The sequence below is a fragment of the Canis lupus genome, chromosome 31 (assembly GCF_011100685.1).
Source record: "Canis lupus familiaris isolate Mischka breed German Shepherd chromosome 31, alternate assembly UU_Cfam_GSD_1.0, whole genome shotgun sequence".
Lineage (NCBI taxonomy): Eukaryota > Metazoa > Chordata > Mammalia > Carnivora > Canidae > Canis > Canis lupus.
In genome coordinates, this window is record NC_049252.1 from 25593347 (window position 1) to 25665435 (window position 72089).

The 72089-nt window shown below is 37.6% G+C and overlaps 1 protein-coding gene and 1 long non-coding RNA gene across 4 annotated transcripts; both read right to left on the reverse strand.

Moving 5' to 3' along the window:
• Nucleotides 1–6573: 6573 nt before the first annotated feature.
• Nucleotides 6574–24755, reverse strand: LOC102153451. Of its 3 annotated transcripts, none has more exons than XR_005382243.1 (4): nt 22494–24755; nt 21195–21263; nt 12362–12477; nt 6574–10007 (listed from the first exon to the last, which is right to left on the reverse strand). It is a non-coding gene; the product is annotated as an uncharacterized LOC102153451 (long non-coding RNA). The 3 variants fall into 3 exon arrangements; XR_005382244.1 differs by lacking the exons at nt 21195–21263; nt 22494–24755 and adding an exon at nt 16123–16252 and having other exon boundaries at nt 6574–8044; nt 9890–10007; XR_005382242.1 differs by lacking the exons at nt 21195–21263; nt 22494–24755 and adding an exon at nt 16123–16252.
• Nucleotides 24756–33004: 8249 nt separating this feature from the next.
• On the reverse strand, nt 33005–35284 carry CLDN8 (claudin 8). The gene has a single exon (XM_038581314.1). The coding sequence runs from the start codon at nt 34941–34943 to the stop codon at nt 34266–34268; it is 678 nt and encodes a 225-aa protein (XP_038437242.1). The 5' UTR covers nt 34944–35284; the 3' UTR covers nt 33005–34265.
• Between the last annotated feature and the right edge of the window lie 36805 nt (nt 35285–72089).

The following is a 72089-nucleotide window of genomic DNA, read 5'->3' on the forward strand; positions in this document are numbered from 1 at the left end:
TTTACAATTCCATATGCTACTTTAGGTTTGTTGCATTTAATTAAATTCGAGTTAAGTGCTCCTTTAACCTTAAAAATGTATGGATTTTTCTTACAAAAACAAATTAAAAATCAGTAACAATTGGCACTTAATTATAAATTGAATTGCATAGAGATGGAAAATTGTCAGGTTCTACCATGGTTAATTTGAAAGTTAATGTTTCACCGTGAAAGATGGAAATATAAAACCAAGGCTCTCCACCATCTGAATTCAGTGATTTCTCCTGAACTTTTTAATGAGGATCATAAAACCTGATGGTGAGAACATTTAAAGTTTTATGTAATACTGCTTAACTATATAATAAGGTAGTGAATATTTTGTAGGGTTTAGTGGTTAAGAAAAAATAGATAGACACACCTTCCTCTGGCACAGAAAATCCAAAGGAGAATATGATTCACCAAGACCCTTTATAATGACTAGTGTCACAGGATAGAAAAATTTTAATAAGAGGATAGATAATTGTACCGTGGCCTGAGGAACAAAGGCTTTATACACATTATCTAACCTTACAACATTCCCAAGAGAGAGAGAGCAGGAGTAGGTGCTACATCTGCACTTAGTCGTGGGAAAAGTGAGAATAGAGAGCAGCTCAGTGACTTGACCAAAGGCATTCCAAATCAGTAACAAGAAAAATGTTTTTAGTGTCCTCTGCTTTTAAGTACTCTTCTTTGAATTAATATTTCTTTTGTAGGAATATTTGTAGTATGCTTTGCAATTCTAACACATTTTCAAGAGTTTTTGGGTAGATATTGTGGCCCAGCAATGGCTCAAACTAACTATACATAATTAACAAGTATGTATGTATCATTTATCAGCAGTTTATTTATCACTGTTGAAATGCCCCACTTCAGGGTGATCTGGCTATGACATTTGTCACCCCATTGATCAGGGTTGATTGGGCTGATCTGGTTGCCTAGGCAGGTGTCCCTTCCTTCCTCACCACTTCAGGTACATCCCTCCTGAAGCTGAACATTCTGACTCTCCCCCATAAAGACTGTTCTTGGATCAAGGGTGTATGAGTAGTTGCATCTGCTAGAACCTCCAAACAAACTCTCAAGGTCTGTTTGTAAGAGAACATCGGGCAATCAAGCTTCCAAGACTCTGAACACAACCAAATGAGGCATTGCATACGGTAATCTGCCTTTCTTTACAAAAATAAATAAATAAAGCTCCACCTTCAAAGAGCTTACCATCTTCTTTAAGAAGCAGGATGGGACTGGAGGGTATTATGCTGAGTGCAATAAGTCAATCAGAGAAGGACAATCATCATATGGTTTCACTCATACATGGAATATAAGAAACAGTGGAAGGGATTGTAAGGGAAAGGAGGGAAACTGAGTGGGGAAAAAAGGGATACAAACCATGAGAGACTCCCAACTCTGGGAAACAAACAAAGGGTTGTGGAAGAGGAGGAGAGTAGGGGGAATGTGGTGAATGGGTGATGGGCACTAAGAAGGGAACTTGATGAGTGCTGGGTGTTATACTATACATTGGCAAATTGAATTTAAATAAAAAAAAAAGAAATAGGACTAGTAGTACCTTGTACTGATTAGAAAAATGCCTAATGTGTGTTAGGAAATTTAAAAATTTAACAATATTTATTCTTGTAACTGACATGATTTTCTCCCTACAACAACCTAGTGAGATAGTTACCAATTTCATTTGCTTTTTTACAGAGGCAGAAAATTGAAACACAGAGAAGTTAGATGAGCTGCCCAAGGACACAGACGGTATCTGAGATAGAAACTCAGACCAGGAGATTGCCAAGTACACACTCTTGATCACTACGCTACATGTACAAACTTTAAAAGTTGTCAAAAAAAAAGTAGTTGTCAAGTATTGAAGAAATGAAATAATGTCTGCAGGGATCACTGGGAAATATGAAGGTGCAGTATTCAAATTGCGCCTTTAAAAATAAGTAAGATATTCCTCCACCAGTGGTTCTGAGTCGGAGGAATACATTTTAGGAGCATTCTTGAAAAGGAAAGTATGTGTTTGGGGGGAGTGGTATTTGCCACAACCATTGAGAACTTGGCTGGCATTTAATCAATGGGAATCTATTGGTTATCTTGTACAAACAAGACATAAAAGACAGTCCTTTACAAAGATGCATTGTCCTGTATCTTACACAACTTCCTAGTGATTTTGAGGATAGTGTGAAAAGCCTTGTTTATGACTATGAACATAGAACTCTACTCCACTTTGAAGTAAAAACTTTTTTTTTTTTTTAATGCAAGACAAAAAAATCCAAGAATGCCATAACCAGTAATTCAAGGGCAAGGGCAGGTTGAATTTTCTTTTGTTGAGAACTTATATTAAAAACTCTTCATCATTTAAAAAGTCCCATTGTCCATGGCAATGGTAGTCAGGGAATTTTAGATAGAAATCTAACATTTGTATTAGTCTATTTTTGTAGCTCTCATATTGACAGTGAATCCACATGTAAAGCAAGCGTCTAATTTTTATATCTTTCAGTGTGGAAGTTCCAATCAATCACATAATAAAGTATGTATTATCTTAAATAAACTATTTTCCTTTAAAATGTTCCTTACATTATAGATAGGAAATAATAATGACAATGACAAATAGTCCAAATGACTATTTTATATAATCTGTGATATGCATTTCAGAATATTCCATAGGACATGAGCAAATATTTTATATAAAAAGGTGACAGGTCCAATAGAGAGGGATATCCTCATTTAGATTAATATATGAGAAAAGGGCATGGATAGTAGGACAGTTTCATTGATTCATTTTCTATCTACATCAGCTCAGGTAATGTACCTGCTACCTACTATGTGTTAGCTCACTCCACTGTGCAGTAGTCACAGAAAAGTAGGTAAGAATGGTAAGCCCCTGATGTTATAGACTTCACACCTGTAATGTAAAAAAAAAAAAAAAAAAAGTACTACTTAGAAATAAGGCAAAATAAGAACTACATGTCCTTTCAATGTCATGTAGGAACATTGCTTAACAGACTCAACCAAAGATTATTTAATTTTTTAGGGGATTGTATGTTTGTTTTACTTGATATAGACTATTGGTTAAGGCTCAAACTTTGTGAAATTATATGCTAACTTACTCTTTTTCCTATAAAAATGCAAATAATTTCTGGACAGAGGATAATTTATGTTTTATTGCTCTTGGGACACTAAAGAGGTTTGTCTTTAACTTATCTCAATATGGCTTTACTCAAATACTCTTGCAACCAGCCTTTCTGACCCAGTGGCTCAATTAGTGGTTTAAGTACATTTTTGAAATGCATTTATATTCTATATTGGCACAAGAGTCATGTTTTTAATTATTAAAAACTTTATTTTTATACATTTTAGTAAGATTTATACAGTAAAGGAATGAGGTTGGGGTAAATATTAGAGAGCCTTAGAAGGAGGAGGAGTTTAGATTTTTGGAGATAGAACATTGAGGCCAATTATAAATCTCCTTTTTTAAATAAATATTTTATTTATTTATTTTGGAGAGAGAGAGAGGAGGAGGAGGGAAGGACAGAGAGAGGGAAAGAGAGAATTCCAAGCAGGCTGTGTACTGAGAGTGGAGCCCAATGCAGGGCTCGATTTCCTGACCCTGAGATATGACCTGAGCTGAAACCAAGAGTTGGATGCTTAACTGACTGAGCCACCCAGGTGCCCAGCAATTATAATTTCTTAAGCAGGTTATTTACTTGACAGGAACAGTATTAAAATGAATCATAAAATCTGACAAAGATATTTGTATATTTTTGTTCAATTTAAGTCAGCGGTTATTTAATTTCCATTAGAGAATCTTCTTGTGCTATTAAGCATAGGCTATCAATTCAGTACTTTATTTTTTTAATTAATTTATTTTTTAAAGATTTTATTTATTTATTCCTGAGAGACACAGAGAGAGAGGCAGAGACATAGGCAGAGGGAGAAGCAGGCTCCATGCAGGGAGCCCGATGTGGGATCCCAGGACTCCAGGACTATGCCCCAGGCCAAACGCAGGCTCTAAACGGCTGAGCCACCCAGGGATCCTCAATTCAGCAGTTTAATTGACATTCATCACTTTATGTTGACCTTGGAAACCAATATTCTATCATTTACTCATTAAAAAAAAAAAACAAACTTAAAAGTTTTGAATGAAAAATCACTTTAACACATAGGAAGTTTTCAAGAAAATAAGAGAAATATTTTGAGAATAAGAACTAGGTAGAAACTTTATCCTTAGGAGATTAGCAAAAGATAAAGCTATGAGTAGCCTTAGGGAATCTACCATTCCCTGGTAGCCTAGGATGACTGGTTGGGATGGCTGGCCCCACAGGACTTTGGCAAAAGCTTGGATTCATATTAGACACCCTAGAATAAGGATAAGATTCTCAAAGAGCAACAACTTAGATTAAAATAGAAAGAATTTCTACCAGTAAGTCCAACAGAAAGTAAATTTGTTTTACCTCAGACTCGAATTTCACAAGTAGCCTGAGACATTGCGGACATGCAAACATTTGGGTCTAGATTAAGACTGTTTGCCTGGTCCACAAAATTGCAGGCAGGGAATTTTAATTTAAAGCAAATCTGGGTTGGCGATGACTTAAATTGCCTAACAGAAACAAGTGTAACTCTTTTCTGAAGGATTCATCCGTGAATTCCCATGGACAGGTTTTCAATAAATAGAACTCATAGTCACAAATCCCAAAATACACAAGGAAACATCATAATATGTGAGAACTGGCAGAAGAAAAAAAAAAATAGCAGAATGAGACCTCCAAAAACTTGATATTGAGATTATTGGATACAGAATATAAAATGAAAATATGTATGATAAAATAAAATGTAGACTCAAATTAAGAAGGTAAAGCTTATTTAAAAAATGAGCAGGTGTGTTAGAGACAAAGCAAAACAAAGTGAAATTGTAGAAAAATTAAGAATAAAAAAATTGAAAAATTGATTTTACAAGAGATTAAAAATATTGGAAAATACACTTTAAGAATTATTTATGTGTCATAAGGAAAAAGTTGGAAAATAAAAAAAAAAGTTTAAGTGTTGGGAAAAGACAGAGGAAGTCAAAGTGAGCTTAACAGGAGTTACATTTAATTGCAGATAATATATAGAATGAAGAAGGCCATAGTCAGAAATAATGAATAAGAATTTTCCCGAAAGTCAGAATCTGAAATCAGAATTTCCAAGTAGTCAAAGTTAGGTCTCTTCAATATATGATGTTTAGAAAACTTGACAGCTACATGCAAAAAAGAATGAAACTGGACTATTTTTTTACACCATACACAAAAATAATCTCAAAGTGGACTAAAGGCCTAAATGTAAAACCTGAACCCATAAAAACCCTAGAAAGGAGCATAGGCAGTAATTTTTCTGACATCAGCCATAGCAACATTTTTCCAGATGTCTCCTAAGGCATGGGAAACAAAAGAAAATAAAACAAAACTAAACAAAACAAAACAAAACATTGGGACTACATCAAAACAAAAAGCTTCTGTACAGTAAAAGAAACAATCAACAAAATGAAAACACGAATAGTTAGAAAACACATTTAATTCTATGCAGATAAATACAAAGATAAATACATAATACCATATGTATTATGGTAAGTTGCAGAACACTAATGACAAAAGACCTTAATACAAAGAAACAACAATTAGAATAACTGTTTTAATTTAATTTTTAAAAATTTTTGCAACTTTATTGAAGTATGACTGGCAAATTCAAATATTTAAGGTATACAATGTGACACTTTCAAATATATATACATTATGAAGTGATTGTCATAATCATGTTAGTTAACATATCTATTAACTCACCTAATTACCTTTGTGTATGTATATACTTATGTGTGTGTATGTGTGTGTTTAATAAGACCACAAGAGATCTACTCTTACAGCAAATTTCAAGTACACAAGTCATTATTTTTGTAGTCACCATGCTATACATTAGGTCTCTACAACTTATTCACCTTAAACTGGAATCTGTACTTTTGACCAACGTCTTCCCATTTTCCCAATTTCCGATCCTTGGTAGCCACCATTTTATTCTCTTACTATGAGTTCAATTTTTTGGATTCCAAATATAAGTGAGAGTTTTCAGTATTGATCTTTCCACGTCTAACTTACTCTACTTGGTGCTATGTCCTCCAAGTTAATCCACACTGTTATAAATAACAGGATTTCTTTCTTTTTATTTTTTTTAATTTTTTTAAAAATTTATTTATTTATTCCTGATAGACACAGAGAGAGAGAGAGAGAGAGAGGCAGAGACACAGACAGAGGGAGAAGCAGGCTCCATGCAGGGAACCCGACGTGGGACTCGATCCCGGGTCTCCAGGATCGCGCCCTCGGCTGACGGTGGCGCTAAACCACTGAGCCACTGGGGCTGCCCTTCTTTTTTTTTTTTTTTTTTTTTTGTATGATAGTCACAGAGAGAGAGAGAGGCAGAGACATAGGCAGAGGGAGAAGCAGGCTCCATGCACCGGGAGCCCGACGTGGGACTCGATCGCGTGTCTCCAGGATCGCGCCCTGGGCCAAAGGCAGGCGCCAAACCGCTCTGCCACCCAGGGATCCCCCCTTCTTTCTTTTTAAAACTGAGTAATGTTTAATTTGGGTGTGTGTGTACCACATTTTCTTTATCTATTCATCAGTTAATGGACACTTGGTTTTTTTCCACATACTGGAATAATTATTAGTTATTGTGAATAATGCAGCAATGAACATGGAAGTGCAGCTCTTTGATACACTGATTTTACTTTCTTTGAATATATATCCAAAAGTGGGATTCCTGGATAATGTAGTAGTTCTGTTTTCAATTTTTTGAAGAGCTTCCATAATGGATATACTGATTTATGTTCCCACCAATGATGTACAAGTGTGTATCCTTTTCTCTACCTCCTTACTAATACTTGTTATCTTTTGACCTTTTGGTAATAGTTATCCTAACAAGTATGAAATGAAATCTCATTGTGGTTTTCATTTGCATTTTCCTACTTTGGTATTTGTTGTTTCCTTTCTTCTGATAACTTTTGGTTTGGTTTGCTCTTCTTTTTCTAATTTCTTGATATGTATAGTTATTTTAATTTGATGTCTTACTGTTTTCTTAACTTAGGTGCTTATCACTATGAACTTTCCTGATAGAACTATTTTTGCTATATCTATCTCACAAGTTTTGATATGTTGTGCCTCCACTATAATGTTCTAAGATTCTTTTTTCTATTTCTTTTTTTACTTCTTTGATCCGTTGGTTGTTCAAGAGCATGTTGTTTAATTTCCACATAGTTGTGAATTTTCCGATTTTCTCCTGCTAATTGATTTCTGGTTTTATATATACCACTGTGGCCAGAAAAGTGAATTGATATAATTTCAATCTTCCTAAATTTGTTAATACTTGTTTTGTGACTTATCAGGTGATCTATCCTGAAGAATGTCCCATGTGCACTTTAGAAGAATGTGTATTCTGCTGCAGTTGGATGGAGTGTTGCATTTACATTTGGGAGGTCCATTTGGTCTAAAGTGTAATTCCAGTTCAATGTTTCCTTATTGATCTTCCATCTGAATGATCTATCCATTATTTTAAATGGGGCATTGAAATCTTCTATTATTATTGTATTGCTGTTTCTCCCTTTGGATCTATTAATAAGTGCTTTATAAATTGAGGTTCTCCAAAATTGGGTGCATATATATTTACAATAGTTATATTCTCTTGATCATTTGGCCCCCTTATTATATAATGACCTTCATTGTCTCTTGATATAATTCTTTATTTAAAGTCTGTTTTGTCTACTATAAGTATGACTACTGTTGCTCTCTTTTGGTTTCCATTGGCATGGAATATCTATTTCCATCCCTTCACTTTCAGCCTATTTGTGTGTCTTCTTCCAATCCTAGAGTTGGTCAGCTTTCTGCATGTACTTGCATGCCTTCTGCAAAGGCTCCCATTCATTGTCCATGGAGGCATGTGCAGGGTACCAGCTACTAAGGGTTGATGAGACAAGTGGCACATTGAAGTGGGTGAGTCAGTTGATGGGTCTGTAAAAGAAGCATCCCAAGGGGCAAATGGGTGGGCTTCCTAATGGAGTATGTTAAGTAGTAGGATCCATGTCCCTTTAATGAGTTCTGAGCCCTGGTTGTCATGCTGCCAGCCTCTCCCAATCCCTCAGCCACATCAGTCACCTCTTCAGAATTGAGCAAGACAGAAGTGGGCCTTCTGAACAGCGTCCCACTTGGCTGGTCTGGGGAAGCTGGGCGCTCACTCCCTATGCTTTCACTTTCCCCATGAGAGAAATCAAAGGCTCAAGTATACTTTCTTGGCACTGAGCTGTGCTGCTTTGGGAGAGAGGTGATGTGGGTAAAGTGAAACTGTTCTTCTCATCCTCTTCAAAGAATTTATTCTTAGATTTTTTTGGTACAACTGTGTGCTGAAACTTATCCACTGAACTCTCGGACTCCCACAAAGCTACTCTTGTCCATTAATGACTGTCAAAATCAATGTTTTGTGGTAGGGATATTGGTAGAAAACATCTATTCTGCTGTATTGCTGACCTGATAACTATGTTTTCAAGAGTAATAATGAAGCTAGAAAACCATGCAATAATATCTTTAGAAATCAAGATAGATTTTGCCTCTGAGATAGATGCAGTCATTTTAGATTGGGTGAGGAACACAGGCAGAGAAATATCTTCCTAATTTGTCTTGCTAATTCCACATCTCTAAACCCCCAGTACATACAACAGATGTAAATTCAGTGACTATTATTTGTTTAGCAAGCAATATCTACTTGTGATTTCAGAAGTAAATAAAACATAGCCTCAGCTGCCCAGAACAATAGCCCTTCCCTCAAAGATATCTACACCCTGCTCCCCTAAATCTGTGAAAATGTAACCTCACATAGCAAAAAGGACTTTGCAAGTGTGATTAAGGTAAGGATCTTGAGATGGAGCCATTGTGCTGGATTATCTGGCTTGGCCTGAGGTAATCACAAGGGTCCTCATAAGAAGGAGGCAGAGGGTTCAAGCCAGAAAAAGGACATGTGGCAATGGCAGCTGAGGTTGGAGTGACACAATCTAATGGTGGAGGATAAGGCCATGGATTAAGGGATACAGATATCTTATAGGAAGCTAGGAGAGGTGAGGAGACAGATTCTTCCCTTCTAGAACCTCTCAAAGAAAGGCAGACCTGCTGACATCTTGCTTCAGTCCTAAAATATTCATTTTGCACACCTGACCTTTAGGACTGTAAGAGAACAAATGCATGCTGTTTTAAGCCATTAAGTTGGTGGTACTTTGTCACAGCAAGTAAGGAAACCAATTCCCAGTATTTCATACTCTCTTATAAGGACTCTGTGCTATGTAACACTTATGAGTGGTTAAGAAATAATTATTATAATGTACTTGTTTGGCTCAGAAGAGGGGATGGAGAATAGAGAAGAAGGGACAAATATTTTTATAGAGAAATCAAACATGAGCTAAATCTGGAAACTTGTGCGTTTGCCAGGCAAATAAACCCATGGATTATCTCTCTCCACATGCCTTCCCCACCTCCCTAAGCATGGGGTTTCAATTAGGTTCTCCTCATATGGGCTCGCAGAGCATGCTGGTCATTGTCAGACTTGCGTCACTTGTGCTTTTTACTCCCTGTTATAATAGTGGGAATCCTCTTCTATTGGGGTTTATGTCTCTGGCAATAAAGGAGGACCTGGTCAATAATGGACATGGAACATGGTTTTTCAAATCAATGAATTGTGGAAAAGGAAATGTTATGAAGGTCATAGAGATGTGAGTCTACTAGTATTTTCAAGGAACCAAGTGTCATTCAGTTTTATTGGAGCATAAGATTCAACTCAAGAGGAACAGAGATTGAAGAGCTGTATCTCACCTGTTGCTGAATAATATTATATTGGGCACCTTCGACCGTGTAATTCTCTCTCCATAGCTTCTGATGTTATTAGGGTGGCTTAGTGAAGCATTTTCCGTTGGAATTTATGGTTCTGGACCTGTATTACGGATTGAAATGACCGTTCTCATCAAATTAGTTGCTATTTCCTTTCATTTAATCTCAACCAAATTGAATACACTCTTCAGTTTTCCAGCTCCATGCCATTGTCAAAGTTCTTCATTCATCCACTTTTACCCGAAAATTTCCAAGTCCTTCATACCCAACCAAATCTCCAACTATTTGTCGTTCAAGTTTATCTAAATTTCCATCTAAATGAACATTTTCCTGATTTTTTTCCCATACTCACCTTCAGATAGGAATTATTTTCTCTCACTAATAAAACCTATAGTGCTTTATCCTTCTCTTATGAAAGTCTATCACTTTGGATGCCAGTCATGTGACTCAGTTCGTGCCACTTTCTCCTCATGTCTGGATTTAAACATCTCTAGGATGATCTCTTACTCATCCATTCAATTTTGTCTCTTTCAATACCCAACTTAAATTTAAAACACTATATGCTCAATAACAGTATACTGAATTAATTTTATTTTGAAACTAACACCAATATAAAGTGTGATGAGTGGATTAGTATAAATCTAATGTATTATTTGATTCATTCTTCTGATATAATGTGTGAAGTGTATTAAATAATGTTCCCAAAAGCTGATGGATACATTTCCCAGTTATGCAAATTTACATTTATAGTGCAAGATGAGTTTTGTCATCTGTCAGAGAAAGTAGAATCTATTCTTAAGGCATTTCAAGTTTTGTCCTTTTAAAGCAACAGGTGGGCATTATTCCTGCAGGCAAGTCTGCATTGCACCTTGAAAACAGCAAACAGCCACATAAATCAGCTGTATTCTTTCACAGAATGGTTAGAGAAATGTACAAAATTACACAAAAAGAAACACATAAAGCCTAAGAGAATTCATGATCACAAAAGGTTTCACCTTACTTAATATTTTAGTTGAGACTCTTGATAAATAAAAGTGGTTTTTGCTCTTTTTGTTGTGCTTAATGTGTGTGATTCACATCTAAGAGAAAAAAATGTCAAACCTCCCCTCACCTAAGTAGGAAAGCCTTCAAAATTTGATCAAGCGGTGACCTCTAGAGTATAACATTTTCTAAAGAATATCCCAAAGCTAGCAGCCATAAATAAATAAATAAATAGATAGATAGATAAACAAACAAATAAAAATTCAGCCCTTAGCAGACATAGATTTACTAATCAGTCACTTGGAGAGGAAATGTGTAAACACTGTGGATATTTTTCATATTGATCATAACTCTTGCCCAAATCATGAGAAGGCTTATAAAATAAGCTATACAGGGTTGCCACGCACTTGTGAGTTCAGTGTGTATGAAAGGCTTCATTGAACAATGTTATGCTTTGTACCAGGTGCTCTGCTGGTTTGTTTTTGTTTTTGTTTTTGTTTTAAGAAAGAGAGAGAGAGCTGAGAGGGAGGGGAATGGAAAAGGGCAGAGGGAGAGGGATAACGAGAATCATGAACAGGCTCCATGCCCAGTGCGGAGCATGACCTGGAACTTTTTCTCATCATCCTGAGATCATCGATTGCTTAACTGACGGAGCCATCCAGACATCCCTCTGCTGGTTTTAAGCATGTGTTTACAAATAGAAGTGCTAATTGTTTATGCACTTGCTCAAATGCATAGTCCATGGATTCAGGGTAGTTTTACCATTTACCTTTTTCTTTTTTTTTTTTAAGATTTTATTTATTTATTCATGAGACACACACACACACACAGAGAGAGAGAGAGAGAGAGAGAGAGGCAGAGACACAGGCAGAGGGAGAAGCAGGCTCCATGCAGGGAGCCCGACGTGGGACTCGATCCCGGGACTCCAGGATTAGGCCCTAAGCCAAAGGTGGCACTAAACCACTGAGCCATCCAGGCTGCCCCTACTTTTTTCTTATAATTAATGTAGAGTAATGAAAGAACACTTTAAAAAATGAAAAAACACAGTGTTCTCTGAAGCATATTCACATCAAACATGGAGCACATTCACATTGAATGTAAATGTAGAGGCCAGATTAGAAAATGATTTTGGGCTTCAAATAGATAAGTCAAACATCAAAAATTATTGACATTCAGGGTCTTCTGAGTTCTAAAAAGTTACCAATAAAGCCCCTAAACATTATTTAATAAATTTAAGTGCCACGTATTTAATATTTATCAATAATTGGCCTCCCTAAAACTAAAGGTGAACGATTTAAAAAAAAAATAAGCCATTATCTTGGCAAAACATTAGCCAATAAACTTAAGCATGAAAAAAAGAAAAAAAATGCTATATTTTTAAAAACTTTCTTTAAAGTTAGTTTCTTGAGTTTTTCAAGAACTCATAAGAAGGATGAGTATATGTTGCTTTCTCCTCATTGCAATGCAGCCACTCACCCCATATTTGCACAGACCAGGGGCTTTATGCTGGGCTGTGCCATAGGCAGGTTTGGTTCTCAGGACACATCTCCTTGACTCTACTCTCACCATGACCCTGATTTCCACAACCAGACCTGAAAAGAAAGAAGAAAAATATAGATGAGATTTAGGTGAAAATAAGTCTAGTCAAGACCTAGTATACATGCCATTCTGTTAGCTCCTTTTCTTTTCCACCTAAGAGTCTATCTTGAAAATTTTTATTGCATTACATATTTGTCCAGCTCAATTGATGCTGTATTCCACTGTAGGAATGAGCATAAACATGATTTAAACAGTAATTCATGTATGGGCAGCCTGGGTGGCTCAAAAGTTTAGCACCGCCTGAAGGCTCCTGATCCTAGAGACCTGGGATCAAGTTCCATGTCAGGCTCCCTGCATGGAGCCTGCTTCTCCCTCTACCTGTGTCTCTGCCTCCCTCTCTCTCTGTTTCTCATGAATACATAAATAAAATCATTTAAACAAATAAAATTAAAATTAAAAATAAACATAATTCATGTAATCTACTGATTAAACAATTTTTTTCCATACTGAGAGTGAAGGATACAGTAAGGCATTTTTAAAACTCTTTGAAGAAAACTATATTCATTAGCAATTACATTTGCCTTTTTATAACACATATTCTCCTGAAGTTGCTTAAACAAGTTAGATGTTTATTTTTCTCTCTTAAAAAAAAAAGGGGGGATCCCTGGGTGGTGCAGCGGTTTAGCGCCTGCCTTTGGCCCAGGGCGCGATCCTGGAGACCCGGGATCGAATCCCACGTCGGGCTCCCGGTGCATGGAGCCTGCTTCTCCCTCTGCCTGTGTCTCTGCCTCTCTCTCTCTCTCTCTGTGTGTGACTATCATAAATAAATAATAATAATAAAAAAAAAAAAGTGTAGTGTTTGGCAGCTCAAGGCTGGCAGGGCTGCTCTGATAATTCCTCAGGGATGGAAGTCTGTCTGCCTCCTGCTCACAGCAATCAAACATGTGGCATTGGTCCGCAGAGTATCAGAATGCCTGAGTCACCTCCAGGCAAAAGGGAGGGGAACGTGCAAAGGATCGAAACCCTGTGCTCCCAACGAAGTCTGTCTCCATCAGAAAAAAAACAAACCAAACAAAACCAAATTTTCTCTGAAGCCTGACTTAGGAGACTCGCACTAGATCTCAATGGCCAGATGTGGGTCATATGGCAAAACGAGGTCAAGGAAGACTCGGCATGGGCACATTTTTAACATAGTGCATTCTTGCTCTAAACAAAATTGAGATTCTCTTAGTAAAAGAGAAGGAAAAATAGATCCTGGGCATGTGACTATCAGTGTCTGTGCCAGAAGTATACGCTTATACTTAAATGGTGCTTAAATGCCTGGTGATGCCTCGGGCTTGATCTTGTGGTTTTTTTTTTTTTTTTTTTTTTTTTTTTTTTATTTATTTATGATAGGCACACAGTGAGAGAGAGAGAGAGGCAGAGACACAGGCAGAGAGAGGGAGAAGCAGGCTCCATGCACCGGGAGCCCGACGTGGGATTCGATCCTGGGTCTTCAGGATCGCGCCCCGGGCCAAAGGCAGGCGCCAAACCGCTGCGCCACCCAGGGATCCCGATCTTGGGGTTTACCTATGTGTCTCTGAGCCAGAACACTGGTGCACATAACTTGTAGTTTAAGTCCATCAATTTGTCAAATATATTAAACTAGAATTCTATAAACATTTCCCATTTGTAATGGTAGAGGAGGGTGGAGAGAAACTCATCTATTTCTTGTTCCTTTCACATCAACCAGGCAACATGCTGCCCAAGATTTCTAGACAAATAATTAATGCAATTGTCCTTGTGCTAAGAAGGACAAAAGCCTAATTTATGATAATGACGAAAGTTTCCATAACTGTAGGATAAAACAGCTGACAGTTCCGTAATACTTTTCCTTGAAAGAGGTCAATTCCAGCTCATGGGTTTTCTTGTTCATCTTTACAACATACATATTATCTCCTGTGCTTCCAGTGCTCTTGTTTTTCACGCCATTCAACTACCCACTTATGTGGAATTCAAATCTTGCCTGCCTGTTAGATTCATCCAGGAGAATTTTGAGGAAATACTAATGTCTGGAATCCATCCCCAGAGATGCTGATTTAATGCAGGCTTGACTTGCACTCCCCAGGTGATGCCAATGTGCAGCCCCACAGATCAACTTCCTACACATTCTTATTCTCATTAGCTTCACCCTCCCAAAGCGTATTCTCAAACTTCCTACTCTCTGGCTTTTATCACCTCCCTATGCGATTGCCAATAACTCTGGTCCCACTGATATCTACAGTTCATTGATTTGCCATGTTTTTAATGTCTCTAATTTAGATGCTGTCCTCATTTTCTTCCTAAAGCACCTGAGTTTCCCAGCCTCAATTTTTAACCCCAGTTTTCCCGTTTTGTTTCTCTGGCAAAACCTGTTTTTGATTAAACCCAACTCTCCACAGACTCTGAAATAGGTCTCTGAGGCTAAATATGACTAAAGAAAGAAATTAAACAAACAGTCCACCACCACTAACCTCAAGTGGGTCCTTATTTCTTCCATCCAGTCTACATTACTCTTCTCTCTTCTATTATTTGCCTAAACTCCTATCGCATACTTTCCCTCAACATCTCTCCCCAGTTCTCCAATTGTGGCTGATGCTGTTGATTGAAATTTCACTGAAGAAATGGAGGAAAGGCTTCTGCCACTGAATGTATCAACTGGTTGCAACTCCATTTAATACTACCCCTGTTAACTAAAGTGAAATCCTACCAATGTCCACCCGTTTATGTACTGCATCCCATTTGATAGCTTCAGGATACAGGTTGAAAGACATCATTCCAGATGCTGCCATCTCTCCCCTGCATTATCATTTTCCCTTCTTGATTGTATCATTCCCAATAACATTGTATTCACTTTCCTTGCTGCTACTGCAAATTGCAACACATTTAGTGACTTAAAAGAACACCAATCTATTAACGTACAGATCTGGAGATCTGAAGTACAAAATGGATTTACAGGGCTCCATATCCTTCTGGAGGATTTAAGTGAGAATTCATATCTATTTTTTCACCTTCTAGAGGCTACCTGAATCCTTGGCTCACAACCCCTACTTTCATCTTCAAGTACAGCAGTGTAGCATCCTTGAATCCCAAGCATTCTCTCTTTCACACACACACACACACACACACACACACACACACACACACACACATCTGCTTCCATCTCCTCCCTTCTCTCACCCTCTTGCCTCCCACTTGTCCTTATAAGGACCCATGTAGTTACAATGGATCTACCTGAATAAATAATGATACTGTATCCACATAGAAAATCCACACTAATCTCCTTCATCAAGATCATTAATCCAATCTTGCAAAATCTTTTGCTATGAAAGGTAACAAATTCACAGGGCTTGGGGATTAGGACATGGCCATATTCTGTGGGCCATTATTCTGCTTACTGTAAACATTCAAACCTATTGCAATACAACCAAACTTTTTAAAAGAAAAAACAAAAACCTTTCCCTTGGCCCAGCAGCCCCTTCCTAATGCAGTTTTTTACCTCTTTCGTTTTTTCTTTTTTTCTCATTAAACTTTTGTTTTAATAGGTCTCAAAATTCTGTGACAGATTTTTGGTCAAGTTGTTTCCATTAAAAAGTACTGATTTTAAAAACTAATAACTTAAAACTGTCACACACATACAAAAAAAAATCCCCAAATGGTCCACAAAACATTCTCCTTACCTTCTGAAGATTTTATGATGCATTGTTCTCATTAACCAGTCTTTTACTATTAAACTTAAATGGCCAATTGACACAGACAGTTCTGAGACCGTTCCTCCACCACTGATTAAGACTGGGGTAGGGATCCCTGGGTGGCGCAGCGGTTTGGCGCCTGCCTTTGGCCCAGGGCGCGATCCTGGAGACCCAGGATCGAATCCCACGTCGGGCTCCCGGTGCATGGAGCCTGCTTCTCCCTCTGCCTGTGTCTCTGCCTCTCTCTCTCCCTCTCTCTTGGTGACTATCATAAATAAATAAAAATTAAAAAAAAAAATTTATAAAGACTGGGGTGGCAGGGGATCCCCAAGTGGCTCAGGGGTTGAGCGTCTGCCTTTGGATCAGGGCCTGATTCCAGAGTCCCGGGATTGAGTCCCACATCAGGCTCCCTGCATGGAGCCTGCTTCTCCCTTTATCTCTGTGTGTCTCTCATGAATAAATAAATATTAAAAAAAAAAAAAAAAAGACTGGGGTGGCAGGTGTTAGGGATAATATTCATTTAGCCTTCTGAGCTTCCTGGGCAGACTTGGAGACCTGGCCAGCTCCAGCTGCCTTCTTGTCCACCGCTTGGATGACACCCACAGCAACCGTCTGTCTCATGTCACCAACAGCAAACCGGCCGGGAAGAGGATAGTCAGAGAAGCTCTCAACACACATAGGTTTGCCAGGAACCATATAAACAATGGCAGCGTCTCCAGATTTCAAGAACTTGGGACTATCTTCCAGCTTTTTTCCAGAACAATAATCTATCTTCTCCTTCAGCTCAGCAAACTTGCAAGCAATGTGAGCTGTGTGACAGTCCAGCACAGGTGCATATCCAGCACTGATCTGACCTGGATGGTTCAGGAAAATCACCTGAGCCATGAAGCCAGCTGCTTCCATTGGTGGGTCACTTGCTGTTACCTGCCACATTGCCACAATGAACATCTTTGACAGATACGTTCTTGACATTGAAGCCCACATTGTCCCCAGGAAGATCCTCACTCAAAGCTTCATGGTGCATTTCAACAGACTTTACTTCAGTTGCAACATTGACTGGAGCAAAGGTGACCACCATGCCAGGCTTAAGAACCCCAGTCTCCACTCGGCCCACTGGGACAGTACCAATACCACCAATTTTGTAGACGTCCTGAAGAGGCAGACACAAGGGCTTATCAGTTGGATGCGTTGGTGGCAAAATGCAATCCAGAGCTTCAACCAGTGTGGTTCCACTGGCATTCCCATCTTTACAGGTGACTTTGCATCTTTTGAACCAAGGCATGTTAGCACTTGGCTCCAGCATGTTGTCACCATTCCAAACAGAAATTGGCACAAATGCTACTGTGTTGGGGTTGAAGCTGATTTTCTTAATGTAGGTGCTGACTTCCTTAATGATTTCCTCATATCTCTTCTGGCTATAGGATGGCTCAGTGGAATCCATTTTGTTAACACCAACAATTAGTTGTTTTACACCCAGTGTGTAAGCCAGAAGGGCATGCTCATGGGTCTGCCCATTCTTGCAGATACTTGCTTCAAATTCCCAACACCAACAGCAACAATCAGGACCGCACAGAGACCTGCCTGTAATCATGCTTTTGATAAAGGCTCTGTGTCCTGGGGCATCAGTGATGGTCACATAATACTTGGCTGGTCTCGAATTTCCACAGGGAGATATCAATGGTGATACCACGTTCATGTTCAGCTTTCAGTTTATCCAAGACCCAGGCATACTTGAAAGAGCTTTTTCCCATCTCAGCAGCCTCCTTCTCAAATTTTTCGATAGTTCTTTTGTCGATTCCACCACATTTGTAGATCAGATGGCCAGTAGACTTGCCCGAATCTACCTGTAGACTTGCCCGAATCTACCTGTCCAATGATGATGATGTTGATGTGAGTCTTTTCCTTTCCCATTTTGGTTTAGGTTTAGTGGTGATTTTCATGACACCTGTGTTCGGTGCCAAACCTGTTACGGAAAAAGATTTTTTACCTCTTTCTTAAGTAGAGTTGACAGAGAGCTTCTTACTTATCTTTAAATTATCTCCTCGCATTCTACTAATGTTCAAGTTTTGTTCAATCAGACTTTATTCTTTACAATTTCCACGAAAACTATTTTGAAAGCCATGAACAATTTCTATACTGTTAAACTTCATCATCAATTCTTAGTTTTCATCTTACTTAACCCATCAGAAGATTTGTCCCCAGTAACAACGCCTTACTCTTACAGTGCTTTCTTCACTTAGTATCAGGGAGGCCACTCTCTCTATTAGTTTGTTCCCTATCTTTCCAGTCACTTTTCTCATTCCCCTTGTGAATTCCTTCTCATTTTCCCAGCCACTATAACACAAAACTGCTTCAAGGTGACCATATGGATGGCTTTAACTCTACACACATGCTGACAGTGCCCACACTTTTATCCCCAGTCTGGAGCTCTCCATAATTCCCTTTGTAAATCCTATAGGTGTCTCAAACTCACTGTGACTAGAACTAAATTGCCAGTTGTTGAAATAGCCACCTCAAACCACTTCATCTTTTCCCAATTTTATCTCTTATCTTCCAATTTCATGCATCTAAAAATCTTGGTTTTTGTCCTCTTGTCCCCTTTTTATTTCACCCTTCAGACTTTACCCATCAACACATCTGTCAGATTTGCCTTCAAACATATTCAAAACCAAAAGTCTTTCTATGAGGCTCACTACCATCCGCCTCTTCTAAACCACTGCCATCTTTGTCTACATTACTGCAACCTGGACCCCAGCCTTCTCCCCTGCTCCCTACAGTCTACTTCAACACAATAGCCAGGGTGATACTCTGAGAACAGAATCATATCATGCCATTCTTCTGTTTAAAGCTCCAAAGGCATCTCTTCTTACTCTAGAGCTTAATATATGGCATGCCTCTCTGGACTCCTATCTGGCCACTCTCTCTCTCTTTTCTGTACTGACGCTGAAAATGGTCATTTTTTTTCAAATCATAAAGCAGTCTCCCCTTCAAGGTTATACTTGCTCTTCCTCCTTTCAGGAATTCCCCTCCCTAGATATTCCCGTGGTCCAGCCCTCACTTCCTTTAGGTCTTTGCTTAAGTCTTGCCTTGCCACTCTACATAAGATAAACCTCTCTCCTGCAAGTACTCATATTCCTTAATTGTGATTTATTTTTCTACATAGTACTTTTCCAAACCTGTCATATTCTATATATGGAAATAAGTGAGGACTAACCAAAGAGAAAAGCAAGGCTATTTATTCTGAGCTTGCTACATAGCAAAGAAGTCAGCCGTTGTCATATGTGTTTGACAGACTCAAAGGCAGGCAAAGGAATGGGAAAGCTTCATAGTGGAAGTAGGGAAACTTCAGGTGTGCCCTGATTGGGGGCTGTGGGCCCAGGAAAGCCATAGGCAGGCTAACAAGAAGGTAGGCATCCTATGTGATTAGTGAGGAGTACATATTGGGCTTTCTCTGATTAGTCTTAAATTGCAAGTAGAGGCAAAAATTAGGGAAGATATCAATTATTAATTGAATCCTGGTCACTTGGGGTCAATTGTTATAGAAGTTATTGTTTAGCATCCCAGATTATTACTAGAGATAGAATGCTGATTTATAGCAGTCTGGCTTCCTCAACTGTTTATTGTGGATAAGGGAGCTGGTTTTATGGGCAGGTTGAAACAGGTTGTAGGTCAGAGTTCTATTTTTATACTTGGTTTGGCCATTGTCCAGTTATATATTCAGTTTTTTGGCCATTCGCTTCTTTGGATATCCATTGTCAATCTCTTCTCACTAATATGTAAGCTGCGGGCAGACTCACTGTCAAGTGATTTATTATGTGAGCAACCAGGATTGATGCTTATGAATTTCCTTATTCCCAACGTCTCACACATAGTCCCACCTCAGTAAATATTTGCTGAATGAATGAATGAATGAATAAAAATGGGGAAGATAGGAGCTCACCTATTTTGATGAATGGCTAAATGAAGGATAAGTCACATTAGGGAGAAACGGAGACTGAATTATTTCAGTAATTTGAAAAGCTATCATCAGCAAATACTATCTCTCTTCTCTATTTTACTTCTGTAGGTACAATATCCCTTGCCTATAAAAGACTTGGAAATTCCTACTAAAACTATGGAATCTCTAAAGAGAGTTTTAAAAAAAAATTCATGTAGTACAAGGCAACCATGGTCTTAATGTTAGAAATCGCATTGCATTGTTTTCCTTCTAGTATGACACCCTTTTGAAAGCTAAATAAATAAGAAAAAAAATAGATTTGTGACGAATTCTAAATTTAAACCACAGTAATAGTGAGTTCTTCCACAATCTATCCTGACCTTTAGCCTGACCTTTAGCAAGTTTTGACCTTCTCAATTTAGAAGGGTGACAGTTGGGTTTTTTTCCCTTAAACTGAGAGCGCCCCCTGGTGTTGTGTGATGTTAACTCATCAGTGGTATCTACCTTTCCATAAAGTGTGAGCGTTGAGTACAATCTCCTGAGTATGAGCAAGAGAGGGGTTGTAAAATAGTAATCCTGAGTTCTGGGCCCAACCAGTTGTTTTCTGACCATCTTTATTGTAGAGAACCATTGATCTACTAATTCTCAACTGAGCTCAGAATTTCAATTTTTTTTTCCAAAAATCTTACTTTGTCTTCATCACGAATATCTGAACATCTACTTTTAATATTTAAGTGGTACACAGTAATCACTTATCTTTCAAGAAGGACAGTTTGTAATTCAATTATTATTGGGAACACCTACACTGTTCTGGGCCCTAGTTAAGTGCTTTATAGGCATCATTATATAGAATCTTATAAGGAACTAATTTATGAGGTTCTGTTACTATTATGATTTTGCAAATGATAAAACTGTCTAAGAGGTTTAATAACTTTTCCAAGTTTTCAGAAGCAGTGGGTTGCAAAGGTGGGATCTGCAGTTGGGTCTGTATAACCTAATGGCTTAGGTAGCTTAACTAGTCTACTATACTATCTTTTTACATGCCAGATTTTGATTTGTCAGATTCTTGTCTTTTTCATGAATAAAGCAATCCAGTACAGTAATATGTATATAGATTACTTACTTTCCATGGATGTTCATGTGATCTTCTTAATTGGAACTCAAGTTTCAACACTAAAGGACATATCTTGTCCTAAGAAAAATTATGAGACAGATCAATTATTTAGATCCCAAGAATCCTGCAATTTCAGTCTAAACTCCCTTCATCATCCCTTCTCTTATTTTGGCTTTTTCTCAGATACTTCAGGCCTGGTGCTCTTTTGAACATCATAGAAATCAAGAAGGAACAGCCTTACGGTTAATGAAATAAAATATATTTTAATTATAAAAAGGCCCTTCAAGATAATTCAAATCTCCTTAAAAGTCAAGATTTAGAATGGTGTAGATAGGTAGGTGCTCATTAATTATTTGTTGAATGAATGAATCATACATGCATGTAATCCATTCAGGGTAGTCTACAAAACCCTAGAAATTATGTGCAGACTTTGCATGTGTATATGTGTCTATGAATGTGTGTATATATTATATATATATATATGGGGTATGTGTGTATAATATATATGTATATATATTATATATGGTGTATGTGTGTATAATTTTTTTAAGAAAAGATTTCATGACTTTCATCAGATGCTATAACAGCTCTGGAACCCATAAAGGCTAAAGGCTATCCCTCTATTTGCCTACATTCTGAATAATCCAAGTTGACTTCAGCTTATCTAGACTTATAATTTATTATTCACTAGTTTGACATTCTATTATTAAGAGTCCAACATTTCAGTTTATGAATTTCTTCACACAGACTACGGAATATGTTTTCCCAGAGTTGACACTGAGTGATGCCGAGACCCTCTGGTCTGGTCCTGGAGGAATTGGTGAACACTGAGCTTGATGCAAATCATCTGTAAATGTTTGGTGAATGAAGGACTGGCTCTTTTGAATTATCAACCTCTGAAATTTTTAGAAAGATAAAATTTCAGGAGATTGATGTTAAGCTTGGTGAGAAGAAGAAGAGATCTACCAAAATAGGACATGAGAAATAATAGAGTATTAGAAAGACTCTCATTTTTAACTAGATTATAGATGCTTGGAGAGAAAGCTTCATCACCACTTAGGGAGTGCGTTTCCCATAAATCTATCCTTTATGCTATAATTTTGTTATCCTTTTCTACAATGATAGATAGGATTCTTCTTCTAGCATGAACACAGAGAGCCTCCAGAGATTATCTATTTCATCCCAATAACCAGACCAAGCTAGTTAAATTTAAAAATCACCATTTATTCTTTTAAAACCTAATGAATATATGCAATACTGGAACTAATTCTACAGAGATAGATAACTGATTAAAAATTTCCAAAGCACCTTTTTCTCCGGCAAGTACCCATCTCTGTTCCATATCTTTGTCATGTGCACATAAAGTTCGATCCTGCTGAGAATCTGAAACACATTAGTACATTGAGTGATGCTTTTACTGGGAGCAAGTAATAATTTAGGACATGTTTAGTTAAAGCCTTTCGTCTCTTAAGAAGTAGTATAGTCAGAAAATAACAAAATGACCCCAAAATAAAGAAGGAAACACTGAGAGGTAGAAAATGTTTTGCTAGATTTTTAAACAATGTTGACTTTCCATTAATTATTGGAAGTGAATCAGTAAGTGAATTTGTTTCAACATATATGTTGTGTTAACCAAAAACAAATCAAATTGTCTTATTTACACTATATAACTGCTGAATGAATATTTAAGGGATATTAATTTGAGGCACTAAAATTATCAACATTCCTGGGATACAGACCAACTCAATCTCCCACAGAAATGGAAGTGATACTAGCATGCAATGATGGAAAGGCATGGGCTTCAGATTCGGATACATTCAGATTTGTGTATTGCTCTTCCACTTCCTTACCCTCTTATCTCTTTGAAGTGGGATTTTGGATGATTTCCATTTTTGGTGCATTGCTAAATTTTTAAATGGAAAATACTACATAAAATTTCATATATATACCTACATATGATATGCATAGTCAGAGGCACAACGAGTTAACAAATTGATCTTGAATACAAAACAGTAAGATTGGATGGATTTTGGAATTTAGGCACCAGATTCAAGGAACCTCATCACAGAATTTTGGTCTGAATTAATCCAAGGTTTATTTTCAAACAGCACATGGTAAATGCACAGTCCTCCATTATCAAGGAATTTGTGATGCCATGTCCTCAAGACCCAAGGTCATGTACGCTGAGATGGCAGGCTAATTTCATGCCACCCAGTAATTCAGACAGACTTCCTAGTAAGCCCAGGTATTAGTGTTTGTTGAAGACATGGCAGACACAAATTGATGTTTCTGGATAGGTTCTCAGTTCATCAGATTTTCAGAAGACTCACTATTAAAGGACTATTGCTTATATAATATGTTCTCAATAAACACTTCCTGCTTTCTGGGTTTACGACTTAGCTACTTGACCTATATAAACAAAATCCAGCAATTTCTTTTATCATTTATTAACTTGGCTCTTGTATAAATGTTATCCAGCTATTGAAAATGTTCTCCAGGTACCCAAGAAAGGAAGCATATAAGGTCATTATTGGTTTCCAGAGACCATGTACCTTAACTGTGTAGTATGGCCATCGTCATAGATACCTTACCTATTTGTAAGCCTTGGCAAATATAGTGTAAATCTTTTCCTGGATTAAGTCTCCAGATTTCTAGTGTGGGCAAATATAAATGAGAACAAATAGCAGCATAGGAAGATTTTGGTTCCAACATAGCACTAAAATGACCTTGAATTAGGGCCATTGACAAAAATAAAATGGCACCTGTATTTTTGAACTTGATACCATTCCCTCAAAATTCATAATTTTAGAGTTACTTAGAAAAAAAAAGAAAAAAAAAGAATTACTTAGAAATGTTGCTGAAAATTACACAGTTAGTTGGAGAAAGCATTAAAATCCCGACTTCTTTCCTGAGGTTCTAGTCTTCTACCCTGGGCCTGATAGATTTTTGGTAGAAGGCTTTCTGATTAAATCTTGATTTATAAAAGCAGTCTCCAACTGAATAGTGCCATCTGTGTTCTAAATCCAAACTGCTCTTACATCACAGTGGATTTTGAAATTGGTAAGAATAAATGGGTGCAAGACACTACCTGAGAATGCCTGCCACAGTTGAAAAGAAAAAAGATTTTATCTGGTCTCTTCATTATTAATACATTTTCTTCTTCTTGGTGTTCATTGTGTAGTGAACTGGCACAAGCACTCTGTGAAAGTATTTTGTTAAGAAGTCAGTAGAACTGAAGTGTATCCAAGACAAGTATCCACAGACTTGATGAAACTACCAGTCTTTATATCAATTAGTGATAATCTACTTTTAAAAGATCCAGAGATCAATGAAGCAGAATAAATAGCCCAGAAACAGACAGTGAGACATGCATGCATTTACTACTTGATAAATAATGCATCAGCAAACTACAGGGAATGGATTATTTAACAAATGGAGCTTTAAAAAAAATGAGCTACTTGGGAATTTAAATGTTTGTATTTACCTGTTACCATGCTAAAAAAGTGAATTCTGTCTACAGAATCAGACAAAAATCAAAGTCAAATGACAGATAGAACAAAAACTACTTGCTCCATGGTGCTATTAAGGGTAGAACTCAAACATACAACTTATATTTGTTTACTTGATTGGACTTTTTTTTTTTTTAATTTGGATATTGCCCAAAGAATGTAACAAGCCAGCTCTTACTTTTCTCTTAATATTGTTAATTTTGCTTGAAACATTGTAAACCATTGATTTTCCATCACAAGGCTTTATATCCACAGGTCTGTAAAAATGTGATTTGCTTCTTTTCTTCTAATCACCCACCATTTTGTATTCTGTTTTGTCATTCCTCATCACCTTTCCCTATAGTTTTATGGTTCTTCTCAGAGTTCAATGATCTTTCCTAATCCCTTTCCACCACAGTTCTGTTTTGATTTTCTGCCAAGTCAACCATCTACTGTTCTCTGTATACTTCTACCCATAAAATATGTTCATTTATAAGTTCATTTTTTTCTCACTATGAACATACTTGTTTATTTAAAAATGAAAATACAAGGGCGCCTGGACAGTTCAGTGGCTAAGTGTCTGCCTTTGGCTGAGGTTATGATCTCAGGGTCCTGGGATCAAGTCCCACATTGGGCTCCCTGCTCAATAGGGAGTCTGCTTCTCCCTCTCCCTCTGCTGCTCCCCCCATTCATAGTCTCTCTCTTTCTCTCATTCTCTTCTCTCTCTCTCAAATAAATAAATAAAACCTTTTAAAAAAAGGAAATGAAAATACAGAAAAAAATTTTAAAAAGTAATCACATATAAATTTGCATTTAAATCAATTTCTTTCCATCTGTTTCCTTGTGTGTATGTATGTGTATGTAAGTGAGAGAGAGAGCAATTTAATCATGACTATGGTGAGTATGGAATTTTAAAACTGGTTTTATTCTATTTTTATAACATTATATCAGAAAAATTATGTAGGTCATTAAGGATTCCTCAGTAGCAGGAAAATATGCAATTGAGTGGACAGGCACACCATCTCTCATTTAACCTTTCTCTATGGGACTCTTAGATTGTTTCCAATTTCCGTCATTGTAAGTAATGCTCAGATAAATGTCCATTTACAAAACATTTGGAAACCTCTCTGATTATTACCAAGCATAAATTTCTAGACTATGGAAAATTTTCTCATCTGTGTTTTTTCTTATTATGGTTTATGCTGGAGAAAATGTAAAAACAAAATTTTCCAACCCAGAAAATTCTCCACAAAGGTAGTAGGGAAAGAAATCTTTTTTTTTTTTTTTTCAAAAGAGCACATGTATGCAAGTGGGGGAGGTGGGAAAAGAGAGAGAGAGAGAAAAAAAATCCTAAGCAGACTCCATTCTGAGATCATGACCTGAGCTGAAATCAAGAGTCAGATGCTCAACCAGCTAAACGACCCTGGTGCCCCAAAATCAGTTTCATTATTGAATAAGCATTAAATCAAAATGTGATGTGCATGACAGGCAATCTGCTAAGGGATTCCAAAGACAAAAAGGAACCTCACCTTTTTACATAGTCAAGTGGATACAGCCCATTACATACCTGTTTTCGAGATAAACAATTATTCCTCAAGCAAAAGGACTTGACAAATACCTTTGTCACACAGAGTTCTTTCCAAATTTACTTGGTAATTAGGGTGATAATCTATATCTATATTAACTAATGACATTGTCCAGAAGAGAAACAAACTTCTCGTAATTTTATGATTAGTTGTTTTGCAACTTGGTGCAAGATTTACACTCCCACAGAAAGCACAGATAGGTGCTATCTCCCCTCATGCTTACATTTAAAAGGGAGATCTCTCAAGTCCTACAGAAAGACATTCCTGGATCACAAAGCTGACAGAAGACCTGTCTACAATCTAAAGAATTTATATGTATTTCAAAGAAAGGAGAAAACACAAGTTTTCTAATGTAAATGTTCTAAGAAAAAGAAGAGGAAGGAAATCTCTTCCCCTCCTCTTTTTTACAGAGAGAAATAAGCCTCTTATTTTTAATTTATAAATGTCTTTACACCTGCTTTTGTCCAATAGGTAACATGTTTCCTCTTATCTAATTTAAAATACAAAGCACTTTTTAAGTTGTGCCTATGTTTCATGAAGTAAGTGCATTTGAAAGAAAATATTCCCTTTAATTCTTAAAACTTCACTTGGACATAGGGTGGATTGAAAATGGTCTCTGTTCTTTGACAGTCCTCCCATTGTACAGTAGAATTTAACTTCCTTTCTTTGACCCTGTGACGCTTTTGACCAATTGCGAATGGTGAAAGCTACACCAGGTCTATCAAAAGTAGTGTTTCTTTCCCTTGGATCCTTAGGGCCCCTATCCACCATGCTAGTCTGACTACCTTGCTGGAAAGACATGGTGGAGAAGCCCTAAAACCACACGTACGAGAAGATGGGTTCATCTGAATCCAGACTTTCAGACATCATTGCCAAGTGCCAGGCAGTGAGGCAAGTTGTTGTTGTGGGTTCTTTAGACCAGAGCTACCAGCTGCGATTAGTGCTATAGGCCAGCTGAACTCTGCTGGGATTTCTAACCCACAAACTCATTACATACTAAGAGGTTGTTGTTTTAAGTCACCAAGTTTTGGGACAGTTTGTCATTTAGTAAGAAATAACTAGAATGGAGCCCAGCACTCAATCTTTTTTTCCTCTTTTAATTCTCCCTTTGATAAACATAAAAGAATTGCATCGAGATTCAGTGTTGGACCATAGTTGGGCAATAAGGCTAGGCTTCATTGACTTCAGAAGGCTTCTCTACTTTAAAGCTGGAAAAAAAAAAAAGTTTAATTTCTAAAGCATTTCTACAATTTGGCATCTAATAAATCACAGTTCCCACTTCAAAGAAGATCTCCAGGTATCTACCCATATCTCTACTTTAGGTGGGGGAAAGGCATAGGAAAGCTGATCTAATTCAGACAAAGAGAGAGAGAGAGGTAAAGAGATTCATTTATGATTTTTGCACAAGTATATTTTTACTGGCTTGCAGACAAAACAAAAAAATCTCCAACCATGGGCTTTCTTCTTTCCTAACTCCCTCCCACACATCAATCACAAAAGAAAAAAAATAACCAAAGATAGAAGCAACAAAGTTAATGATATTAGAGACTGGTAGTTAAGGAGGAGGATTGGGTATCTGGAGAAAAGCCAAGTAAGAAAGAGGTGGGTATATGGATGGTTTTCTTATTTGTTTTGTGTTGCTTTGTTTTGCTGCCTGTTAGTAATATTTATTCTATCTTTTAAAAAATTAAAAGACAAGAAAAAAAATTTAAAAGACAAGAAAAGCTGATTTTTCTTTTAACCCATTGCTAAGAAGGATTGTATAAATTCTTTCCTGAATCAAGAAAATGTTCAATTCTGATTTTCTTTCTGTTTTTTTTTAAGTTTTTTATTATTATTATTTATTTATGATAGTTACACAGAGAGAGAGAGAGAGAGGGAGAGACATAGGCAGAGGGAGAAGCAGGCTCCATGCACCGGAAGCCTGACATGGGATTCGAACCCGGGTCTCCAGGATCGCGCCCTGGGCCAAAAGCAGGCGCTAAACTGCTGCGCCACCCAGGGATCCCTTTCTTCTGATTTTTAAATATTTTTATAAAAGTTTCTTTCTGTTTCCCACATATTCATATGTATTTATTGGCCTACGAAGAAGAGTCAGGGAAAGGGGCAGACAATGGAGTTTAGCAATATAGGGTAAAGACGATTTATGATCCATAGTGGTTTGAAGGACAAGGAGGGGGCCCACTGAGCTCTTAGTCTAAGAAAGACTAAGTTTGCTTTGGTGGAGAGGTAGGCCGGTTGGTGCACATCTGTCTCACAGCAGGACCAGCTGACACTGGCTCACCTGGCCTGGGGGGGATGTGGGTGCAGCCAAAGGGAGCCAGGATAGCAGCTCAAGGGTGCAACTGTACCTGACAATAAAGGATGACCACAGTGTTGCAGATCATCAAGGTCTTGGGGAAAAGAATTCCTGGATGGCAAAGAAATGACATGGAGCCTGGCAGGCTAGAATATGAGCATTGTGGCGCCTGGGGTAGAAGATGGGAAGAAAAAAAACCCTGAATCTGGACTGTTAGATGATTTTGTTTTCTATGCTAAAGGTGTCCAATTATCTGCAAGAGTGGGAACACAGCAGTTCTGAACTTGAGCACTAATAGTGGCATAGTTGTAGTGGTTTCCTGAAGCAAATGTTCCTCCAGGCTCTGGGCCAGCCAATTCCTTATTGTTCATTGCAAGATTCATGGCTGCCCAAGGCTTCCCTCCTTCCCACATTCCTTCCACCCTGCATTGCTTTAGTGCTGCCCTCAGAAGAGCTTTATGAAGGACAGGGTGCTACATCCTAGACTAACCACAAAATGCCTTTCTCTCTCACTCACAGAGGAATGAGGTTCTTCCTGGGAGTAGACTCCTTAGGTTAGGGATGTGCTCTCCCACGGCCTTTACTTAATAATCCACCACCTAGTGGTGGAAAGATTGGATACAAGTATGATTTTTTTTTTTTTTTTTTTTTTTTTTTTGGTTATTGTTAAGCAATTTCTTATGGTTGGTGAAAGTTTGCACACGTGGGTTTTGTTTGTTTTTGTTTTGTTTTATTGTGACTTTAAGAGTTTAACTACAAACTTTCTTTTTAGTTTTCCTAGGCCTCAATGAGCCCTTTCTACCTGCAAATTAGAGCCTTTTATTTTATTATTTTATTTTATTTTTAAGATTTTATTTATTTATTTGACAGAGAGGGAAAAAGAGAGAGAGCACAAGAAGAGGGAGCTGCAGGCAGAGGGAGAGGGAGAAGCAGGCTCCCCACTGAGCAGGGAATAGGACGTGGGGCTCCATCCCAACGGGCTCCACCCCAGGATCCCAAGATCATGAATCTTAACTGACTGAGCCACACAGGCGCCCTAAGCCTTTCATTTTAAACACTGATTTTTCCCTGTCAGGGACTGCTTCTCCTTCCATCTGGTCTTTATTCCTCTCTACAAATTTGCTCTTTAGATCCTTGAATTTGTTCTCTGAGTTTTCTGTATTTTTCCTCACGAATTGCATCTTTTCCTCTGTTTGCTCTGTGTTATAAGCTTGTCTTCTACTTGGGCTTCCAAACACCCAATTCTTTTTATATATATATATATATATTTTAAAGATTTTATTTATTTATTCATGAGAGACACAGAGAGAGAGACAGGCAGAGGGAGAAGCAGGCTCCATGCACCGGGAGCCCGACATGGGACTCGATCCCGGGTCTCCAGGATCGCGCCCTGGGCCAAAGACAGGCACCAAACCGCTGTGCCACCCAGGGATCCCCAAACACCCAATTCTTATCTCAGCATTGACTCCCCTCAACTCTCAGTGTCCTACAGATTTTTTAAAATGTGGAAACCACATTATTCAGTAACAAGGAACCCTTTAATCCTGCAATTCAAGCTGCTTTAGGCTCTTATTTGTTTGTATAAGATGCCCTCTCTTTCCCAGCAGATCTGTTTCCTCAAAGGTTGCCTGCTAGTTATGAGCTTTCAGCCTGCACTTCCTTTTTCTGGCAGTTGAACCCTGTATGTGATTCTAGGATCTCTTTTCCTTGTGGAAGTTAAGCTGTTGTAATCAGCCACAGCACGCCCTAGGGTGGCAGGAACCCTCATTGTTGGCTGGTGACCCAGTGACCTGAAAGTTGCCATCTCTCTGCTGGGGCCCTGGAAAGTCACCTCTGAGCTCCCAGTCCTCTGGATTCTCACCTTCCAAGGCCTCAAAATAAGAAGGAACCTCCCCCAGTTTTTCTGGCATCTGAAATTATCTCTCCATGACTATGCAGGAGTACAGATGCCTCCCTCCTTCCAGGACTACTTGTAAATTAGATAGAACCCACAGGTCTCCACGTGTGCCACTTATGCCGAGCACAGAGCTTCAGGCCTAGCCTTGGGCCTCGCACCAGTGATCCCTGGCTTCTCATTAGTCTGTCCTTTCTTCCTAGAATCTGGCAGAGCCTGAAGATCTGCAGAAAGCAGGCCTCTGGGCTCTGCCTATTGGCTAGGTCCCAGCTACTAATTTGCTTTGCGCTTGGGAGAGTGGGATCAGGGCTGGAAGGAGGGGTTGCTGGGATCCAGGCAGCTCTGGGAGGCTTTCTCAGGACAAGGAAGGAGGCCTGGAGAATTTGAAATATAAGGCCTATGATAGAAATCTAGAAAAATACAATGTATTCCAAGGGGGAAAAGATGATGGATGTTAGAAACTAAGAAGCAGCAAATCGTGCATATGGTTTGAGACTGGGGAGATGGAGGAGAAAAAGTGTAGCAAAAACTGATGATGAGGTCTATTCTGGGGTTCAGGGAGAAAGGGTGCTGTGACCAAGGAGGCATAGGGAGCCCAGGGGATGAGATGGTGAGATCACACTTAATTGTACACAAAGTTTACTCTGGAAGGGATGCCTTTGGAAAATATCGCCCTAGGAAAAACATAGGCTCTTGATTTAGGATACACACACACATACACACACACACACACGTGTGTATATATATGATATTATATATAACATCACTTTGAGACCAAATGTTTTCATGATCTCATATATAATTTACAGAATTCTTAGAAGATTGATATGGTAAAGAAAGAAAAGCACCAAGCACATGGTAGACATGCAGTAAGGCTGCATTTCTTGCTCTTCCCTCTTAACTATTAGATCTAGATTCCTTGAACACAAAAACATCCCTGTATCCCTAAAACTTAGCATAGTGCAGCCTAATGACTGTTTGTGCAGTGCATGAAGGAGTCATTTTGAATAAAAAATCAGTAGAAGAAGTTCCTGGTGGAGCAGCAGGTGGTACAGTAAGAAAGAGCAGGGAAAAAAAGGGTGAAAAAAAAACCCAGCTCTAAGTTCAGGTTGTAAAACCATGTCCTCTGTGTTCTTTCCATCACGTCACCTTGTTTCTCCATAAAACTACGTTATAAAACAACATTATAAAATGTCCTCTTGTACATAATGTGCCACTAATCAAACCATCTCCCAATTCCAGTGCCTCTGTTTCAAGATATTAAGGAAGCCCTTTGGCATATAAATTATTCTAGTTTCTGGACATTGACTTTAGAATTATTATCATACTGGGTATACGCTGATGGTACTGTGTGATAACGTTTGCCATGATGATTATAAGACAGATCTCCCTCCCCATAGTTATCACCCACGAAGGTATTTGGGCCTACTTTATGGCAGTGAAGCATTTCTACAAGAATTAGGGGGGTGAGATGCATTTTAGGAAGAACTGAGATAGGAACATGATAGGGGGCTGGGGCAAGAAGATCCTGCAGGTCTTGACACAAGTCTGGAAGCCTTTATCAACCAGGTAAGAAAGAGCTGAGGTGACAGCAAGTGTAGAAAGTTGGAGAAAAACTTCAGAGATACTCAAGAGGCAGTGCCATAAGGAAAACTAGCAGTGTTATAATTCTGCAGTAGAGAGAAGAAGAAAATAAAAATTGAATTCGGGGCTTTCAGAAGAGGTTTCTAGGTAAAGGGGATGTTTGGTCAAGACCTACTTAGAAGACTGGATTACCTCTCCAAGGCCCTCAGTTTTCCTTGCTTTCTGTTCTCATGAATGGTTTGAACAAAGGGGGCAAGCATGCTTAGGCTAAATTAGCATTTGGCTGTTGCAAAATCACCAACCTGGGAAAAAAACACTAACTTTTCCTAACTATTACTGGTTAAGCATGTCATTTCCACATGCAAAGATAAGGTGATAAATTGAACACTCCTGAAGAAAATTACTTTCTCTGGAGAGAAAAAAGCATGAGCTGTGAAGTCAGATGGTCCTTATTCTTTCTCCTGACTATTGGGTAATCATTGAATTGTTCCCAGGGGTCGTCATCTGAGATTATCTTTAATGATATAATTTGTATAAAGCAGTAGAGGTCCTAGCATATAATATGTGCTCCTAAAAACATTAGCCCTTGTATTAATTAATGTTATTTCTCCGAGGTAGAAACTTACTTAGCTATGAAGGTTTTATAGAAATGGGTTAATAGTGGCTTAATAGAAATGGCTCAAACTTACATAATATTGACAGTAGATAGATTTGTTGGAACCTACAGCACTGTCTCAATAAGTTACAAATACATTGTCCACATCAAATATTAGTGTGTGAATCCAATGATTATAAAGAATAATATTAAATAATATACAGTATTTTATATTCTCAAAAAGTAATGCTGAATCTATCTTTATATTTAAGATGTGGCCTCTTTTTACAATTGGAAAGCCAAAAATATCAGGATTCTAAACCCTTTAAAAGTTAATAAACAGGAAAAAAAAAAGAAAAAGAACAAAAGAGTATCAAATTTATAGAAAAGGCATAATTTATTAACATAAAGGACATAAAACAGATATATACGGTCATTTAGGCTAGCAAAACACGGAAACAAATTTCAAATTGAATTATCAGTTGCATCAAATTTGGGGGAAACACAAAGGTATGATATTTTTCTATCCCTTAGTAAATCTGAATAAAAAAAGGAACACGTTAAATATTTGCTTTTGATGGGATTCAAATGACAATCTGATCTTTGGTATCTACAGATACCTCAGGAACAGATAGAGTATAGACAGGATAAATTGTTTTTGATTTTTGATAAGCAATTAAAAACTAAGATATATTATTGTGCTATCCAGTTATTTATATTGCCTAAAAGCCCAAAGTCTGTTTTCAAATAGTTATTAAAATATTCACACACATACATGATTTCTTGCCAGAATGCATCCTTCTCCACCATAAAAACTTCAGAGGGGGAAAAAAATCAGTTTTCTGAAGTCTTTAATGTTTCTTAGACTACAGTTTTATCTTTCTTCTTAGACTAACCCTGGAAAAGCAGTTTGAATGCAAAGCCCCTTGACAAAATATCTGCCTTTTAAAAGATGTTCATTTAATATACAAGAAAAGAAAGGCCTCTGGGGAAAGAGGATAAAGGAGTTAGGATTTCTAACTTCTAGGCTGAAAAACAAGATATCAGAAAGCCATTTAGTTTCCTTTACGCTGATGATTAAAGCCTTCGTTTTAACCTTCGTTATAAATCAGGCACATTAATCGCTAAGCTGTTTTTACACAATTAATATTAACCTTCTTCAATCTTATCCCTGATTCCCCTGAAAAGCAATAGTTGAATTTTATTTATTCAGTGTATTGAATCAGAATTTCATTTAAAATAGAGCCCCGTAAGCCTGTCTCTATTTATCTGAGATATAAACGTCATGCTGATCTACATACACAATGCTGTGTCATAGAGAAATCACAGTTGTAAAATAATACAGTCTTTAACAATGTCATTTTGAAGTAATGGCAAAAGGAAAAGATGCATGAATCATTTTAGAAAATGTATTACTGCACTTCCTAGAACAATCAAAGCACTGTGTGTAATATCTCATTCTGCTGAAATAGCTTATAGAATCATAAATAGCCAATGCACAGTTCCTGTAATTAATGTTAAGAATGGCAGTTAAGAATGACAAATCAATGTTCCTTTGGGTTCCATTTTTAGAAAACAGTGGGCATTTCAGTCATTGGCATAGCTTTATCGGTAAAATTAAAAACTAGACCCAACTAAACATACTGACTTCTGGAGTACACGCTCGGTGACTTCTTTTCCATGTGATAGCTTTTTTGGGCTGTGCGATGGGAAGGTATGGAGTATCTGTAGCTTCTGCTCTTCTCACTGTAACAGGAAACACAGCAGAACAGGGCCCCTCCAGCGATCAGCACCAGCGCGGTGGTCCAGCCTATGTAGAGAGCATCTCCAAGCTCATGCTTTTGGGCAGTCTCCACTATTGGGTTGTAGAACTCTCTGATGATGGAATTGGCCACCCAGCTCACCGGGATGAGCACCAGGATGCCCGTGACGATGAAGATGATACCAGCTGTCAGCAATATGTGTCCCTTTATCTTCTCATCGTCCCCAGTGCACCTGGTACATTTCATGCCCAGGACAGCGGTCATGAAAGCCAGGAAGGACAGCACAGACGCAGCACACATCAGCCCTCTGGATGCCTGTAGGTCTGGAGAGAGAGCCAGCAGGGAATCGTAGACTTTGCATTGCATCCTAATGTTAGCTTGTCTCACGCAATTCATCCACAGTCCCTCCCAGAAGTTTTCAAAAACCACAATGTTGCTTCCAATGAAGGCAGACACTCTCCACTGAGGCATGATGGTAACAGCCAGTGTGCCCACCATGCCAACACCACCAAGCACCAGTCCAGCAATTTGCAGAGCGTAGGTAGCCATGTGTCCTCCGAGATGGGTGTTAGGCCACCAAACTCCTGAGCCAGTAGGGCTGCTCCAAAGCAAGTTTCTCTGTGCCTCAGGAGAGAACAGTTTTCCTGTAGTAATGAACTCAGAGCCCAGTGATTTTTAAAAGAGCCTGCTTTGCTACTTCCAGCTAGATTAAATCCAGTGTTGGCTGGCTGAAGTGCCCCCCCCCCCCCACATTGACTAGGACAGGTAAACTTACAAATCAGGTGCAGCAACTTTCTCAGCCAATAAGAGGGGGATGGTAACCCAGGTGTGTCTAAACCGACAAGAGATACTTGGAACGACTGGACCTGCACATAAACATTCTTTGTACCTCTCAGTTTTCCAAGAAGACAGCAGTAGGTTTACCTGCAGGCACAATTATGAATGTTTGCACAATCATCAAGAAATGCACCAATCTCTTGCAACATCAAAGGTGTACTTTGTACAGGCAATTCTGAAACTCTTTGTATGAGCTCCTGTGACCAAGGTATATAATAAAACATGTACCTAAGAAATTGGCCAGGACGGTCAAATTGCCAAAGTGAAAGGAGAGTAGGGGATTGATGGATTGCTCATACTTGGGAAACCACATTCTTTGGGACACATGTGATCCAAGTGGTTGATTTAATGTGTCTACAATTTCAAAGCAAGCTTCACTGTGGTGAAATCAGGGAACTGATTACACCAAAAGACAAAATAAGGTGAAAGTAATTAAATATGCAAGGTTGTCCTCTTCCATGGCACCGAACACATGTTGTTCTTTTTAGAGCCAGAAAAATGACTTTATTGGTGTTTTCCTGATAATCTTGATTTATTAGAAAAATAGTCACAAAAACAATACATTAATCCATAGGATTTTTTTTCTTTCTTTTTTTCTTTTTTTTAGGATTTTCTTATGTAGCAAGCACTCACACTACCAAGCAATGAAGTGAATTACAGATTTATCTTCTTTTGTGGCTCTATCTTTGCTTCTCTGTCTTCCTAGACTCCAGGAACTAGAACCTGCAGATGATACAAGAGTCCTGAGTCTATATAAATGGCTGATGTTTCTATATAAAATATTTACAGGATAACGTGACTGTATTCATTGAATCAAATTGTATTAGGTGTTGAATAACCTGGTCTTTAATTGTATTAGGTGTTAAACAACCTGGTCTTTAATACTTTGTCTGCTAGAGGAACTAGAAGCTCCTAAATGTAAGGCAATTTAAACTGTCTCTTCTCAAAATAATGATGTTGACAGTGGTGGCAGAAATAAACATGCATGTTGATTTGGGAAACTTCCACTAGCAATTTTCTCTGGAGATCGACCGCAGTGCTCTTCCTTTTCAGATCTTTTCAAATTTCAAGCTGCATTTTCATCTTATCTTTACATCATAAAAAGTCTTTTCTTTACAATTTTACTTCTTCTTGCTCACTTATTGAACTTTGAAATTTTAATAATTCCAAAAATTCTGAGTAGTTTACAGAGGTTATGGAAACAAAGTGGTAAATGGTCTGGATGGGAAGAGGGAGATGCCGGAGTGAACTGTCTTTGGTAAAACAAATAAAACAAAAGAAATAGACAGTTGTCCAAGTTGTTATTTTATTAGATTGGACAAGCCAAAGTTAAAAAAATTGACACTTGATATTTACAGTAATTTTCTCACTTGTTGCCTTGTTAAAGGACTAAACTATAGGGTGTTCCTTATGCTAACGGAAATAGCTAGCATTTTCTCCTTCAGGCTTATATGAGTTACAGATTTGTAGTGGAGAGAAAAATTGATTGATCTTGGAAAAATAATCTGCCATGCTCAGCAAAATAGTTGAAATCAAAACAGCAGATTTTTTTTTTTTCTTTAATTGCCAACCTGGGAAAAGGAATGGAATAGCTGATTGAATTAATGACTAAATATAAATATATAAATTATATATATATATATATATATATATATATACACACACACAGAGAGAATCAAATAAAAATTTCTTTTTCTAAATGCATATATGAAATGTTTTTGGTAGCTCTGTTTAGATATTGCTAAATATTCCCATAAAAATGGGGAAAATTTGAGACAGAAATAGGAAATTACATATGTGAGAGCCTCTGCCTTCATAGGAGCTGCTTCCCAAGTGGACACTGATGCACTGTTGACTTCTTATACTCACAAACCTCTCCTCCCTTGAGCATCAAGCTTTATTTCATACACACACACACAAATATTTTCCTCACTTCAAGGATATTAATTCTTTATCACTAAAATTGTCCTGGCCAGAAGATTAGGATCGGAATGAGAAACCAACCCTGGGTTCGCATTAGAATAATTATAGAGTCTTAGCAGGAACTAGCCCAGGGCATCCAGGTAGGTTTCTTATCACATAGTGATCCATTTAACCCCATGATATTTTGAAATAATTGTGCCCTAAAAATTGTAGGAAATGAGATAAACAGAGAGAAACGGTAATACCAAGTTTTCTAGGGACAGAAAGGCCTAAATTCAGAGATGAAACAGTCAAATTAACTGCTTACCTGCTTTTCTATAATATTATGTCTCTACAAAGTGAGTAACTTGCCTGCAAAATTCAGAAAGCAATGATGGCTGGAGAATAAGCAGATTGATAACATTTTTGCTGTTCCTTAACTCAGAACTACAGAGCAACCAACACAGGTTATTCTATAATCTGTACCTCCATGTCTATGGAAGAAGCAAAAGATTACCAAGAACCATAAAAGAAAAGCATGCTCATGTTGACCCACTGTATTTGCTCTTTGGAGATCTCCCTTTTGTCTATATTATCAGAAGCATGATTTAAATTTAGCAATTAAATTTGTGAAATTAAATTCAGCCCTGATAACTACATAACACATGCAAATGCTTTCCTCTTATAAGTGATAACACACAATGTCACTGTCAGACTGCCCTTGTTTTTGTCATCCTTATTCCTACGGCAATTAGTCTTTAACCAACAATCCTTTAGTCTGGGGTTTCTATTAATTCTTATCACTACTTGAAATAATCTTTGCTTCTGCCAGTCAAGCAATTGACAATTTCTATTGTTTTCTGAATTTGCTTTTGAATTTATTTTTCTCTGTTGTGTTGACAGTTTTCAACCTGTATTTATTTTTAATTATTTTTCCCTGCTAATTAACTGTACTTGGCTGATCATCTTGTCCTGAGAAAACAAGTGAACATATCAATAGATCTCTTTGTATGTGGTTCCCAAAATAATATTGTGCATTGCTACATGTTCTTGAGCCATCATCCTATTTGTCCTTCATGATGACCAGCTGTTCATGTTCTCTGTTCTCAAAGCCCTTATCTATTAAGTAGTTCCCTCCATATTTGCCACCTCTATGGTTTATATTTAATTGCTCTATGTACTCCTTCTTGTATAATAATTTTCTAGTGTCTTAGTCACTTCAGCTGCTTTAACAAAATATGAGAGACTGGGAGCTTAAATAATAGAAATTAATTTTTTGCAGCTCTGGATGCTGGGAAGTCTGAGATCAAGGGGCCAGATGGTGGGGTTCTAGAGAGAGCCTTTTTTTCTGGTTTGCAATTGGCCATCTTCTTGCTGTACCTGGCAGAGAAAGAGATCTACTCTTTTTTTCTTCTACAAAGGACACTAATCCTGTCATGAAGGCTCCATCCTCATGACCTCATCCAAAAATCACTGCATTAAAGGATTTCAAACACAAATTTTGGCGGGAAACAAAACTGCAATCTATGGCATCTAGATACTAGCTAATCTAATTAAGTAAGCCACATTTGAAAGGTCTGTTCTTAATGTCTCAGGAGTTCTCTTTATTTCAGGATTATTCCCCTTTCCCTCCCCCCAAAAAACTCCACATAAATGTAAATAACAAATAGACAGTGGGAATAGTGATCACTGAAATGTTTTTATTTTCTACTTTCCATTGCATTTTTCATTTCTTAAAAATGAAAATCTGAGTTGCCATGAATTCTGACATATCTGGGGAAATAGGTCCATGTGCTTCATTGAGCATAGTATATGATATCCCCACTAAAGGACTAGAGATCCAGGGAAATAATTCTTTAAAAATTAGGCTATACTGTGCAATTTTTTGTGTGTGGGGTTAATGAGTAATTTCTATCGGCAGAATTGACATGAACTGCCCTAATTCTAATGAGCTGGGAAAACTTTTTAAAGGAGCTAGAATTTGCTAGTAATAATAACAACGGGGGATTAAATGTTGCCTGTGTCAAAGGCTCCTTCTACGCACTAGACTTTTATGTTTAAAACCTCCTTAGGAATCACCTTTTTCTAACTGAATATATTAAAACGCAATAGAGACTACACCTTTTCTAAGGCTACACAGCTTTTTCTTGTTGATTCCCCACAAATGGAACTCAGATTGGGACCTAAAGCTTGAGTCTTTTCCTATATGTTTACTATCTCCTCCAAAAAAAAAACAAAAAAACAAAAAACAAAAAAACAAAAATAACAACAACAACAACAACAAAACTGGAGAAAGAATTTCTATGACACAGGTGGTCAAAGTTAATGAAAACAATGAAATTTGCTCAACACAGTTTTTTCCTTCTTAGCATGTTGTTGAAAACTTTAATGCCAAGCTTTGTGATTTTTTTTCAAATATCTGATACACTGGAATTTGCAGTCTATTTCTTTAGATACTCTGTTCAGAGACATTTTTACTGGGGCAACCACACCACTATTATTTCTTATTTAGAGTTTCAGAGTCCCCACAATGAAGTCACCATTGGTATTCTTTTCGTACTAATCTCCCATTCTCATCTCCATCAATTACAGACTTGGTCATGGTATTAATTAATGACCTAGGGCAGCTTGGGTGGCTCAGTGGTTTAGCACCTGCCTTCAGCCCAGGGTATGATCCTGGAGTCCCGGGATCCAGTCCCACGTCAGGTTCCCTGCATGGAGCCTGCTTCCCCCTCTGCCTGTGTCTCTGCCTCTCTCTCTGTCTCTCATGAATAAATAAATGAAATCTTAAAAAAAATTAATGTTCTAACCTCCACTGAAGATATTTTTGACGAAAATAAGAATTAAACAAAGTCAGGGCAATGAAGTGAACAGCCTTTGGTACCAGTGCCCCATTCTTATTAAAATACAGGACAACTCTCCTTCGTGTTTTGCAGAGATGTGTTAGTGGCCCACAAAGGTGTGATGTCATGGTCACCTTTATTAGTTCACTAGAATTCTCTTTCCAGTGACTCATTAATATCTCTTCTACCTTTGGCCGAAAGTCAAAATAAAAACAGTTTTAAGTTGCATAAACTGTACCCCACATATCTAAGAAATTGTGAAACAAAATTTTTTAAATCTCTATTTCATGCAATAATCCTCTCTGTTGAAAAGTGAGGGATGATGTACACCTTTGAATGAGGAGAGTGATCTATAATAGAACTGAGACACAAAGTCATCATCTCCCTTAAGAAAGGAGATAGAGGGGATCCCTGGGTGGCCCAGCGGTTTAGTGCCTGCCTTTGGCCCAGGGCACGATCCTGGAGACCGAGGATCGAGTCCCACATCAGGCTCCCTGCATGGAGCCTGCTTCTCCCTCTGCCTATGTCTCTGCCTCTCTCTCTCTCTCTCTCTCTCTCTCTCTCTGTGTGTGTGACTATCATAAATAAATTAAAAAAAAATTTAAAAAAAGAAAGAAGATAGATTTCTGGCCTGGTGGAGACCTTAATTAGGACTAGAAATGATAGCATCATATAATAGATAGGGTCAAAAAAGAGCATGTCTCATAGTTTTATTTTGAATCCAGAGCAACTCACATCAAGTTTAAGTCAGGTTACTTACAAAAAGGAAGAGAAAAGAAAAATGCATGTAAGATAAAATCATCAAAATGACTTGCCATGTTTAATACACTACAAGGAATATTACTTAATGCTATTATGCTCGTCTTGAGACCTATCCAATAATTAGGTTATATTAACAATTAAGATTATTAAATGATACAATTAATTCTATGATATGACCCTCCCAGTCACCTTATTAGGACAATACTATTATTGTATCAATTTTACTGAGGAAACCACGAGTAAACTTACAAAGTTTAAATAACTCTCCCGAGGACTCATGATTAACAGGTAGAAACTCAAGCCTTCAGGACCTGAGGCCATCCTATTTACCCAATATATCATAGATCTGGCTCTAAACCTAACTCATAGTTCACAACATTTTATAGCTTTATCTCTTGCTGTACTCTGGAATAATGCTCCGCGCACTATGGGTTTTCAACAGCATTTTGAACAGGGCAAAGAGAAATAAAGTATCTCTATTTCCTACAGCAAAAGCCATTGTTCAATATGAGGAATCATAAGACAGAAATTTATGGGTGAAAAGGTCACATACATAGAAACACACACACACAAACACACACACACACACACACACACACACACACACACAGGACCTTATGAGCAAACAGTAAATATGGGAGCACAAAAAATGACTTTGTCTTGTACAGTTGGAGTTAACAGGACAGGGAAAAGTAATTAACCAGGCAAATAGAGCTAAGCCATGTTACTGATTAATTTACAAAACAATTAACTTTCCACTTAAAATTCAAATTAAGATTCTGTCTGCCTTAGGCAACCAGTGTTTGCAAATTTTAATAGGGTTAGACATTAAGTGCCTTTTTTAAAACCAACTTCAGACCACACGAGTAAGAATATTATTGGAATAGGCAGTGCAAGGCATTCTTGGTTTTCAGTTATTTCAAAAAAGACAGAAAATATTATAATATATTACGACACGCTGGATTTATCAATATCTCTTTGGGAGATTTGGGAGAATATGAGGAAAAGTAGAAGTACAAATTCCTATCTCAAAACTTTATAGGGATTTTGTAATTTTTGCAAAATTTTCAAAATGATGTCTCAAAATATCTGCTGAACATTTCCAACTGCCCAACAAGTACACTAATATAGGACTCCAAGATGGACTCCAGGGATCAAGAAATATAGGTCTTATGTCTGCTTTTTATGATTTTTATATATGCACAGTACTGAGGGGGCCAATGGGAGAAAGAGCTGCTGAGTTAATTAACTTTGTCATACTAAACTAAATCATTAAAAATAATAATGTCAGTCTATGATTTTACAGCTTTAAAAATACCAGATTTGTCTATTCCAGTATGATAAACAAAAACTCATTCCTCAATCCTTTATGCATAAGTCAATAGGAAGGGGTTGCAAGGGCACTACCAAATATTTCTTTTGAAGATCTTTTGATAGAGCAACTGTGTGTTTTTATATTCTTATGCTGTTATTGCAACACTGCAGACTGTGGTCTTCTCAAGAGCAAGAGCTTTGGCCTGCTTTATATTCTCAGTGTTCACCCTGAGTTCAGACTATATAAGACATTGGATAATTGTGGGCTGAATTGAGTCATGGTCCTAAATTTGGTGACGGTCTGGTCAGTAGCTCTTGCTTTGTTCTATGGTAAGATATTGCTCCAATGAGCCAAACCATTCTTTCCACCTTAAAAAAAACATATGGTTAACTGCACAGATATATGAGAGGAACAGCTAATGTTCATCCCCATAAAAAAAAAACACCTCTAAGGCATTTGGCACCTTTTAAATGAAATCAAACAACCCTAAAAGCCCTTCCAGGAGCCGGTGAATGATCAACAGAGGCAAATCGGCTGTCTCTGGTAGTCACAAAACTTCCCGGGTTCAATCAGCCTGCTATGTCTTGTCTAATCATCCCTTCCTTCTGACCCTTGTTCTTGCTATCTTCTTTAGGATTCCTACTAAAGAGAGGAATCAGCTCTCTTTAGTAGGAGAGTTTCAGCTGGCCCTCTAGTCTTACACTCAATCACCACATTTTATCTCATTCCTTTGTTACCAAACTGGTTGGTCCTACTGTGCCAGGCTTTACTCCAGATCAAGAGCTTGGAACAGGAAAGGGTGTCTGTACCCAGCTGCAGAATGAAACATTAGACCCAAAATGGGTGTGAGTGATCATCTGCCCACCTCATTCTATACATTAGGGACTAAAAACCCCATGAGGGCAGGAGCCATCTCTGCTCTACCCACCCTTGTATCAAAGAACTCATACAATTCCCAGGACATAGATATTTATTTAATATCACACAGATAGTACTGAAATCTCTATGCCGTAGCTCTTGATATTTCCTTGGTGACTCTGGGTAACTAGGATATTGCAACTAAGAGAACCACTTGTTGCTTATTTATATATTTGTCTATTTTGTTTGTTTGTTTTCTCCAATAGAATATAAACACTACAGGCAAAAATGACAGTCTCATTCACTAACGTCATCTCCAACTACTAGAACATTACCAGGTTCATAGCGGAGCTCAGAAAATTGTTGATAAAATAAATAAAGAAAATAATTAAAGAAAAAGCTCTGAGAAGACAGAATTTTGTTAATCTCCTCCATTATATAAACCTTATATAACTTTTTCAGACTTTCTCAGGTCAGTGCCTAGGCAGAAAAGAATCTAAAATAATACTCAGCTTTGGCTCTAATAGCCTCTCACTATATCCTCTAAGAGGTCAAAATAATGTTCCAGTGGACTCATGTACCTTGCTTCAGGTTTTGTCAGGTTTCTTAAGTATTTTCTGCATGTCCACTTCCAAGTTCTTATTTATTCTACCTCCTTTCTCTCTCCTCAGTGCACAAGTCTCCATTTTTCCACTGCATACTATTATTAGTCTAATACTCCTCCAATAATTGTGGCAAATATTGGTGGACTGGGAGCCTAGGCTGCCATTCTTGTTTAATATACAATTTCAATGTACTGGGGAATTATCCATTATAATTATTATTCTCTAAATATACTAACAAAAATAGAAGAGAAGAAATTATGTAGAATATTAAGTAATTTATTAAAAATGAATACTCTTGTAATATGTTTGTTTTTTAATTTTAAAAAGTACCTGTATGTATATTTCATGCATTCTTTCATTGGAACAGTAAAATGTATTCCCCTGCTACTATTTAGGAGTTGTTCTGATGTCTTAAGAAACTTTTGCTTTCTCTGACCATCTTTAATGAGTTTATTTTTTTGAGACAGTGAGAGGGAGAGAGAGAGAGAGAGAGGAGAAGAGCAGAGGAAGAGGGACGAGCAGCAGATCCCAATTCGGGGCTTGATCTATGACTCTGAGATCATGACCTGAGCTGAAATCAAGAGTCTGATGCTCAACCAACTGAACCACCCAGGCATCCCCCCTGACCATCTTCAAATTGGAATTCTTATGAGTTAATTATGTTGCCAGGAAGGGGTTTCATTTAGAAAGAGCCCTGAGCTACTTAAATAGCAGTCTCAATGGCTTTAGCCTACCTTTATCAATTTGCCTTGTTCTGACTTACTCTGAACTCAGGAAGGAAAGAATGTGAACACCCACTACATATGAGTTAATGATAAGGCCACTAGTGGGCTGTTATTGGAGACTTACTTGGGCTTCCAGCGAACAGACTAAACTGTAACCTTGAAAGAGTGATTTCATTTGAAACTAATTAGAAATTTGCATGGATCACCATTTCTCTGTGTGTATGTTTCTCTTACCTTTCAATCAATTTTGTTTCAAATTATATGCTATTTTGAACAACTATTTTTAGAATTAACAAAACATTAAACGTTACTAGGAGAAAATTAGCATTATTTAAATATGCTTTTGACATCTCATATTTGGTGGCTCTCTCAGGGGTAGTAACTCAGATGTATTTATATGCATACGGGACGGGACATAAAGGAGTGACTTTCAGATTCTACTTTGCAGATTCTACATTGATTGAATGCTGTACATGAAAATATAGCCATGTAACACACAAAAAGTACAATTTTGAATGTAACATCTATCTGAATGCAAATATAATTCTTACCAGTCACTTGAGATTAGGCTCCATTTAAATAACATTTGTTGGTCTTCTAGCACATGCTAGAAAAATTATATACTCTATAATTGAATTAGGCTATTCCTTAATTTGGAGATGGAAAATTCCCCTTTGGCACAGATTCTAACACACACACACACACAAGGTCTCCTGGTCCCGCAAGTTTCACAAAGGAAAGGACATTCTTTCCCCTTCACAGAGCAATTCACAGCTGACTCTCTGAAGTCATGGTGGGGAACCTCAGAATAGAATAGACTTACAGAGAACAGACTTATTTAGTGAATAGACTTACTCTTACAGTAAATAGACTAGAAGACAAAGGCAGTAGCACACCTGAATTTTGACACCCTCAAGTTCTGATCTCACAGACCATTGTCTAACTTTATACCTTGCCACACCTCACTCATCGATGTATTTGTTATGTTCTATGGCCACACTCTATCACCCTTGACTCTAGCCTTGAAACCTTAGTTACAATGAGTCCTGCATGTCAGACATCAGTCATAAAAGAAAATGTAAAATCAATCAGCAAAGTTCAATTCTGGGAAAATTATCAAGTCCATTTTTTATCTATAGAGAAAGTTTCCTGTAGGTAAACACTCCCAATAATGATATCTTGACTCATTTTAAGTCCTTCATTTGTTTATTTCTTTATGAATTCAGCAATATCAATTCTCCAGTGACTACAGGACAGACAAGGTTCTAGGCATTGAAGATCTAACCACGAAGAAGGTACAGTCCCTGCTTCAAGGAGCCTATGGGCAACTTAGAGGAGAATAGTTGTTGTGAGCATTTCCAGCCACCCATCCAGTAAGTTGTAAAATCATAGGACTTATCACATGATCTCCTAAATGCCTGCAGGGACCAGGGCAAAATTTTAAAAAGAATGAAGCAGGACAGCTAAGGACAGTGCATGCTCTCCTAGTGGAGCAAAAGCTACCCAGTCCAGCTGATGTTCCTAGAGTTTTGCATTCTTACAAAGCCAGAAATCTGTTTTTTTTTTTTTTTTTGATGGAACTCTCCAATTTTTAACATTGCCAACAGTGTGAGTGCTGAACAAAATATATGGAACAAATTTGGCTCAAAGTTTGCCAGTTTCTCACCCTTTGTCAGCATCCATGACCTCTAGGTATTAATTGCTATCAAGAAAGTTCCTTCCTTGAGTGGTCACTGACACTACCTATGTTTCAGTTTCTCCATCAACACCAGGAAAGCAGAACCAGCTCGTTGCTTCCATGGAATGTTACAAGAATTAATGGTCCTGTGAAGGACTTAGATCTTGGATAAACTGTACAAATAAACACTGTGATCACTGATATTATATTTCACCCTGAAGAGTTGCAATGGTTGTATCAAACCATGGTAATCCAGTTCTGCATGTTGCACAAACACAGTAGAGGACAAAGTAGTGAGAGCCACTTAATATCAACTTCTAGATTTTTCCTTAAATAATACTTTCAATTTATTTATTTGTAAACTACCTAGAGCAGTTTGAAAGGCTCCCAAAGGAAATTCAAAAACAGTCTTCATTTTCAAAGGTAACCTTAATAATTTACAAGCTGCTCATACTAGTTTTTCCACGTCAAAAATTGTGGGGATGTAAAGTGCTTTTAAAATATTAGGGAAGAGATTGGCTGGTCAAAATCTCTTACAGAACATAGCATACCAATTTTTCCACTCTCCAAAGGGCACTGGTTTGCTCAGTGGGAGACAACAATAGATTACAACCCCTCTGCTGATCTTTCTAATGATGGATGATCCCTGAAACAAGGAAGTGGCTAGAGCGAAACTGGTTTCTGTCGATTCAGCTTTCCCTAACAGAAATTCTGTTTTGATAATATTGTTGCTTAGACAAAAATTTTTATTTACCTGTGGCAATGTGTTGCATGTTTTCTCTTGTTTTTCTGGTTCTGCCAGTGCTTGGGAAACAGAGGTCAATGTCACATGTTGTTTAGGCTAGTGGCATGAGGTATGCTCTGTTACTCGGCGACATCTTCGTTGTACACGGTACACAGTTGAATAGCACACAACTGCCTGTGAGAGAGACATATTCCAAAGAGATCCAGATTGTCCAGTGTTGAACAGGAAAAATTAGCATGTCAGATTAGATAACACAATTCAATCAGATTCATCATCCAGTGATTTTTTTCCTGTAAGTGTTCTCTCAAATATTATGTATGAGGGCAATAGATTAGTCTAGATTTTCTTTCCCCCAAGAAATGTCACTGGACAGGTTTGGAGATAATTAAATATGGTTAACTACATATCTGGCTCCTGTGGGTTGCGGAGGCCTCTTCCCTGACTGGAAACCATTGTGCAACGGTATAACCCAAGTTATACTGTAAGTGTGAATAGAATGTCCACTCTTGGATCAGACAAACATAGGCTTCTTAAGCATTTCAGTTCAAAGCACTGTGTAGCACCCCTCCCTGATATGTATCAACTCAAGAAAAAGATACTCTAACCAAGTGCAAGAAATGTAAAATCTTAGGAAGATGTTGGTCTTATAAGAACATATGTAGCTATAACTATATAGTTACTTTCACCTTATGTCAACATCATGTTCATATTTGTCACTCATTTGAAAAAACAAACAAAAAACAAAAAACACTGTGCTAGAGAACCCCCCAAAAAAGTTAAGCTCTTCTTTTTTTTAAATAAATTTATTTTTGGGGATCCCTGGGTGGTGCAGTGGTTTGGCGCCTGCCTTTGGCCCAGGGCGCGATCCCAGAGACCCGGGATCGAATCCCACATCGGGCTCCCTGCATGGAGAGCCCGCTTCTCCCTCTGCCTGTGTCTCTGCCTCTCTCTCTCTCTCTCTGTGACTATCATGAATAAATAAATAAAATCTTAAAAAAATAAAAAAATAAATTTATTTTTTATTGGTGTTCAATTTGTCAACATATAGAATAACACCCAGTGCTCATCCCATCAAGTGCCCACCTCAGTGCCCATCACCCAGTCACCCCCACCCCCCACCCACCTCCCTTTCCACCACCCCTAGTTTGTTTCCCAGAGTTAGGAGTCTTTCATGTTCTGTCTCCCTTTCTGATATTTCCCACTCATTTTTTTCTCCTTTCCCCTTTATTCCCTTTCACTATTTTTTATATTCCACAAATTAATGAGACCATATAATGTTTGTCCTTCTCTGATTGACTTATTTCACTCAGCATAATACCGTCCAGTTCCATCCACGTGGAAGCAAATGGTGGGTATTTGTCGTTTCTAATGGCTGAGTAATATTCCATTGTATACATAGACCACATCTTCTTTATCCATTCATCTTTCGATGGACACCAAGGCTCCTTACACAGCTTGGCTATTGTGGACATTGCTGCTATAAACATCAGGGTGTTAAGCTCTTCTAATAGCATTTGTCATATGGCTTAAGATACGAAATACCTAGTCTTTTAAGTGACTTAAGAACTATTTTTAAACCTTGCCACCAATGTATAAACATGAAGATAATTCAAAACTCTTATGGCAACTTTGAAGCAGAGGTAATAGAAATAATTTTTTTTTCTGTATTCTCCTAAAATAAAATTGCACAGTATAATAAGATTGCTACATGTAGTATCTGGGCTTAGGATCAGATGTATTCTAAATAAAATTGTTCTTACAGGACTGACTTATTTCATAGTTGCCATATGGTCATGATGACCATCAAAAGGGCAATATGAACTCACAGATGAGTTCACAGAGTACACTGTGATTAGATAAACTGAGTTTCATATACTCAACACCAACTGTCCTAACAGTGCTGGAAAAGTAATGCAGGCTTACGTTTTCATTCCCAAAACACAGACCTAACTGTCTTGAGGTATTTGGTTATGAGTTCATCAAGCTACTAGGCATATTATCATTATTCTTTAAAACAAAGACAGGAAAATTATTAAAATACAGAACTCAATTAATGTTTAAATTTATATATCCTCTATAAAATTGTGCCTTGGATAATACTGTGCAGATGTGGAATTTATGAGTCTTAGCTGCAGAGCAAAGGCTGATGCCACTAAAATATCACAGAATCTTCTTGGAGCCCAAGGGCACTTTCTTAAGAAACTCTACCGCTATTGTAGTCATTAATGTTTTAAATAATATAAAATGAAATTTGATGTGTCATGGTCTTTTCTCTGGCACTTAAAAAATTTTTAAAAGGCCATATGTAAATGAGACTGAATGGCAACAGTTTTTTTTGTGTATAGAGGGTCACCCATAGAGTGGTGATGAAGCGGGGGGATCAGTAACTTACAGCATTTATGACTATTGAAATCTACAATCTGCCAGTTGCTTTGAAAGACTTAGAGTATTAGTCCTTGTGACATCCCTCCAACATAGATATCACTGTCTCTATTTTCTGGGTTAAAGAACTGAGGCCCACAAGAATTTAACTATACAACTAAATGAACTCTACACAGCAGAGTTGGAAGACCGACTTGACTCTCTCTTGCTCCAAAAGTCCATACTCTCTCTAATTCAGTACACTCAGTCTTTAACCTCAGTTCATTATAAAAAGCAATCTGAGTAGAATGTTTCCTTAAAGGAATATGACACATTCAACTCAATGTCACAATATCAGTATCTTAGATAAAGAACAAAATAATTAAATTTACTTTCAAAAAATATTGAGAATTGTCTAAAAGTATTTGAGTTTTAGATTATGGTCAAATTTGAAGGGGGGACTCTCTTGGTGCAGTGGAATATAAAAGAGATACAAGCATGGAGAGAAATGGGGGAGAAACTCTGAACATAGAGATCACAAAAATAGACAAGAGAGAGGAAGTGACCTACAGGTAAGAGGGAAAGAACAATGAGGCACACATAGATTTGAAGAAGGCACAATTGAGTTTAGCCAACAACTGCCAGCCTTGTTGTAATGTGTCCTGCTATACTGAAAAGGTTGAAGTGTGAATGATTATATTTTCCACACTGCTTTTCTGGTTATTCTGGACATTATTTAGATTGAAAAAATGGAATGACCTTGTGTGAAACATGTTTTGGACACCAAGTTACATATGAAAAGAGTGGATGGTTGCTGCATATTCATTTTGTTGGCATTGGTAGTGATGAGGAGATATATTTCTGGAGATATGTTTATAGTGGTGACTAGCTAATATGGAAAGAAGTTTCTAGATACTTCAAATTTCACATCATGGCAGAAGTGCTGCCTCCATTGGTGGCCCAAATATGCTTTGTGGTTTGAGGGATTGTTCCTAAAGTCTCAGGCTATAGTCTGTTCACTTTTTGCAACAATTCTGTGAGCCATCTCTTTGTTTGCTTGTTTGTTTGTTTGTTTGTTTGTTTATTAGAGACTCAGAGAGGCAGAGACATAGGCAGAGGGAGAAGCAGGCTTCTTGCAGGGAGCCCAATGTGTGACTCAATCCCAGGACTGGGATCATGCCCTGCACTGAAGGCAGATGCTCAAGCCCTGAGCCACCCAGGTGTCCTGCCATCTCTTTCTTTGGAAATACTCCTCTGTAGCCTACCTGGCATGGATCTGTGAGCTTCAGTTATAGATTCTGACTAATACAGAAAGAGAGAGTTGAGTTGGGTGGGATAAAAAGCAGTGAGGTCCCTGAGTTTTTAATACCAGTGTTCTTGAATGGAACTATGAGTTTGCTTCTCAGTCAGTTTTGGAATGTTGACTGATTAATCTTTGTTCATGAGGGCTCTTTATTTGGCCTTTAAACATTTGGTGGGCCCACTTTGAATGTGATAATGCTCATATCCTACTGGTAGGCAAATTCATTAGTACCGATCAAGAGATGTACATCTTAGTTACATAAAATCAAATCAGTGTGCCAAAGTTCCTGACTCCTGGTGGATATTTAAACATTGGTAATAGCCTTTATTTTGTTTTGTTTTGTTTTTAAAACTCATTATGAAATCATTATAGACTATCAGAAAGAGGCATGATGGAGAATAGCATGCCAATTTGAATTCATAGTCAGTTAAAATGAGGAGGAAAGAGCTAAGTGCAGCCAGAGGCAGAAACAATGAGTCTATGCCAGCCCACATGAGGTGTAGGGAAGAAGAATGGCTTCTACCAATATGTCAAGAAATAGAAATAATATACCAGAGGAAATACGCCCATTAGCAAATGACTGGGTAAAATGAATGGAGTATTTGATATATATATATAGAGAGAGTATATATATATAGTAAACTGGGTAATTACTACAGGTTCACAAAAAAAAAAAGAAAGAAAGAAAGAAAGAAAGAAAGAAAGAAAGAAAGAAAGAAAGAAGAAAGAAAGAAAGAAAGAAAGAAAGAAAGAAAGAAAGAAAGAAAGAAAGAAGAAAGAAAGAAAAAAGAAAGAAAGAAAGCTGCAGAATGGACTGAGGTTAAAGACTGAGAAGAAGAAGAAAAAAAAAAGGACTGAGAAGAGCTGCTCTACCCAAGTGAGATGAAAAAGGAAGTCTAAGGAAATGCTCATTAAGAACTCAAAAGCCTCCCCCCCAAAAAAAAAGAAAGAAAGAAAGAAAGAAAGAAAGAAAGAAAGAAAGAAAGAAAGAAACTCAAAAGCCTCAAGTTGAAGTCCACACATTCTTCTCTTGGGCATTTTGCTTAAAAAAGAGGGGAGGTTCCTTTTCTGAAATCACAAGTTTCTTAGATGTGACGATTTCAGGTACTCAATCACTTCATGGAAGGGAATCAAAGTATATCTCACATGGAAAAATGGAGATCATGTGGAAGCCACCCAAATCCTTGGCCATTCACCAACTGTGATAATGGTTTCTGATGTGGGGGAGGATTTACCTCTGGGAACATTAAACAATAACAGAGCAGGAGCAAGATTCCACCCTTGGACTGATATAGACACAGTAAAAGTCAATAGGCCTTGAAAGTGGGTTAATATGCCATAGAATTTGGCTTTATGATTTTATGGTGATTGAATATCTTTCATTATAGAGAGAGACTGAGGGTGATGGGGAGGGTGGGGTATGCGGAAAGGAGCACGATGTTCACAAAAGGGCACACCTCTCAGCTTATGACCTCGTGTGACTATATGACTCTTCCCACAGCTGTTTCCTTGGGTGAAATCTTAAGCATTGTTACTCCTGTGTAAGGCAAACAATATTATACTTGATGGGATTTCACACTGAAATTCAACTTGCTTTTCCCAAGAAGATAGTTGATAGCATGACATTTAAATTGCCACTCTGTGTAAATGGGAAGATGATATTATTCTTACTTCCTAGCAGGGAGGGGACTTTTCCCAGCAAAGGGACTTTATCTCAGTCATTTTCTCCCTCAAGGGGAACAGATGAATATTGATTCCCATAGACAATCTTGAAACAGTAGGTCCAGTTGAGAATGTCATGTCACAATCCTTGGCAAGGTGAGCGTTTTTCAGAGATATTAGAAAGGAAAGGTCATTTTCCACCTCCTATCTCCTAATTAATAAAGTGTTGAGTAAATACATAAGCCAAGACCAAAATTTAGAATAAAGGTCCCAAGAATCGTGACCAAAACTCCTAAGTGATTAAGTGACAGAAGAACAATGTGAGATTCAGGTGCTTAATTACACCTGCTATGGACCCTTGCCAATTCCTAGGGAAGAATGAAGAAGAACCCCATGCTCTTCAAGCAATCCTTTACAGAGTTATTTTTCTCTATAAATATGTAGAACATATACAGATTTTTTTTTGTAGGCAGAAATACGGTAAATCACCATTTGACTCAGGTGGACAGCAGAATTGAGGTACCATGCCATCAAAATTCAAATAACTCCCATCATTTAAAAAATAAAATCAGAGATTGTTATAAAATTAATATTATGTATTTGGTTTAGCCAAGTAGAATCATCAAATCTGTTATAGAAGACTATAATGTCAATAGGAGACACCATCAGAGTTGAAATGCCTGATAGATATCCTACTAAGAGTTTATACCATTTGCTCATTCTCTTAACTGCAACCTGCAGAGAAGACAAATTGATATTTTCATTTAAATGATTCTAGATGAGTAGGGCCCATTAAAAAATAACTCACTGATTGGCATATACCCGCAAATCAACATATCTTCACATGTTCATCTGTAACATAAACTAACCCTACCAGATCCTTCCAAGGCTGAAAATATATATAAATGTATATATATAAATGTATATATATATATACATATATATGTATGTATTACTTTATATAATAATTACAAGCTAAAACAAATGGGCTATAGCAGTGAATTGCTCTAATTACTATTTTCACTTTGCTAAAGCTGTCCTCAGCATGAAGACTATTGCATTCAATAAAATTGTACTGAACATTTATAGCCTTTTGATCTTTGAGCTAAAATAAAAGAGAAATGCATGACTAAAAACATGAATAATTTATATATTTATTTACTGAAATTCTATTTGCTCAAAAATTTGCTGTTTCCTGGCCCATTGAAAATACTGTACTTCTTTGGGTAACCCCAACTATTTGTAACCAACCCTATTGATTTGAGATGGACAATATGTGTCATCCATGGTAGTACTTTTCCTTCCTACACCACAAACTTTGTTGCCAAATGATTTTTCTTACTGACCTCAGATTTGGCCTTCGAATCCTTTTCAAAATAATTCTTTGGGCAGCAGTTGCTTTGGGTCCTAAAATCTAATTGCCATCACTGATCTAAATGCTCCAAAGCAGTGATGGCTGGAAACTGGCTTTCACAGTTAGCCAGTCCCACTGTAGGATAGGTTGAAGGAAGTGCCTGGCAGTTTTGCCTCTTTATCGAGGGTAGGACTAGGAAGGCATCAAATAGGCTATTTGTTGGGATATGCTCAAGACGTCAGCCCTAAAAAGCAGATTGAGTTACATTTAATGAAGAAATGAACCAATTTGTTTTTTAATCTTGATGCTGCCCTCAGGATCCTCAGCATCCCCTCAAGTCATGAGTATCAGTAGCTCTTGTCATAAATGTTGTTATGTAAAAAAGCCTGTTCTCTCTTTGTCATACGATCATTTTGTATTTGTCGATTATTAAAAATATTACAAGGAAATAGGTATCAATTACCTCACAGTCATTCAGATGGTTGTTATCTTTAACCTATGTCTTAGTTTGATCTATTTTGTCATCTTTGTATGTTAGAAGATATTGTGCTTAATAACCAAAGAATCACAACTCTCACCTGCCAGGGTTAAAGGATGCATCTGTTTACAAGACATTCTGTCATCAAACACAGGAGGGTTGGCCTACTATCGTTAGAACAGAGTGCTTATAAGGTTAGGTGACCTGGCCCTGCTTCATTTGCCATATTTAAGCATATTAAAACCAAACCAAAGAGAAGGCAAGAGCATTAATCCAGTTTTAATTAATGGTTGCTAAAAAACTAAGTTGGCCAAGTTATGCTCCTATTAGCTTGTTTTGAAAGGCCATTATGGTAAACCACACTTTTAAAATGATAAAATCCACTGAGAAGTTGTGTAAGAGATAGAGGAAAGTAGGGCAGATGGATTCTAAACATGATTCTAATTTATAATCTACAACTACTATACTTGGTTTCTCATACTTCCAGCCCACTTAATTAAAAAAACAAATAAAAATCCAGTTTTGCCCATAGCTAAAACATTCCATATTGAAGTAGCAAGGGATTAACCAACATCAGTTCATGCACAGGACACTTTGGTTTTCTCTGTAACAACACTGAAGTCCTGCATAGTCATCTCTCTTTTTTCCTTTTTTAAGCCAGGTACTGGGATCCCTGGGTGGCGCAGCGGTTTGGTGCCCGCCTTTGGCCCAGGGCGTGATTCTGGAGACCCGGGATCGAATCCCACATCAGGCTCCCAGTGCATGGAGCCTGCTTCTCCCTCTGCCTATGTCTCTGCCTCTCTCTCTCTCTGTGACTATCATAAATAAATAAAAATTAAAAAAAAAAGCCAGGTACTTAATTATATCCTTCTAATTATTCATCCTTGTCAATTTATATCAAAACAACATAGCTACAGGGATGTTTCCTTGATTTTAGAGAGTGGGTGAATAGAATCAATTCATGGACTACCAGCCTGCTGAGTGGCCTTTCACATCCTGACACGTAATTAATGTCAAACAACTGTTTCTGACTGGAAATGTGAATTTGGTACAGGAGTCAACCAAGTTTGCTCATGGAAACAGATTAGCAAGGTTACTGAAAAGTTAGCCTTCGGGTCCTTTGAATGGGTGTGTTTTTCTGAACACATTTCATGTACCTCGTTGAAAACCAAAAGTCAGATGCCTGAGCTACCCAGGCGCCCCCCAACACTGTATTTCTTCTGAGGAAAACAGTTTTGTTCACATCTATGTGCTGACAGGAGTTAGGACCTCACTTTGGATCAGAGGGCTGAGGGAAGTCCATTTGGGAAGGAGAGCTGACTACTGAAACAACTTTCTTGAGTTCAAGTGCGTTGGAGCCCAAAGGGATAGAAGGCTGAGAGGAGATTCAGGAAGGGCAGCACATAAGGACTCTGGGAACTGCATTTTGTTTGTTGGCCTTACTGCATTATAATTTCTATTTGATATCACACATACACACACACAAACACACACAAACTCACTTTGTTCTTTGTTGTTTAGAGGGAATATTAAGATCCTGCCTGTGTCTAAGCTTAGGGCTTGTGGGGGGTGTGTGTGTGTATGTATGTGTGTGTGTGCACATGTATGCACTATGGACTTGATTCTGTTTGAAGGAAGTTGACTCGATTATGGAGGTGATCTTAAGAAAACCTGAATTCCATTCTGCAGCTAGACTAGAGGAATGATATTAACTAGACTAGAATTTCTAGAGTCTAAGCGGACTCCCAGACCATTGAAATATAGACTTGAAAGAGATTTCTGATTCCTAAAACCTTTATGAAGCCTTATAAATGTAGAAAATAAGGTTTAGAGACAAGACAGTAGCTAATAAGTGACACGGCAGTGATTTTCTTATTTCAAATCTTAATTGTTGATTCTGATTCAGGTTATGACAGGCTAGCCTGCAGCAGAACAATTCTCCATTAAAAACAACATAATCAAGCTGGATTAAAAAGAAAAATAGAAAAAGAAAAGCCACACATGTACAAACTGCTTAAAGGCATCCAAGAGTTACCAGGCAGCCAGGACTTGAGCAGTCGATATTCCAGAAAGAAGAGGTGCTCATTAGTGTAGGCCAAATATTACATCATGTTTTCCCTCAAGACATTTGTCAGTTCATAAGAGGGGTGGACTGAAAGACTGAGAAGCTGAGCCAAAGCTGTATTAAAAGGCAAAAAGTACTGAGTAGACATTTTGACAGTCTCGGGAGTTGGAGAATCCAAATGGTATTCAGTACTACCAACATGGTCAGTAATTGAGAGTCCATGATCCTGGAGGAAAAAGAGGCATGGAGAAGTGAGCCCAACAGCTGAGCCTCTTTCCCCTACAAAGCATTCATCAGAAGTGGCTCAGTCCAAGAGATGGAAAAGCTTAGCAAAATAGCTGCTCCCATGAGGCTGAAAAGCTGTGCAGGGTTGCTGGCAATTCTCGTTGAATTTCCATGTGGACAGGCCCTGGTAAATAAGCCAGGCCCTCAGCTGGTGCCTCTGAAGGCCTGCATCATGGAAATAAAGATAGAACCTAGACATATCAGACTTTACAAAGACTGCAATCCACCCATAAATCAGCTAAAACACTGGGAGTATTAATGTTATCTAGTCTTCCCCTCCCTTCCAACCAGGAACTTAAACAAATCAGGAGAAAAATAACATCAAAGCAAAGCCTCTACAAAGTCTTGCATTCAGTTATAATTACCTACGGTCCAGGAAATGTGACAAAGGAAAAAAAAAAAAAAAAAAGAGGGGCACCTGTTTGGCTCAGTCAGGTAAGCAACTGCCTTATGGCATGATCTCTGGGTCCTTCGATAGAGCCGGGCATTGGGAGACAGGGAGGAAGAAGCAGGTCGGAGCCTGCTTCTTCATCTCCCTCTGCCCCTCCCCATACTCATGCTTTCTCTCTCTCTCTCTCTCTCTCTCTCTCTCATAAATAAAATCTTTAGAACAAAAAGAGAAGAAAAAGGAGAGACAATGGTTAACATTTCCACAGGTGACCCAATTAGTGATGCGGAAACTGGTCAAGGACATTGCAAAAATGTGAAACCACATGCCATTCACTCACATGAATTCAGATGTTAAGATATAAAACCAATTGTTCACTAACGAAATCTTGCAGTGTTTTAAAGGGATAACAAAACAAACAAAATCTGTTTATTCTGGGATACAAATATTGTTTAATATTTAGAAATAATCACTTAAATTCACAATATGCAGAAAAAAAGAAGTAACCTAAAATATTCTCCATAAATATAATAAAACATGTTAAAAACATGTTATTTGTGAAAAAAACTACAGCAAACCTTTTGTTCATGGTAACACACAGAAATTCTTCAAGTCTGAGAATGTCTGAAGGAAGTTAGAGTCAGCTCTGATATTTAATTTTGTACTGAAGTTCCTATCCACTGTAATAATTCAAGAAGGAAAAAAAATATAAGAATTGAGCAATAATAAATAACACAAATATTATTCAAAATGATATGATCATAGGGGCACCCCAGGTGGCTCAGTCAGTTGAACGTCCAACTCTTGATTTCAGCTCAGATCATGAACTCAGGGTTGGGCTCTGTGCTTGGCTTGGAGCCAGTTTAGGATTCTGTCTCTCCTTCCCCCTCAGCTCTCCCTCACCTGACTCACTCCTACTCCCAATCTCTCTCTCTCTTAAAAAAAAACAACAAAAAAAAAAGAGATAATGATATGATTATACATGTAGCTAATCCAAAATACCTTACAGATAAACTGTTGCAATTAATAAATGAACAGAGCAAAGTCATTGAATACAATGAATACAAAATCAATGTATTCCTTTATATCAGCAATAAAATTTTAAGAACAAAGACTTTACAATCACATTTAAACAAAGATCTCACTATAAATGTAATTAAAGAAAACCTAAATAAATGGAGGTATTTACCAAATGTGTTGATTGCAAGATGCAATACTGTTAAAAGCTAATTCTTCCCAATTGATCTATCAATTTGGTACCATAACAATCAAAATCTCATCAAGAAATTTTTTAGAAATTACCAAGCTGATTCCAAAATTTGAATAGATATTCAAGAGTCAAAAAAAAAAAAAAAAAAAAGCTAAGAACATAAAGAAGAACTAAGCCAGAGGGCTTACAAAATAAAATATCAATACCTTTTACAGAGTCATAGTAGTTGAGGTAGTTTGGGTATTGGTGTAAATATAGATAAGTTGATCAGTGGAAAAAAAAAGGAGAATCTAGAAATAGACTCATATATGTGGACATTTGATAATGGCAAAGTTTTCACCCTAGAGTAATGGAAAAAGAATAGTCTTTCAGTAAATGGTAAATTCATAAGTAACATGAGTCTTTTCAGTAAATGGTAAATTCATGAGTAACAGTAAACTGGATATTCATAAGGAAAATAATTGCAACTTGACTGCCTCTATCACACTATGCACAAAATAAATCCCAGTCATACTTTAGATTTAATTGCAAAAAGTAAGACATTAAAATTTCTAGAAAGACAAGACGAATACATTCATGATTTTAGAGGTAGGCACCAGCCCTTATTTTTTTATTTTTTATTTTTTTTGGCACCAGCCCTTCTTAAGTTGATCACAATAAGCACTAACAAAAAGTAAGGAAATGGAAAATGGACCATATTATAAATAAGAGCCCGAAAAATACTATGACATTCGTGAAAATGCAAACCTCAGAGCGTGGGAGAAGGTATTTGCAATATACACAAAGGTACACATAAATTTTATTTACTTATTCTTTGTCATGTGTATATGATCTAGTTAGAGGGCGAATAAGAAAATTCAGCAAAAACTTGCACAGATTCTTCACAAACAAGAATGTGCAACATGGCCAGTGCACATTTAGAAACACCATTCAGCCTTATTTGTGCAAAGTAACATGCAGAATAGAATCCAGACAGACGTACCATTCAGTGCGCACACAGCAGGATGGCTAAACTTAACGGAAGAGAGCAAACATTGCTGAGCATGTCATGCGGACAACAGGAGCTCCCCTATACTGCCGGGTGTGTACAAATGAACACTCTGCAAAAGTGTTTGGCAATATCTGCTGAAGCTGGGTATCAGCATGCCCCATATCTCAGAATTCTACTCCTAAGTATATATTGCACAGAGATGTGAACATATGTGCCCAAAAAGATATGTACAGTAATGTCCCTAATAGCACGCTTTGCCAGCCAAAAAACTGAACCCATCCAAGTGCCTGCAACGTTAGAATACAGAAATAAAATCTTCATATGTATAATATACACTGTTCAGCAATGAAAATGATCAAAACATATGCACAATTTTGAGCAAAAAAAAAAAAATAGACGTCAAAAAGCATATCTTTAAGGGTGCCTCGATGGCTCAGTAGGTTAAGCGTATGCCTTCAGTTCAGGTCATGATGTCAGGAGCCTCCCTGCTCAGGGAGGAGCCTGCTTCTCTCCTTCAGCCTGCTACTTCCCCCTGCTTGTGTTCACTCTCTTGCTCTGTGTCAAATGAATAAATAAAATCATTTTTTTAAATGTATATTTTATATCAGGTTCAAAAAAAAGGCAAAACTAATTTATGGTAAAGGCAGGGCAGGGCTGGCCCTTGGGAAGGGGCAGGTGGTTAGTGACTGGGAGGGAGTTGCTGGGACACTGATGATGTCCCCTTCACTAATGTAGGTGCTGGTTATGCAAATGTGGTCTCTTTTTGATGATTTACCAGTCAGCAATGTGAAGATTTTTCACTTTTCTCTTTTAATAATATCTGAGGAAGGATATTGACTAAAACAACAGAATTAAGTTAAAATCACAAAGTAATAAATGCTCTAATGCCTTCCAACAAGAGGGATATCAACACATTCTTGTCAAATGAAACCCCTCACAAGGAACACAGAGACCCTGGGTAAAGTGGAATGATTTCCGCACAGGGGTGTCTGGGAGACCCTGCGCTAAAGCCTTGGGCAGGGCTGCAGAGATAAATCCGTATATTCTGGTCACAAACTGAAAAATATTGTAAAGAAAAGAACAGCATGCCCTGAGAAACTTTCCCAAAACTGAAAATGTACCAAGCTCCTGCAAATGTCGAATTAATTGCTAAAATGTTGCTTCTTGAAGCCCTTTACTGCCTTTTCCCCCTTCTATGAAACAGAAATGCTGTGAAAGAGTATCTGCACTTCATGGGGCTGATTATCCATTTCCTCCCTCCTGCTGTCTACCTTCTAGACATGTGGCTACTCATTAGCCCCAGAGGGAGGGCTCAGGAAAGGCGAAGGGGTAAAGTAGAATTAGTTAATTAAGCAGCCCTGGCCAGAGATTCAGTAGGAGGAAGAGGCTGAAACTAAATGGCTAAAAGGAGACTGTTAGATTTAATGAAACTCTTAGTTTTGGCTTCCCCATGAGTATATGGAGAAATGAGAATTCGCTTTAATTTGCTTTTTAATAGTGTCCCATCTGACACAATCCCCTATACACTTAGTTCAACGGTTAAAGTTTTAACGTATAGACGATACTGAAGAAAATACCACATACTTGAACTTTAGGTATTGATTGTCAGAACAAATGCAAAATATGAAAGCAAAAACTACTTTAAGAAGTCTAGTTTAAAAAGAAAACGGGATCCCTGGGTGGCTCAGCTGTTTAGTGCCTGCCTTTGACCCAGGGTGTGATCCTGGAGTCCTGGGATCGAGTCCCATGTCGGGCTCCTTGTATGGAGCCTGGTTCTCCCTCTGCCTGTGTCTCTGGCCCCCCCATCCTCTCTCTCTCTCTCTCTCTCGAATAAATAAATAAATAAATAAATAAATAAATAAAATCTTTAAAAAATAAAAAGAAAACAAACTGCATATTGTTACAAAGATGCCACAGAAAAATGACATCTGCTTTCTACTGTGTGTGTAGCAAATGACATTACAAATTTTTTAAGCACAGTCGCCCTAATTTTTGTTTTCAAACTATGGGACACATACCAGTTCTAAAAACAACAATATCTTCTTTCATTAGAATTTTTATTTGGATCATTCAACTTTAAGCCATGCCTTCATTCGATTGGAATATGGTTCAAAGCTACCCCCTCCCCCAAAATAGTTACTGCACACAAATTTATTGGCAAGAGACCTACTGAAACCTGAAAAGGTTTTAACGTATCTTCGGAAAATAATCATAAGATTAAGACAGTGCAATTCAATTTAGTCTGCTGCTTCATACACTGGCCATTTGGGGCCTCAAGCATAACAGAACCCATAAATGAATAGGTAAAACATGGAGACATAGTTAAACAGGTTCAATGAGGCATGAATGGGAAAATAAGAGGCAGAGGAGGAAAGAAGAGGGTTTACACTGAGCTAAGACAAAATAACCACATACAGAGCAGCACCATTAAATAGAAGCCATTCATTTCTGAAATCTAACTATACCTGTCAAAAACCAATAGGAAAAAGGCATGCTGTGGTTGCCACATCAACAGAGCATGCTCAAAAACAGATAGTTTTCAAATGAATCTATGACATACTGAATGGTCATGGCAATAGGATGTTAATATACTGTTGATGGAGACTCTGCACTTTGAAGTATGAAGTTTGGGCCAATTATGACTTAGACATAAGTCTGAAATACTATTCAGTCTCTAAACCAAGGAAGTTACTGGTTTGCTCCACTTTGGTACAAGCCAGTTCATAAATGGTCCGTAAAGCTGTTCAACCGAGAGCCATGAAAAAAGAGGTAATAAGATGCTTCATTATCTCTTTCAAAATGAATTTTTGAGTATGAGATGCATGATTCACGAGCACTACTATAATCTGTCATGATTTCCAGGTATTGAATTATTTGATCTGTGAGAACAACCATTACATGCATTTCTACCTTTGTAGTAAAAATAGAGTGAAATCGGGAGCACACATAAGCAATCACTCCAGAGGCACTGTGCTCCCAAGATTATTTTATTATATAGCATCATAGATAGGAAAGTGTAGAATTGGTTAACCTGCCTCAAGCGATTGACCTTAGCTGTATTAGTTAAGGTTCTCTCTAGAAAAAGAACCAGTAGGAGATATATCTATATAGAGATAGATTTAGCTTAAGGAATTGGAGGCTTATGATTGATTATGGGGATTAGCACATTCAAAATCTTCAGAACAGTCTAGCAGGCTAGAGACCCAGGGAACAGTTGATGTTGCAGCTCAAGTCTGAAAGCAGTCTGGACGAAGGATGCTTCTTCCTTAGGGGATCTCAGTCTTGCCTCTCTCAAGGCCTTCAACTGATTGGACGAAGCCCACCCACATTAAGGTGTTTAAATTGCTTACTCAAAATTTACTGATTGTTAATCTCATCTAAAAAAATATGTTCACAGAGACATTTAGACTAGGATTTGACCACATAACTGGATAATATGGCCTAGCCACGTTGACATAGCATTAACCAACACGCTAGCATTCATACTTCTCAGTAAAATGAATCTCAATTTGGTTAGATTGTCAGTTTCTAGTATGCAGCACTGCACTGGGAAACGTCGTTCACCAAGGCATTGGAGGCTGTTGGCTTCTTTCAACTCCACTTTGTATTATTTACCTTTGATTCTTGCACTGATCCCTGGTTGATTGTGAGCAAAGAACTAGGTGTGGTTCTACTGGATGCTCATGAACCATGGCGAATTACGCAGAGAGAAGTGCTGGGGGCTGCTTTCCTTCAAAACACTCTGAGTAATGCAGGCACTTGGAGTTTCAGCAATTCTTCCCCCCTCATACGTCCAAACGTGTGTGTCAATTTACAATGCTATCAGCAATGCCTGTGCTCCAAATAGAAATTTGAGATGTTATCACTGCCTTTTAAATGTCCTCATTTCTCCACCAGGTATACAATGAAATGCCAGATTGCTTTCATTTATTTGAAATCCAGTGAGGAAAAAAGCTCATTTTTTTTCCCTTTTTCTCCTTGAGCAAATTGTTTATTCTTATTACTCATCTATTCATCTGCTGAAATCTTAGTTTTCCTTATCCGTTTGAATAAGCTTTTAAAACTGTAGTGACAATATTAATCTCTTTATATCTTTGTCCTATCAAATATAAACATTTTATATTTAGATGCTTTCCTTTGAGTTTTATGTACTTTAATCACTTGGAGATATAAAATTGAATACTTTCAGATCTATCAATCTTTTCTTTAATAATTTCTTTTATTGTTTCAAAACTTATTCCTTTACCCATATAACAAGGATTATCTTTTATTTTTGACTACTGTACATATACTTCTTAAAAAATTAAGTTTTAAGACCATCAACAGTCTATTTCAGAGAATGGTATTTAGCATGGAACCAACAGGGTTTTGTTTTGTTTTTTTTCCTAGCTACTTCAAAGGAACTCCTTAAATACTCTTTTTTCTTCCTCTATATTTTTTTATAAAATGTATGTAATTCACTAAAAATAACAAGTATATGCATATACATGTACACAGACCTATATGTATTTATGTGTGTGACTTTATCAACATACCTATGCATCTATGTAGATATAGATATCTGCTATTCTTTATATCTGTTTATCTATCGAGAAAAAAGAGGGAAAGATTTCTAGCTATTTGATACAGTTTTCAAGGTGTGTGTCAAGGTTGGGGGCATGCCAGTTTCTAAACATACACAATTCTGATCTTGTTCTGGGAAGCAACATATTTAGTTATAAATTGTAACCCCCCCCATACTTCTCTGCAAAGGGAAAAGAGATATGACTGAGTTCTGACCAATAAGATGCAAACTGAAGTCTCCAGATAAGGCACCTGTAGAAAAGGGTATGTATGCTATTTATCCTTCTTTTCTTCTTCACCCTGTCTAGAACACAGTTCTGATACTTGGCTGCTCCCTTTCTTCCCCTCCTCATCCCCACCTTCCTTCCTTCCTCTTTTCCTTCCTTCTTCCTTCCTTCCTTCCTTCCTTCCTTCCTTCCTTCCTTCCTTCCTTCCTTCCTTCCTTCCCTCCTTTCTCTCCCTACCACCATCTCTTTAATTATTTTTTACTCATTTACGTTAATGATTTGTTAATATATTTGTACTTCCAAAATGTCTGGATTCCCTGCAGCAGGAGACTTTGTGTTATAAGACTTTGTGTTTTTTTAATGCAGGGGATAGGATCTAATTTCATAACATAAGGGATTTCTGTTAAAAGCCTCTTGAATCATCCATAAAAGTATTAAAAATAGTAACAACCAATATCTATAATAGCATTTTTATGTGACAGACAGCCTTATTTCTGAGTAACTATTCACTATGCATTGGTTTGTGTGTGTACTACTTGGACAGTGATATGTATTTATAAATACATAATGTATGTGATAATATACATGATATAAAACATTAGAAACTGTATAATCAATTTTTAAATTTTTAATAATTTTTTTTTTTTTTTTGCTGAAGTCTGAGCATTGAATCTGTGTAAATTAAATACATATTATGTGGTAAACTCAATTATGTTCTATTTTCTTTATTGTCCACAGTTTGATCAAGGTTTACTCTTTAATCTTTCTGAAGGAAGTTTAGGGTACTGAATCAGAGGTAAATCTAATAAAGCAATTCAGGCCTCATCATTTCCCCCGGTAGGTTATTTACCTCCAGTGGCTCAAAATCAGGACATTTCTAATATCTGAAAATGCTGCCCTTTCTAACTCCCAGATAGTAACAACAGGGCTTTTCAGTGGTCACCTCCCTCCAACCCCCCCTCCCCAACCCCCACTACAAAGCTTCATGCCGACCTTGATAAAACAATAGTCTTTCTCTGTCCCTAGTATCCTGGGCCCAACTCTTAGAAACAAAAATGCTTGGTAATGAGCTGTTTTCTGGGCTGTCCATCGCAAACTCAAAAGGTTAGTAACTGCCCCCTGCTGGTAAAATGTGTGTGCCTTTAGGAAAGCAAAGACTTGGTTACTTTTCTAGGGGCAGTAAGAAACACCCTTCGTTCTTCCTAAAAAGATCACTGTCACTGTGCAAAGTCCCATACAATTTCTCAGTATGAAGCTGATACTTCAACTTCTCATTCACTATCACTGCTTTATATTTCAACTTTAAATTCTGATGCAGTTACTCCGATTATATGCTCAAAGCGGCTCTTGGGTAAAGCCATTCAGCTGGGCCAGGTTTAGTGGCAAATGTGACTGGGGGAAGGGCAATCCTAAAGGCATGTCAGCCTGGGCACCAGACTCAAGACCAAACCCTGTTTTTCTGAATCCCAAGCTCCCAAGTGATGTGGAATTAAGAAGCATGGACAAAAAGTTAATTGGTTGTTTCCAACAATTCCCAAGCCATGTTTAGGGCCCTGTCACCTAAAACTTTCAGGGCCTACTTAAAACATCTTTCAAGTGGCTGTGATTTTCCCTTCCAAGATGATGAAATGGCTGGCAAGCAGAAGAGTGTCAAGCAGTGGTTCACAACCAGGGTGATTTTGCTCCTCAGGGGACAACTTGGTAAAACCTGAAGATATTTTTTATTTTCACATCTTACAGGGGCTGGGGTGGTGCTGAAATCACTGGTGTCCAGTGGGCAGAGATCAGAGATATTGCTAAGCATCTTATGATACATTTGTCCCCCAGACAAATGATCCCATCCAAAATATCATTAGCTCCAAGGTTGGGAGACACTGGTATAGAGGATCAGAGAATCAATTACACTTGCTTCATATCCTAAATCTGCTATTAGGTTCTCTAAAGCCTAAGTGTCTTCACATGTAAAATAGGAAACATAAAAATTCTTACATTAGGGTGGAGTGATAGTGAAACAAGATAATCCATTCAAAGCTCTGGTCATGGTGGCCCCAGAATAAGCATTCTATGTATATGTTATCACCATCATTATTTTTATTAACAATTGTCAATTGATGAAGAATAAAGAACTTCTTGGGTTTAAATGAGAGGAAAATATATTCAGGAATTCTAATAAAGATACATTTTATACACAAAATGTTTATGTACAATTTTAACCATCCTGCATTAGGAGTGAGATCTTTTTTGCATTGCCACTCATTGGTACCGTGATGTGCTTCAGAACCGTTTCTCACAACAGAAAGTTGTCCCAGAGGTATTTCTAACTTATAGCAAAGAAGTGACTGACTCAGTGTATTTGCAGACCAGTTGCTTTAAAATAGCAACTATTAACAAGTATTAGCAAACATATTGTTTCTCTCCTGTTTCAGCTCTACCTTGTCAAGAGTCAGTATTCTTGAATTTGTTAGAAAGACTCTATTGTCAGTATAGATGGTGCCTCCTTTTTTATTTTTTTAAGATTTACTTATTTATTTGAGAGAGAGAGAGAGAGAGAGAGAGCAGAGGAAGGGGTAGAGGGAGAAGGAGGAAATCCTAAAGTAGACTCCCCACTGAGCGAGGAGCCCAGGCTGGGGAGGGGTGCTATCTCATGACCCTGAGATCATGACCTGAGCAAAACCAAGAGTTGGCTGTTTAGCTGACTGAGCCACCTAAGTGCACTAGATGTTGGCACTTTTGAGATATCTTATGGCATAACATAACTTGCTATCTTTACTAAGGGTGCAGAACATGATAGGGTTTTTTTCTCTGATGCTGGGTGTCCTTTGAGCACAGGCCCCCAGGCATCTCACAAAGTCTGTCATGAGACTGGTTTCTTTAATTATTTCTTTCTTTCAGTCTTCATTTCTTACAAGCAACTTCTTATGTGCTTGAAAAAAGTTCCTTTTCATAGTAATAGCAAATAATTCAGAAACAACTCTGTGCCTACATCCCTTTAAACAAAACAAAACTCTATCCTTTGCAACTTCATCCTAATAAAAACATGCAGATAAAACAATAACTCTAGTGATATTATTTGATTAAGCATAAGAATTTATTTTCTCAAAAATCAAAGAACTTTATAATAGAAACTTGCTTCATGTTTACATATCTAAAAGACTAATGGTTTATATAACATAAAGACACAGACTGTCCTGGGAACATGGCAAAGTCTTTATGTCTGAGGATAGAACATTGATTCTGATTTCTTTCCTCTCTCCCTCCCCTTTGCCAGCCCCACCCAATGTCAGATCTGATTAGATAGAACATCTTGTTAGGTACAGCACTTGTTCAGAACACAATCGTATGGATTTTGAGTGTTGTCTTCACTTTTGATAAGGTGGCAATCATGTCTTAGTCCACATTAGTTTATAACTCTTGCTGGTGGAAGTCATGGGGCCAGAAAATTCTGCATTGGAATGACCCTTGTAGATCAAAGAACACTGGATTGGAATATGTTTTGTAAACTACTGAGTTCTAAATTTATATACAAGAAAAGCAAAGCAAAAGAAAGGAGGTGATATAAACAGGCCCCACAGCTAGGTAGTAGAAAGTTCTTAAGTCTATCCCAGGTCTCTACTACCATGCTGCCTGAGCAGAAAAGAGAGAGATAGGAGTCACTGAACTTAAAAAAAAAAAAAAAAAAAAAAAGTGTCTATATAAAAACCTGGCTTAAGAAAGAAGTCTAAGACACACCCTGAACACAGAATTATAGAGAACCTGAATCATAAACGCATACCTGCTAGCTGACCTGCTCATTTAGTCATAAAAATTGAAGTTTCAAAAGAGTCTTAAAGGTTATATCCTCCACCCTCTGTCACCCAATGGTTAGATGCCTTCTGCTACATAGAGAGGGGATAGTCAGGCACTATTATTGAACCTCTCTGAAAAAGACACATTCAGTTCAAATATCCCAGTGTCACCCTCCTACTACTTTCTATCTGCTGGTGGAGTTCTGATATATAAATGACTTCTCCAGATCCAGGGGGTAAATCCTAGATGTCTCAATTCTTCTGCCAGTGCTGAAGTTAGGCATGGACATGTAGCCCAGAGCTAGACAGTAGAACTAAAGCACAGATCATCTGTGAGTCTGGTATCTTTTTTGGTCAGCCATTTTGTTTGTATGTGATACATACATACATACACTATGGAAACTGTCTTGAACTTAGAAGGGAATAAACTTAGAATTTCTCCCACTTATCAAAGATGGCGAAGATGAACAAAAGCAAAAATATTGATCCTTAATGATATCATACTGCTATCAGATTAATCCTGGCAAATCACTACCACAGAAATTTATTTTTAGTAAAATTATAAACCAGGTGGTTATAAGCCACTTTTAATTAGCTATTCTGTTACTTGTAGACATAAGCACCTTAATTAATATGCCTTCTTATTTTAAGGCTCCTACTTGCTTCTCAGAGGGCACTTTGGAAGGCAGGACTTGCAGTTAGTTCAGGATTTTATTTTTTCCTACTTATTGAGCTGAAATCTCTCTCTTTGACCTCCACTCATTGGGTCTAGCAAAGTCTGTGAAGGTCACACAGAACAATTCCAACAAAGTAGATCAGTGGTCAGTTTTTACTTTGCAAGATCCAAACACATGTAAGACATGGTCAGCGTCTGATTTCCAGGAAGAGAGCCAGGATGCACTTTTAATATAAAAATGATGTCAGCTATAGGAGATGAAAGATAAAGTGCACTGAAAAGTCATAAAAGTTTAAGGTTACTTCTAGCTGGGCAATCAGGTGAAACTATATGGGGAAGATAAAATCTGAACTGGACCTAAAAGCAAAGTAGAATTTAGTATTTGAAGTTATGGGTGCAGATGGGAAAGGAAAAAAGAATTCCAACATTCCAGGCAGAGAGATAAATGGGTTGGATTGGATCTTGTTACAATAGAAGAAAAACTCTACCTTTTGATAGGGAAGAAAATGAAGAAAACACATATCAAAGCATAGAAGAAATCATGAGAGTATAGGGTGGGTGGGATGGGGGGAAGGGGGTAGGGGAAGGGAAGAGGAAGAAAGACCATTTCTGATATTTCTGGTTCCATTGGCCTTGTGAGGTCTAGCCATGCCTCTTGCATCTCTATAACAAATTCTTTGTTTTAATCTTCTTAAGTGGCTAAAGGGGATTCTGTTCTCTATAATTAAATTAATCTTGATTAACACAAATATATTCAGAATATGCATTTGGTCATGTGGTAATTTGGAGGAGTATATAATATATATATACATGTACATACACACATGCTCATACCACTATATTCTTTCTAAATTAGCTAATATTTTCTTTTTAATTAGCTAATACTTAACAACAGTTTGGTCTTCATTATTCCATCAGCTGTTGCCAAATTGCCTCGTTGATTGGTTTAGCTTTGGGGTACAGGCCTGGTACAGGCACTCATTTTCTAATCCTTACCACCACTCTTCGAGGCAGGTATTATTAACCCCATTTTTCATAAAAATGAGCTAAAGCTTAGAGAGGTTAGGGAACATCCTGAAGCTCCCATAGTTAGAGAGCCATTTTTGTGTCTGGTGTTTCTCATTGCAATGCCTCCATTCACAGAGCATATAGAAAGAAAGAATTTATTCTTATGGTCTTTGGACAGCAGAGAGCATTTAAAAGACAGAAAGAATCTAAAGTAAGGAAAAGTGGAATGAAAAACCATTCTGAGAAAGCTCCATGAACAAACAGAAAGAAATGTGACAATAGAAGGTATGTTTTCTTGATGTCTCAATTTGTTTGCTATTTCCATCCAAACTCTAGGCAAATTACAAAAACTCTCAAAGGCTTTTTAAGAAAATAAAATTTTTAGGGAAAAAGAATATTCTACAAGATTATTAGGGACAAAAAATAAAGCAGGGCAAAGGATTCCAGAAAGTTTCATATCCCCAGAATGAATGGCTTTCCATGCTTTGCATAGAAGAATCGAACATATCTGTATCAATTGGCTCAGGTTGCTCCTAGAAAGCAAAAATTGTTTCCAAATAATCCCTTCAGCCCCCATAAGCTCATGTGCAAAGCAGATCCTTAACAGACAAATGTTTGATCAATTATCAAATCAAAATAATAGTCTTTTGCATGTTCTTTTTAAAAGCCTTGCATCTCTGTCTGAAAAAAAACATTTGAGGGAAAGTTAGCATTTTGGAGGTCTTCATATCACAAAACTTTGACCTTTGTCTATGTACTGTTTTATGTTAATAGTCTTGAACTAACCATAATCTGTCTCCTTAATATCCACCATTGACCTGCTGAGTGTCACAGAAAACGATGATGTCACAGTATGTTATCAGTTATGACATGATTTTATCTTGTTCTCCCCATATATTTCTGTGCCTGATATGATATTTATGTGTAATAAATACTTGTTCATTGAAAGAGAAAGACTGGGAAAAGAAAAATCCAGGGACAGATTGGAAGAAAGGCTTTGAGTTTTCAAAAAGCAAATATCTTTTTATTTTCAAATTCTAGAAATACAAAAGAAAACAAATGATTAAGCAAATAAGAACTCCTAATGCTTAGCAGTCTCAGGTTTAGTCTGAGCGTTTTCTCAGACTAAACCTATTTCTTGACTATTCTACATATAGTCAATCTCCTCATTCTCTCTTTTCTGTATCTGATGCCCACCTACTTCTGCCATCTTCCAATTATTCCTTTGCACTCATGCTTAAGACACAACCATGAATAACTTATAGGTCTTTTATGAAATTATTTATTGAGTTTTCGGAAGGCGATTCTATCCTATTAACTTCTGCAATGAAAAAATTGAGAGTCTGTGGTCTCCTTAAAAGGCAAATAATTTAGGAAGGAAAAGATTCATCAATTCTCTTCCTGTCATTTGCCAGGAAAAAAAATTTTTGAATAATTTAGTACCAAAGTTTCCTATCAGTAAATCAACATTCAGCATAAATAAATGGTTTCTTAAAGCTAGAGTTGCCCTTCTCATCAGAAATAGATAACCAAGGTCTTTAAAATTTGATGGTAAATGAGCTTTGTCCCAGATATTTAGCTTCTTAAGTGAAGTTAAGTGTCCTCTGGTTCTGCTTTGGACACCTTGCCCTAGATTTGAACACTGGCAGAGGGGGAGGAGTATTGTTAGAAATGAAATGACCCCAGAGATCTCAGCCAATATTCACGATGAGGATCGGGGGTAGTCAGGATATAGGCAGGGCTTTGAGATGTCAGATACTTGGTCGATATGTTAATGCAGGCATTATCCACTCCATGGCACGATATATCATATTCTGTCTACTGTGCATGCAGTGGGCACTTATTAAAGATGAAGGGATGGAAGGTGGAGTGGATGCATGAATCAAGTTTTGGATGATAGATTTTTCATCAGAAAAAATCATCATGGCAGTTCTACATAGATTTAGCAATGATTAGCACAATTTACAACTTCTTTCAGGCATTACATAATACTTTATAGCAATGATGATGGAATTCCTACTTCCAACTTGAAAATTTAGAAGGCAATTAAAAAAAATAAAGATACTGTCCATGGGGCCCTCCACAGAATCTGACCTATTCACACAATTGGCTGAAACTAGCGGGGACTCCAGGAAAGTATGTAATAAAATCAACTCCCTCATCAAGTAAAGTCTAGAAGGAGAGTAAGCACACCAACATAAACTCAATTCCATAGGCAACTGGAATTCTTATTTTAAATTATTCCTTAATAATGAATTTTATTTTGTAAATAATTCATAAAAGTGTTTGCACTGAAATAAACTCACACATACTGGTAAAGACAAGTAAATTAATACTCCTATCCCCCTCTCACGTCCCACTACATTTACTTCTAAAATCCTTGTTTCTCAGTTGCAAACAACATTCTGGTTTGCTGTGTATCTCTCCAGAACTTTATGCATTTTCATACATATTTATGAATATTTAGAAATTTATAAGTGTTTGAATTTTTCTCATCCTCCTTCATATAATGTGAATTAACTACACTTTTGTGCCTTGTGTTTTGTTTTCTCTTGCATCATGTCTTGGAAATCAGGTCAATATGCATGGACCTCACACAACCTCATCGCCAAGGCCCGTTAAAAAAGTATGGCTGTATTATAAGTAATTAGCTTTCCTCTTTATGCTTTTATGGAGGAGGGGCTTGGAAAAACTATATTTCTTAGTTCATGGTATGTTATAATCACTGGTGTTTGCAGGACCCTTTCTTGTTGGGTTTGACTTCTTTACCTTCCAACCTGATTTTCAGGAAAGATACTGAGATAATGTTGCTTGTCATGGGCTAAGAAATAATCTTTCCAGGACATTTAGGAGTAAGAATATTGCACAAATAAATCAATGTCCTCTGACCTTTCTCTCTATTTCTGGCACCCAACATTCTGTTCTAAGGTGTCATTTTCCTACACGTGGACAGAATTATCTACTCATTCCCCCAAGTGTTTCTCAGAGTGTTTCCATAATTTTCTCAGTGGTATCCTCATCCCTTTCTCTCTGCAGTTATGCCACACTTGGCTGGCTTTGTGAGAGTTA

What these genes read in the sequence shown, in the direction of transcription:
- CLDN8 (XM_038581314.1), bottom strand. Translation starts at nt 34,943, where the DNA reads ATGGCTACCTACGCTCTGCAAATTGCTGGACTGGTGCTTGGTGGTGTT.